This window comes from Ixodes scapularis, unplaced genomic scaffold (genome assembly GCF_016920785.2).
Source record: "Ixodes scapularis isolate PalLabHiFi unplaced genomic scaffold, ASM1692078v2 PGA_scaffold2__306_contigs__length_199485367, whole genome shotgun sequence".
NCBI lineage: Eukaryota > Metazoa > Arthropoda > Arachnida > Ixodida > Ixodidae > Ixodes > Ixodes scapularis.
Window position 1 is genome coordinate 53,935,809 of NW_024609857.1, and position 60,948 is coordinate 53,996,756.

At 48.0% G+C, this 60,948-nt stretch overlaps 2 protein-coding genes and 1 pseudogene across 2 annotated transcripts; 2 read left to right on the forward strand and 1 right to left on the reverse strand.

Annotated features, from left to right (window-relative positions):
* Positions 1 to 26,569: 26,569 nt before the first annotated feature.
* Positions 26,570 to 30,576, forward strand: LOC115318252. Its single transcript, XM_029977949.3, has 7 exons — positions 26,570 to 26,697; positions 28,022 to 28,394; positions 28,478 to 28,642; positions 29,447 to 29,633; positions 29,801 to 30,046; positions 30,124 to 30,295; positions 30,405 to 30,576. Exons 1-7 carry the CDS (start codon positions 26,570 to 26,572, stop codon positions 30,574 to 30,576), a joined length of 1,443 nt encoding a protein of 480 aa, XP_029833809.3.
* A 212-nt stretch (positions 30,577 to 30,788) lies between these two features.
* On the reverse strand, positions 30,789 to 41,545 carry LOC120844881. The gene is made up of 3 exons (XM_040216875.3): positions 41,302 to 41,545; positions 40,842 to 41,048; positions 30,789 to 30,939 (listed from the first exon to the last, which is right to left on the reverse strand). The coding sequence occupies exons 1-3, from the start codon at positions 41,448 to 41,450 to the stop codon at positions 30,789 to 30,791; spliced, it is 507 nt and encodes a 168-aa protein (XP_040072809.1). The 5' UTR covers positions 41,451 to 41,545.
* Positions 41,546 to 49,036: 7,491 nt separating this feature from the next.
* On the forward strand, positions 49,037 to 53,545 carry LOC120844883 (annotated as a pseudogene).
* The last annotated feature ends 7,403 nt before the right edge of the window (positions 53,546 to 60,948 follow it).

Sequence of the window (60,948 nt, forward strand, 5' to 3'; positions counted from 1 at the left end):
CGCCAGCACGTGATGTTTTCTAACTAGGTAAAACAATTTTCAATTTTGTTATTTTGTCTATTCAATGGAAAACTGACATGACGCTCGAAATATTACTCTGGTAGTATAAACTGTAGGATAGATGGCTCCCACGAATTGCCTTATGTGTTATGGGGTTCATCTTGCTTTGCGTATACTTTATATTTAAATTCGTATCACAAGGTAAATGTTCAGCGCGAGCATTCGGCAGTAATCTACAAGGTTGGGGGCAAGTTTTGTTCAAGGCACTCTAGCGAGTGCGCAGCACTAAAAAACGGTTCCTCTCTCGGCTTGCTTTTTCCAGCGTAACCGTTTCTAAAATATTATCAAAGCCCCCTGCTTTTGATAACACTACAAAACTTGTTAGGTGAACTGTAGATAGACTATATCCTAATACGAGTAGCGGACAAGCTTCTTGCTATCGCATGTGATTGTGAACTATAGCTGGGTCATAAAGCTTACTATGAGTCAAAGAGCCATAGTACGCTGAGATAATGGCACACCAAACCTTTTGTAGTAATGCTACGTGCTGTGAATCCCCGCTTCCAGGCATACGTAGAATGAGTCTAAATCCGTCAATAGCGGCGCGTTTGCTCCAGGACCGTGTTCACGTTTACGCTTATCTCGAATTCGTGTATTAATACTTTTCAAAATGCGATGTCCAAGTGATATTGAAGCCCGAACAAATATAGGAAGGTGCTGGTGAAAAAAAAACAACAAAGGGGATGGTAAATGTACCGAGGAATAAACCCCGAAAAGGACAAGTAAAAATTACCTTGCCGACACTTCTCCTTTTTTCCCTTGTTCACCATTGATTACAGTTGATGCGACTCTTCTGTTCGTGTATTAGGTACGGCTTCGTGCTTTTGATTTTGGAGTATCTTCGTCAAGTTACATTTAACTCACTCTTTGGTATGTGGATGTGCGCCAAGTATACATTACCCTAACTCCTTGAAAAAAAAATCGTGCGTGTAGTATTGAAGTAGGCGTAAATAGACACATATTCGTGACGGATATAAAAAGTCGCAAACCGATTAATAATAAAAGTTTGGAAATAAATAAAATGAAGGTCTCGATTCCATTTTGTTTCACAGAGCAATAAAAGTGTATTTTTGACATACAATACGACTACAAATATGTATTTTGCTATTGCTCAGGCAACATAATGCACAACCATACGAAAAACAAAAATAAAAATCCGAAACAAAGGCAGCTTTGTTCTGAAACGTCGTTATGTTTGTCCTCTTTTCGTTTTTCTCTCGCCTCAGGTTTTTCTTCTTTTTTTTTTCAGTATGACAAACTTGTTTGCATGCATGATTTCTGCACGTTCAATTTCTACCCATCTCCATGTTTCCATGTTCTACCCATTGTATCGCCGAAACCAATGCCTCGCAAACGGAAATTCCTTTCGCGCAATCGTTGTAGGTTATGAATCGCCACCTCTTAAGGGGTATTCACACGAGGGAGAAATCCCCGGGATTTCTCCCTCGTGTGAATACCTTTTTACCCAAGTGGCAAAAAGCCTACTGGCTTCCTATTGTTTCATGTATTGCAAACCACATCAAAGCACTATACTTTGAGCTAACACTCCCTAAATAGGACCTATACGTTTGACAAGGGCAAGTTGGTATTTCACTTTGTCTCTCCCAGCACACGACAAAAGCGAACCATAAATGCTCGCCAAAATTTGATCAAAATCTAGCTTTCTTTGAAGGCCTTGTTGTTGGACGTTGGTCTAACATTTTTATGCCGTTAGGCAGGAATATTCACCTGGTCGTGTTCGGGGATAAACCTTCCGAGACAGCGCAGTCAGAGCTAGATTCCTTAAAATAAAGCTGATGATGACCTTGAAAAAAATAGCAACAACAACAAAAAAGAGCTAGAGCTGAATTCTAGAGTATTTTTATCCCGTGACCCAAGTCTTGAATTTCGTACGATTAAAGCAGTTGAAGTTCGCGCGTTGTGTTGCCTCGTTCCATCTCTTCGTCCCTGTCGTGAAGCGCTATCATGTTTTCCAAGTTTCAGCACCAACTCGCCCAAGAATCTGCATTACTCAACTTTCAAAATTATTTCTTGCGGCCTCCGTGAGCCAACTCAAAAAATAATCCCGATATTCGTGATCCTGGAGACCAAATAAAGACGATTTAAGTGTTTTTACTCAAACACAGAACCGCTTGAGGTTCCCTTGTAGAAAACACTGACACCCCATTTTTTTTTTTTTTTGCCATGTGGGTTAGTATTGTGTTAGAAGACTGACTACCTAGTCAATATTTTTCTACAGCGTCGTGTATATGTTTAATAAAGTTAAAAAAAAAAAACGCAACTGCTCGAAAACAAAACTGAAACAGAACTGGGGAGAAAGAAGAAATATGGGGTTGGAGAGCGTTACTGGAATTCGCGTAATTACACCCGGCCGAGTTTTCATTTTTTTTCCCCTTACGATTATTTGGTTGAGCGAAGCAGACGAAAAACGCGCACGTCGTACGTCGCACTTAAAACGTAAAAGTGAAGCACTTCGTACTTGACGCTGCGCGTTATTCAAGATCTTACGTATAGACCGATCTCACCAGCCAGTTTAACTACACCACCACTGCCGCAAAGTGTGGAGGGAACTGTAGTCTTTCAGGTACCCTGCGACAACCTCTCTGGAGCTCTGTGTGTGTAGAGCGCTAGGCGGCCCGTGCTCTCTCGTACACTGCCGTCTGTCTCCAATGAACTAAAGTTATTGCGGCGTTACGCATGCGCCGAACGTTTTGTGAGATCGGTCTATTCGTATTCGTAAGCCGAGCAATCTCTTCAGTCACGAAAAGGGGCGACGACACTGCGACGTTTTCGTGCAGATAAGCTTGGTGGTCGGCCGTGTCGTACAGAATAAATGCTAAGTATTTTGATATGTAAACGATTGATCTTTCGAAGCTGGACGAATTCGTTGGTATTGTGAAAAACAATTCTGTAGTATAGAGGTCCCGCGCCCATCGTCCGACGCCATCGCGTTGTTCAGCCGTACAGCCTGCATCCCGCGATACGAGGTTACATAGAGAATTGCGCGGAGAATGCACAGAGTTATTCCGGTTCTTTGTGCGACTTTTTTTTTTTTTTAATCAACGCAGTTGCAGTTTTTTTAAAAGACACAAAAATTAGGTATCATATTTTTTTCCAATTTTTAATATCAAGTGTGTGCCTTCGATGACCCGCGAGCGACTTTGATTATATTTGGTGTGTGCGTCTAAACCCTAAAAAAAACGGCATGTGACCACGGGGAAGAGAGGGAACATAACTCAAACCGGCCAGTTCTCGGTAGTTATCAATCGGTGATTTTCGAGATAAAGAAAAGAATGTTCGAGCCGCAAATTGTGTTCTGAGTAGTTGGGTTCTCATACGTCATGTAAAAAGGAAAACCTTGGCGAGCATAAATATCCTGTCAGTGTCCCTTTAAACAGGCAATACGCTTCAGAGTGAAGGCCGGTTAACACACACAGCGCGGCGTCGAATCAGCGCTAGAAAACGGCGCTGACGCAGACTTGACTGGCAAGTGACTTATCGCCGATCTGATTCCGCAATGTTCCACAGTGGTGAGCGGCGACACAGCGCCGATAAATCACCGCCAAACCGACAACTCGACACAGCGTAGGCGCTGCGTCGGTGCCTTTTTCAACTCCGATTCGGCGCTGCGCTTTACGCGTGAACTGGCTTTTACGATAGTAAAAAAACTTTAGTAATCTTAGTGGTTTTAAATCATTGTAACCAATTTTCCAAAGCTTCATTCGAAAGCACGGAAAACAGCCTCCCTTTCTTCCGAGATGCTATAGCAGTCCGCGACACAGCAAAACGATATATCGACTCAGCTTCCCATGGCGCCGTAAACAAAGCTCCGGAAGTCGCATTTTCGAATCGTGCACAATCGCCAATGACGCCCACCCTGCACAAAGCACCAATATAACAACGCCCACAAAACAAAAACAAAAAAGAAGTGGGAGCGAAAAGCCGATACTTTACCCACATCTTATTTGCTGGCTTTAGTCAAGCCTATCTACTCCGTTTCACATGAACTCCGACCGCAGCTAACGCTACAATCTGAAACAGCCAATCAAGCTACGCCAAAAGTGCATCGTCATGGCGCTCGTCAAATTTGTAACTTTCTATCGCGGCCTATGCGGAGCGCAAGTTCGTCTGCTTCTTTACGGGGATTGTGGAGACGTCAGAACGCTGATCTCTGATTGGCTTTAAATTGAAGGATAGTGGGTAAACCTCAAGGCAAGCTGCCTCGAGGTACCAATCACGCGCCAAAAAATAAACGCTCAAAATCCTTCCACATTTACTGTGCGTGATTGGTTTCGTCGACGATAGGAAGCGCTCTAAAAAGATGAGCGCCATGCCGATACACTTTTGGCGCCGCTTGATTGGCCCCATCGGGTCGTCGTATGCACCAACTCATGTTTACAAACAAACCGAAGCGCCCCTGGTGGACGCTACGGGCGCCGCGCATGAGCGATGGGGTGTGGGCAAGAAGCTCGCCGTCGCCCATGAACAAACCATTGAAATGCCATGTTGCCGGCATCGGTATGAGTCCCCGTGCTCTTTTTTGCGTTGGAATCGCTGATTCTACGTCATCCTGGCATTGCCTGACTACTTGATCGGACTCAGCGAAATTACCGAGGCTCGTTACACCGCAAACTTTACGTAAATAATTTGATTAGCCGTGATACATTCCGCGTGGACGCCGCAGAATGGACGCAAAAGAATGATTTCCATAATGAGATTCCACTCAAAATTTTCAGTCGCGTGAACCGCAGCTGAGATGGTCGACGTCGATACTGAAAATCGCAAACAGAATCGGACCAAGTGAATCAAGAATAACAAGTCGATGATGGCCACTGGTAACAATGATCAACATCTCCTTGTATCTACCGTTTACATTGTGCCGGTTTATCCCAACGAACCTTCAAACTTAAAAGTGTTTTGAGGCCTGTACTTTCTTCTTATCGCGATTACCGGGCCAACGTTTGGTCTATGAGCCGGTGTCGTCTGAAATAGCAGACGACAACCAGAAATGTTTGAAAGAGCAAACGACAGTTCAAACGATCAGGTGGCCGTTTGAACTTGAAGACGCACTGAACGTAGTCCGCAGGTGGTACGTACAACTTGACAGTTTCCCGCGTTCATGTTGGAACTAAACAAATAGTTCTGATGACCACAAGCATCTGTGAATTCAACCCAAAGGGCTTCCCGCCCAAGCAATCGTGGTCCGACGGCGTCTGGCTTTCTCTTTTCACGGCACATATTCATGTTATCGAACGAACCTCGGAGCACATGAAAACTGACCTTCAAACCTTTTTCGACTCCTTTGTTACAACCCCAATCGCAGCGTTTTGGCGAGAAGGCAGGTTTTTGTCTGGTTTCTTTCAAGACAACGCAGGAATGCACGTCTTGCATGGTGGCTTCCGGCCACAGCCCCAGACCGGAAGTGCGCTCGACGCGCTACCACCGCGCCGTAACGTAACAGAGTAGAGCTTGTGTATAGACCTTTCCATCGCTTATCACTGGGGCGAAAAATGTTGATTCACTGAGCTGTGGGCGCATGCGCAGCGTCCGACATACCGGACAGCAAAGCAACAGCGCATGCACAGATGGCGGTCCACAGCGCAACAGTCAGAGATGGCAGCGCGCAGAAGTTTGCGAAGGTCCCAACCATTAGCTGCGGTCCGACTTATTCTGAAACGGAGCATATGGCAGCCCTTGCCTAGGACGCCGATCAAAGTTATACGCGGCCGCACTCGTTGTACTTCTGAAGTGCCCCTAAAAGTTGTGCCCGAGTGCAATACCGTGCCGACCTATACGGGCGCTAGCCAAACGAGGAACGAATTTGTTGTCTTCTAGAAACTCGGGGAGGGCCGACTTCGGGGGTATGCGCGGCACGTGCTATCCCCAAAACCCGCTCCTGAGCTTCTCGAGCGGTTGAAGAAAAAGAAAAACAAAGAAAGCGAAGAACCCGAGTTTACTGGCGCTGGCGTGGAATAGCAACCAGCTGTCGAGGTGGGAGCGCTCGATAGTTAATTAACCGGCTACGAGAGCAGGAGTATAGCACCGAAGGTAATTGACTTCCGACGTTCGGAAACGGTAACCAAAAAAACGCGACACGGTGCCGAGTTTTAAAAACTTGGGATGAAACGGTCGTCGGACTTAATTGAACTGGAGACTTTCGCTCGACCTCGTTTATTTAGTTTATCTGGGATGTCGTCGCACATTCTTTCCGACCCTATACCCAGCCTTGTTTGTTGTATGTTCAATCTAAAGGCAGAAAACATTGAATAGAACCGGCGTTCCATAGAGGCCAGACTTGTCGCCGAACTGCGTTTCAGCGAACTTGCATAAACGAAGCCGACCCTGAATGCGGGCTTTGTGTTTGCGCGGGAGCCTGTTCAGGAACTGGAGGACTTCTGTTTTAATCTCTTTTTTGAAGCTGAGAGTGCATACCTGTAACCGTTTACGAGAGAGGTGTCGAATATTTTAAAAAAGAAAGGATGTCTTAAAAGTGCGCATCTGGTAGCTAAAATAATAAGAACGTTATTCGCATAGTACGTTTAAATAAGAACCCAGCGCAGCATTTTCATATCTCTGAATTTTTTATGCATGACTCTACGTGCATGTCTGGCGACGCGTACAGCTTCTCGAGGCGCTTCTGGAGAAGCAAGCGGGCTTCGGGGTAGGTAGGCTTAGTTATAATCAAACAATCTATACCGTCAAGTATCCCTTCGTAACGGTAGCAGTAAATAGTATTGACTGCTCTCAGTTAAAAATAAAAACAGAAATCAAAAAAGAAAGAAATACAGGAAGTCTCTCTTCTTCTTTTTTCTTTTCGCCTTCTTTTTTAACATAACCAGCATACTCTGGTCAGTCGGCTTACGTAAGTGGGCACGAGCGTGCTAGGAAGATACTTTGTTTAGAATGCCTCATCTGCACGTGATCATGCTTACACTTCCCTGATGTCAGCCCCTATACAAGTTTAATTGCCTGCGGGCCACACTAAGAGGTCTCACTTTAGCGCAGAGCGTTTGAGAGGTTCGATAAGTTTTCGTTCGTGGGTAGTGTTAAACAATTTGGCACCAATCTTCTTTTTAGTTGTCTTTTTTAAAACAGATTTGTAACACTTGTGCTCTGCAGAGAAAGTGGCATAGTTTTACGAGTATAATCTCAATTAAACATTAATTAAAGCATAATCGCTAACTTCTCCACAGAAGGCTTGATTTTCACTTATTTCTATCTGATTCGCAAAGCGGAAAGCTCAAAAAAAGAAGAACATGTCCCTCTTCGTTGAGATAAGAGTAGTCGCTATGGACGCTAGCCACATTCCGACCCACCTACCACTGCATCGTAAAGGCATCTTGTGCACAATGAAAAAAAAATACGGTCTTGTATAAAAATACGCCTGAAACGCAATAAGAAACTAAAGCCTTTGCTTGAGTAATAGCCGCACTTATGAACAAAACCTGTGGGTCTGCTTTCTCGTGGAGGACGATGATAGCGAATTACCGCGATCGGCAGAAAAATGTCAGAGATTTACGGGACATATAGATAACGTCTTAACGCAAAATTTCTATTCGCTCTGAACTAATATTTACGGAAAATCGTGATCTCGATCATGTTATTAATTCCGTTTTTTTTTAATTATTTAACGCAGAACGCAATGATTGATTGTATGTGTGCTCTGCCGAAAAGTGGACGTAAACGCCTTGTTCATAACAAGGCTATTACTCGGGCAAATACCAAACAAAGGACTCATCTACACATCCGCGGCTGCGCTTTGTCTTCTTGCTCCTACTCTCAAAATAATTTATAGGTTCATTCCTGCCAGATTAAACCTACCAACTTCCCTTCCTCCTTAAAATTTTCTGACCGTTAGTATTGTTCATGCTTTGAGTACCCACGTCATTCTCCCTGATTTCGAAATAACCGCGACGTATAAACATACATCTTGAATGTCCGAAATAAGCCTAGTCAATTAACTGGCTTCGCATCCTGTACAGAAACTCGACGACTCTCCCCACTACCTATGCAAATGCTTTGTGTGCTTGCGAGGCGGTGGCGGTAGCCGTTGTATTGCAGCAGCTGCGCCTACACTGTTAGCAAGTCCCGTGTATTTGGCGAATATTTGGGGTGAAAAACACGCTATTTACACAAATTACCATAAATTTACACGATGAGTAACGGATAATTCGTTCAGAAATCATGCGAGGTTGTAAAAAACGTGTTTTGGTTCGCTCAAACACGCATAACCGTGTAGCCGACCTCGATAACACGCATCGCCCCCGGCGACGACCGCGGCATTGCCGGCTATCGAAGCACCGGAATGCTTGGGGACACACTTAGAAAGGACCGTCGAGACAAATGCCGAGGAAAGAAACATGTCTCGGAGACAGATATGCACCAAAAGCAATTGCGCCATGTCGCAGGACGTTGGCGAAACCCGCGCTTACCGTTTCTCGCCGCCATCTTCTGGTCGATGCCAATGCGGCTTCCCTCATGTCGCCCATGTTTGTATTTAGTTTAGGGGTCCTGATAACAGTTTCTTAGACACCACAAATAAAGTTATGGGTCTAATTATTCGTTCCAAACAGTTAAAATGGATATAAAAAGCGTGTCCTCGATGTGAACACGTGACATTGCAGTTGGTTTCGTTTTTGCTTCAACCTTCAACTGCAAGCGATCCGGCCACGGCGCAAGCGCAACGCCGATGTACACTGGAAGCAAGCGCCGGTTGGCTTTCGTTGTTTTTGTTTGACCGGAGAAAATCTGGCAAGTACGCATGGCGCCGCTACTGTTTTGGTTTGACGGGACTCGAGAAGCTTCGCATAGAGCTTCGGAGTTTGCGAGCACATAGTGAAGACGTGACCGGAGAAGTGCCCCTGTGATGTTCCTGGAAGACGGAAAGTAGCATTCGTAATCGTCGTGTGTGCTTTGAAAGCGAAGGGAGTCACAGGGTCCACGAGTTGGCAACCACAAGCCAAGGTTCACGACAGCGCGGCGTTGACTTCGGCGATCTCGTTCTGTTTGGTGCAACCCGGCGATGCGAAAAAGAGCTGAAACATTCGTCGTGTGTGGTGCGGTGCTTTGTATTCCGGGTCTGTTTGAACCACGCTTTTAACACGGAGCGCAAATTGTTTGTTGCGTGGTGGAGGTTCAACGGGTACAGTCCCGTCGTCGTCAGCTGATCCGGTCCAGCTGGTCCGGGAGGACGCAGCGAGCGTTTTTAAAAGTAAATCTTCCTTCGTTCCATTTCAAACTGTGGAAGTATCCCGACACATACCGTGAGTAAGAAGCAGCGGGCGTTTTCAACAAAATTATGTTGTTTTAATTGAATAATGGACTCCGGATTGTTGTCTTAAATCTGCCGTTTTTTATGCTTCGTGTTGGACTGCGTTTGCATAGCGACGCACACCGCTCGAGTAGATGATTCGGTCCTGCAACGAGTTTGTTGCGCCAATCATGCGGCGTGAATAAATTAGGGCAAGGTTTCCTACCTGCCCACAGATGCATGTACTGAGACCATTTTTTTATGTTGTGAACGTAGTGCTGTTTCTTTATTTTGGAAGACGCGTTGGTGCATTTATTATGGTTCAATCACTTGAGAGTTGAGAAATTGGAGAGCGAGCTAGCTTTCTCAACTTTGTCTCTTTCTCTCTGGCACTGCCCTGTTTCAGTTTCAGTAGGCATATCTACTAGCAGGTACAAACTGCTCTAAAGCAGGTAAAAAACGGGAAGCTTAGGACGGTGCGGACTCCGTATTTCGCGCTTTTCGCAAGGTGACAGGGTAAATGCTTTTGTGAGATATGCGGAATGTGCAAGCGATTTTGTTATGCCCGTCGTTTGCGTCTCTCCAGCAAAACGAATAAGATGATCTACTACAAAGGCGCAATCACAAGCCAAGATTTAAGATAGCAGTCGTTTGCTTCGGTGATCCGTGTAGCTGTATTTTACCCTGCTCTCTGCAACACCGTGTCATGACGAAGAGCTGGAATGGTCACGGTTTGTGCTGGCCTCCCGGTTGACAGAAACCCGCATCGCCCGCATCGACACCGAGTGCGCTTGGGTTGTTGATGCTCAAGCCTTTCATCCGCGGCTTGTCGCCAGCTTATCCTGCTGCTCAACGGCGAGGAAGCGGCGAAAGTAACCTCGGAAGTGAATGTAAATCCTCGTTCATTCAGTTATCCGGTGTCAAAGTGTGGAAGATGTCCAACGTGTACTGAGGGCGGGAACTACGAGCGTTTTGCCTTGCTTTTATAACCGAAACCAGACCAACGAGATAACTGCCTTGCGTACTCTAAAATGACGGAAGCAATAAGTTTCAACAGGTCGAGTACGTCACCGGGGATGTAGGCGAGACGGTGCACACTGTTTAAACGCTTGCAGTATCCACGAGTGGTACCAGGAAAGCGACGTCAACAGAGAAGGAGCTCGCGATTCAGCATAATGCACTGCTACGGGCCCGTGTATCTTCAAAGTTCGGGGTGGTGGCAGTATAAAAAAAAGACGCATCAGCGCCCCACACCAGTGTTCACGAATAACACCGGTCACAAACTCCCAAGCCCCACCGCTCTTCTCGACACCGACACGACATACAACAAACTGCATCAAAACGCCCCAAAAGTGAAGGCGTCTGCTCCCGTACTGCAACTGCTGCAACTAGCGGAAGTGAAGTGTTGGGCGGATGTCCGGATGTCCTTCACAAAAATATATAAAAAATGCTTTGCGCAAGGATCATTTTCATTTATTTTTGTATACGTAATGACAAAATCCCAATAATTTGTTTTCCTATCTGATTCAAGCTAGTCGGACTGCTCATAACACTGGTCAAGCAAGAAAATAACAAAAATTTGAACTTTTTCATGACCGGTTTAAGATTTATTGTTAACATATCGTTATTTATTGCAACGGACTAACATTATAGATTTTGCCTCCATACTTTTTAAATGCAAACAGTTCTAACACACGGCTGTCCATTGCGCCGTGTTTTGTGTATTCTTCTATAAATCTGTAATGGTCAGCGACCAAAGAGCCCACCCGCACATGTCAAGCTTATATGCGCCGCGGGGAGAAATGGATATCGAGTAGGAAGTGTCGGGCGTAGTGTCGGTTGTTGTGTTTGCGTACATGTCGGTGCTGTGTAGTTGTGTGCTGTGTTGCCTGCGTTGTATGTAGGGTTGCTGTGTAGTCGTGGTCGTTCGCAGTGTTAACAGACTCGTCTTTTTTTTTTTTTTAACAGGCTGCTAGAAATCTCGATAGGTGGCGCAAGTTACCGCCCGATTCTAAATAGTTTGCTCAAGTTATTTATCTATGTAAGTTCGGCATTCGCTTTTTTTTTTGTGTCTAGCGGCTTGTTAAAGCTACTGACGCCGCCGACCGCCGACAACGCACGTACGTACCTTTGCAAGTAGCTACGTCCGCCGCTTGTAGACTTTATTGTGTATAAAAGACATCGAACGAGAACTAACGCGCCCTGTGTGCTTTCAATTCGTCTGAAAGGCGCGCGGCTCCCTGGGCTCGTCTCTCGCCTGTTCTCGGCCGCTGGCCGCCATGTTTCATAAGGAACACGCTCGAAACGGTTTTGCGGAAGGCAGACACGGTGTAGTGTGTTAAGTTTACACAGCACCTCATGTGTAGACGGAAAACACAGATGGCCTCGTGTAAAACGAACACGTTTCGACGTGTCCGCTATGGGACAACGGTTTGCACGTCTGGGCGTGTTATTTTTGCTAACAGTATAGCACATCCAGAACCACTACATGATGAGTAGCGACAATCCGCCGAGCTCCGTTATTGCTGCTTTCCGACTCTTATTGTAAAGACCTGGGTAAGAAAACATCGGGCGGAAGACCTTCTTGAATGAGTGCATTCGTGGTGCCGTATAAAAAGGCACTTCTTTTCTTTTTTCATTTCCGTGCTCGGTCAAGCACGTCACAATCATTCTGTAAACCTGCGGAAGCCGGCGAAGAACAGAGTTCCTTCTGGTGGTGAGCTGGTTTCTTCTGCCCACCGACTCGTTCTCCCGGCGTTTCCGCAGCTGCCGGCGTTGTTTGCGATTGAGCGACGCCAGGGAAGAACCGATGCGATTTGTTGGAGCGCGGCCGCCCGGCGCGCTTGGAGTCGCGACGCAGCGAAGCGCGAAGACAGGACGCCTCCACGTTTGAGTGCGGCGTCTGGATCGGCTTTTGTTTTCTTCCGATAACGCGAAATTCGTTATATTGGGCCGGCTATGTATAGGAAATGGACAATATAAAAAAGAAGCGATATGGAAGTGACGTCATCAGAGTGACGTTGTCAGCGTTGACTATAGTTTATATTATGTCACTGTATAGACGTTTGCAAGTACAGCCCTGGGCGCCGCCATCTTGCTGACTGTGTGGGTAGATCGTCTGATAGTCAAGCATTGCTGAGGCGTACCCGCAGCCTCAGCAGCGTTTGACCAGCAGACAATCTGTTCACACCAGAAGCTAAAATGGCGGCGCCCAAAGGCCGTACTCGCAGACGCTTCACCCTTCTTGCTTTGCGTTTCGTCCTTCAACGCTCCTGTCGGCTGATACCGCAAGCCTATTGGCTCCGAAGCTATACGATGGCCAGGACACGCCACGCCTCTCACGTTTCTTAAACTCTCATGTGACTATAGTGACAGCGAAATTTGGAGGGGGATGCCTCGCCCGCCAAAAGTTAGGGAATTTCGTTGAGTTCGCACATGTCGAACTTTGATAGCCCTTACAATTAGTGTCACCTGCGCAACAGGACGTTCCTCGTGGGTGGTGCCTCAATCTCATTGGCTGGGGTGCGATTGATAGAGTGGTCATGACGTCGAAGGTCGCGGCGCGGGTCTCTGTATGGAAACTATTTCATCTAGATTTAGCGACCTAGAAGCGTATTCCAGGCGCCCTGCTTCCCTCCATCCTACGAGGGAGGCGAGGAGGTGACTTCGCACTGCAGCCACTGGTCAGCAGTATCACAGGTGCAGAGATGCGCTCTGATAAGAAACCGAAGTCTGGAAACGCGTCCAATTAAATTAAGCCTTTTTTTTAGAACGCCGTAAAATGCTGTTCCCGTCATACATTCTCGAAAAGGGTTGATTTAGTGTTTTTCTATGATGCTTAGCAACTTTCTAACTAAAATCATGGGTCTATTTTCACTAATTAAAAATATAAGGAACATATTATACTTAAAGGGAAGCTAGAGTGGTTTTGTATTTGAGGAAACAGATTTAAATCTTCATTTGACCTTTAGAATCTGAAATATCAAAATTATTTGGTAATTTGGTCAATCGAGGCTGCATAGAATCATTTTTAAAGTATCGCTGGAGGCACTCTTTCCCGGCGAGAGACGTCAGAAAAGGAGCATTCGTAATCTCTGCTTACGCATCTTCAGCGCCAATCAAAGCTATGCACGCACACACTATTTTTAAAAAGGGGAAAAAAGACGTCACGACTGGTGCCAGTGCGGGAGAATACACCTAAAGAGCTTGCGATGGGACGCGCGGCCGTCAAGCCACACATGCTTGGCAGCTGAAAAGAAAAATCCCCTTACGTCACTACTGGTCGGATGTTTTTTGTGTTTTCTCACGTTTAGTTATATGTTTGGAGAAAATGAACGTGATATTCAGATTCATGGAATAAAACTACACTAGAATCAACCTCCATCTAGTTTTCTGAGAGAAGTCTGGTGCTTCCCTTTAATAAGGCGACTCATCATTACAATTAGCCCTTTATACCATGCCCTCCGCCCATATAACTCACGTGCACAGACCGCGTAAGTGTATCTTTTACGGCGTTTTTTCAACAAATCTGTAAAGCATACAAAGAAGTTGAAAGAACACCCTATAGCATGTCCCCTAGTACGATACGACTGTATGGTTCCTTCCCCGCTTGCATCCTTCGGGAGAGACAGCAGACATCCAGCGTTCCATTGGAATGCTGGATGTCAGCGAGTCTCTACATCAGCGATTGGTTTGAAACAAGCATGATGTTTGCACACAAATAAGCTCTTGTCCGAGGTCCTCGAGGACCACTAGTAGCAGTGGCGAAATGTAGTGACGTGGTAAATTTGGTAGCAAGTATTTATTTCTAGAAGAATTGCACGCAGCAAAGCTAAACTTTGCTCAAAAGATGATAATTATAAATTCAATACTGAAGAAAGGTGTCTCTTGAGCCGTCAGGCCAAACTCCCGCTCTTGCCACTGAGGAGTTCCTGACTTCTGCGTAGAGGATCAGCACAATCCACATTTGTGCTGCGAGCGCACCTGCAATATAAAAATTGAATAAACATAAGATGAAAAATAAAAGACGTTTACAATTCTCTGTAATGCGAAATTAGAGCGAAGATGTTGAGGAGGAGGATGGGAGGGTATGCTACTCCTCACCCTCCCCTCCTCCTCTTCTGCTCCCTTCCATTTAGCGGGAAATTTCCCTAAATTTAGCAGGAAATGTTTCTCACTAAATTTAGCAGGGAAATTGATTTCGCGTGACCTCAACACCAATTCAGTTTTCCCACTAAATGTAGCGGGGAAAATGACGTCGCATGACTTTGTGTCACGTCAGCCAGAAACAAATACAGTTCCTCCACTGGATTTAGCTGAAAAATTGATGTCAAATGACCTCTACATGAATTCAATTTCCTGCCAAGTTTAGCGGGGAAGTTATGTGGATGGGGACGCCACGAAACGGGCATCTAAGAGCTGCGCCCTAAAAAACTAAATGCCTCACATGAAATAAAGTGATAATTAGAGATGAGACAAAGAAAAGAGAATCTAAGATACCGCTTTAATATCAATCTTTTTGTCCGTTCTCAAATGTTTTGATTTCAAGAAATGTTCATCTCTTTATTCATACCCAGAGAACCCCTCCCAGTTTCAGCATGAATGCAATAAATCAGTGCAGACTAGACCTTGTAAACCATAATGCATATGAAAATGAATGTTTGCCACATAGTCTTGCATGAGTCAGTTGCTCAGATCTCTAAATATATTTGTAGTGAGGAACGTTCTTGAATAAAACTTTTAGGCTTTGAATTTGACAGTTTAAATGTCCATAAGGAACACTGTATGTCACAGATTTTTTTGTGACATATCAGAAATGACGCAGCACTGTCATCCTTGCATACCTAAAAGAGTTTGTATTTTTTAGCATTGCATGGGGGGGGGGGGGGGGTGCTATTCTGATACCCACACACAGACTTGTACACGTTACTGAGAAATAGTAAGGAATTACATTTACAATTACTCAAGGCTAAATTGTAATTTAATACAATTACAATTACCCTCCCATAAAAGTAAGTGACCGTTACCCACAAAAGTAATCCGTTACTTTCGTGGCGTTACTTTCAACATTATTGTCCTCAAGGAAGAAACAAAGGGAAGAAGGTTATTCAAGTTCTTATCGTTGCCACCTGTTTCATTTATTGACCTTGAGTATTTTGAGCAACAGCGGACTATCGAAAGTCTCGTCAGACATTTTGCGTTATTTCTTGCTGAAGATGTCTACTGACACGCTAAACTCCCTCTGAACTTAGGCACTGGACGGCAGCTCCATAATTGTTCCTCACAAATGTTTTATGCTCTGTGTCGAGCTTCTTCAGCGAAGCAAGCGAAGTACTATTTACCTCGAAGATAAAGCAAAGCTTCGTCGTTGCAGCCGTTGCCTGATATTCGAGAGTTTGAGTAGAATTGGTAACAGTAAGGGTGATAATTAAATAATAATCAAGGTTTGGCTCGATATTCTTCTTCCTTTGATTCTGAACAGGTTGCGCCTCGGTTGAGACGGTGGTGAATAAGAAAAAGTTTCCAATAATTGAAAACAAGTAATCGAGAAAAAAAAAAAGCAAAACAGGGCACTCCTAACAACAATATATTAGAACCTCAGTTAAAACATGGAAATGTAAACGCACGTTTGGCATGTGTACCTTTCTTGATGCCATTCAAAAACGCACGAAGCACGAACCGACTGCAGTTTACTCCGGTGTTCTCCAGATAGACGTGCCCTTCGCTGCCACGGGCAGCGAAGGGCAGAGAACTATGTAAGCTACGCTATGTAACGATAGCGCGAGTTTCACTCTTTCCTCAAGCCCAGAATATCAAGTCTTCGTCAGACGTCAGCCACCATTATGTTTTATTTGTAAAAATATCTGCTTGGAGATAACATGCGTCCTGCTGGGGGAAAAACAGAAAGAAGAAGAAAGGAAGACTATTACCATTTTCGAAGTGCTCGCAGAACGCTGACTCACTAAAAGGGTAACTGAAATGCAGATAACCTGGCTGGAATTCACAAATAAGGTGGGAGTCAGAGTTTGGCCAGTTATTGTGGTGACGAAGGTGCCGGAGAGGAGAAAAGTAAAAGAGCGCCGAAGGAGCCAGAGAGAAAGAAGGGAGCAGAGAGGAGACTACCGCCATTTTTTTGGCAACGCTGTCGGAGACTGGTCGGAGAAGAGCAGTGCTGAGGCTACGCGTCGTCTGCTACGGGCCGACTTCTTTTTCGCCTCAATAAAAGTTTGTGGCCATGCGTCGAGAAAACTTCATTTAATAGCTTTTTAACCCACCGAGGAATAACAGAATGTCATTTTCTTGCCACAGCCAGCGATATAAAAGGAAATAATCGAGATTTAGACGCCGATCCCATGTAGTCCGCCGGGAGAATGAACGAAAATGGCGGCCCTCCCCGCTCACCTGGGAGCAGCCGGGAGTTACACGCATGCGCTCGTGCCTCTCGCTCTGCTCCGCGTGCTGATTGACTCACTCAGGAGGAGAGCGTTACGGCGGCGAGATCATTAGACTGACCAAACTCTCCCCATATACGGCTCTGGTGGGAGCGGGCCAACCCTAGAAGTTTGACTACAAAAAATGTAAGCAGCTTTTAAAACAGGGTCAAATAAGGTGGAAGAAGCAAATATATATATATATATATATATATATATATATATATATATACATCCGGTTTCTAAAAGATGATAAGTTTAAATCGACGAACGAGGATTTGGGGGGGGGGGGGGGGGGGCAGTGGCAATAACACCTTTACATATTATCACATCTCTTTTAGTGAATTTTAGGGTAGACGGAGCCTTATCTCGTGTTGTGACATTATGGAAACGGTCCTGTCACTATAACCGAGAAGGACATTGTTAGTTCATGTCTGAGCACTTAACCACCTTGAGCTTTTCGAAGAGGCACACAATCATTTCTTGTTTTCCTCTCCCCGCCTTCGATCGCAAAGAAAAAACAAAGGCACTAAAAAAAGCGGATATAACTTGCCCCCCACCCCCCCCCCCCCCCTTTTTTTTTTGTAGAAATGTTTGTTTGGATCTTTTGACATTGTTGTTAGGGTCTTTAAAAAAAAAAATAGATTCAAAGGCTTGGTGTTGCAAAAAAAAAGGCTTTGAGGGAACGGAAGAGTTCCAAGCCTCCCTTCACGCTGATCAATTCGCTTGACAGTGTCACTGCGCTCGACCTCACCAAAATGAAAACGACCTTTTCTTTAGAAGGGGGGGGAGGGGGGGGGGGCTGGTCCTGAAAAAATGTAACGGATTACAAGGAATCCGTTACGTCAAAAATGTAAGGGAATTACTTTAAAATTACTCTAGAAAATATGTAATTGTTCCGTTACTAAATTACCGATAAATGTAAGGGATTACAAGTAAACCATAGTTTTGTTTAACCCGAGACTGGGGTATTTCGGAAAAGGGACGAGAAGAAAAGAGGCCACAAGGAGGCGACGTCTTGTGGTCTCTTTTCTTCTCGTCCCTTTTCCCAAATACCCCAGTCTCGGGTTAAACAAAACTATGGTTAACTTCCACCAGCTCGCCTGCACCCTTACAATTTTTTCATTATTACAAGTAATTTCGTTACTTGTAACGGATTACGTACAAGTCTGCCCACACAGCCCTCTTTAACAAAATTTCGTCTATAGAGCTCTTTCTTGGTTCTTAACTCACGTGACAGATTCGGTAGCTTGAATTCTCACTCGGCAAGAACACTTCTATATATTGATGTAATGGTGAAAAACAAGATGTATGGGCTTGAGTACGGCTCGGCAAGCGCAGATGTGATGAAAAGTACTGAAGAAAAATCAAATGTCAAAATAAAAACTATTAGGTAGAATGCGGATACAATGCAATTATGGATATGGTCATGAATACAGTTAGCAACTTCTATATGTGTTAGTCTCCACGATCGTAAAAGGAAATACCTTTGAGTTTGGTATTAATCCAGTGTGTTGGGTCGCCCCGTGGTCCGGAACATCAGGCGATCGCATCCCGAAACGGCAGCAGCGAGCGAGCCGTCCAGGAGGACCGCGGCGCCGTAGAGTATCCAGGCGCACGACTCGGGCAATCCAGACAGGCCGCAACAGGCGCACAGCCAATGGCACAGCGCGATGTCCGGGAGAGGAAAGAGGGGAGGAAAACTGCATCGTGCGATGCAGTTTGAGAAAAACATCACGTGATGTGGAGTAGAGGCAGCGAAGGAACCGCGGCGCAATCGCTGCCTCCTGGCGGTGAGGGGAGACACCACTCGCCCCGCCGCATGGCCTCCGAGATCCCGAAGCGCTCGCTTCGGGACCTCGGAGGCCATGCCCGCCGAGGCGGTAGCTGCCTCCGCGCGCCCGGCAACCGAGCGGCGCGCGGTGCCGGAATAAGCGAGTCGATGCCTTGTTGTGACCATTCGTTTCATACGAGTTTAGCGGAGTGCGTGTCGCCATTTCGTCTGAAGTGCACTCCCGTGTGCGTATAGCTTTACTCTTAATTAAACACAAATGGAGGGTTTATATGATGAACCAGTAGCCCCCGTTTTGCATAAATGTAATCGACAGGGTGAAAATAATCGCTAGTATGAGTTGGCCAACAGAACGCTCGCGGTGTATAAAAGCTTCGTTCAATTTACATGCACCTCCTGCACCGGTGCAGAGAAGCGTAGGGCGGTGTACTTCATCTAAGCGATTTGGCGAGCGACAAGACAGCGACAACGACGAGCACTCGCTGTCGCTCAGTCAGCCGCGCGACGAGACACCTTACGAAAGCGATTGGTGCAAACGACCAAAGCGATGAGCGACGTTTTCTAGAAACCCAAAAACCGCGCGATGCAAGCAGCGACAGTGAGAAATCTTCGTCGCTCGTCGCCGGCACTCATAGCTTGTCGTCGCTGCTCGTCTCGTTGATCGCTCTATTGCTTACATGCCGTTCAGAAAGGCGCTCTAAGTGCTTATTATTGCATTGGAAGCAGCCTCGCATCCAACCGTAATCAGTCTTCTTTTTTTAAGCCGCCCAGGTAGAAGTTAACATCGTAGAGAGATCGTTTTCAAGCATGGCTCCTCGTTCATTGGCTCGATTTACATTTTCGGTAAATGACACACCGTGATGAAGCACAATTATTCTAGCTCAAAATTGTCACGAACAATTGGCACGCATGCTTACACTGAAGCGCACCTAACTTAATTTAAAAGTAGAATGAAAAGAGGACGATATTCGCTTACCGCTTCACGGGAAGAGAGACGCCTTCGGATCTTAGGCCTACCGGCCGAACTTCGCATTGAAGTCGTCGACGGTCCGGCGATCGGACGAGGCGAGCCGGCCGTGCTTCGCTGACCGAGGCTAACCACACCTGGGTGAACTATGAGAGGTGCAGTCGAGTTGAGAACCAGAGTCGCAGTAGAAACCGACCCCCTAACGTCTGTCCCGTACAACGAACGAGCCGACGTCCCGTCTACGTCTCCGCCATCTCCGTGACGATCGGGACAATCGGGGGCTGGGAAAGCGGGGAAGCCGAGCAGCGGAAGCGGAAATCACTGTGCGGCCGCTTTACGTTTCGCTTTTAGCCGACGCCGGTATCGGTTGAGGAATCGTGGAGGAATCGTGCGGTTGTAGCTGGTTGCGACGAGAGGAACCACGAAAAGACGCCGAGTTGGCCGTGTACGAATCACGGTACGAGCAACGGGCCGTTTGCTGCTGTCGACCGGTGACGCGGTATCCTCGGCTTGGTGTCACGATCGGTTTATTGCCGTGCACGTTGGCTTTCCTATGCAGAACGGCTGGTGCGGCTGTCGAATGCTTGTGGTGCTCATTATTCGAGACAGTCGCCCCAAGACGTCGCCGTGAAGAGTTGACCGAGGTATTCGTGTGAGCTCAACGTCGGTCTATGTTCCGTTTCGACATGTATGGCATATGTAACGATACCGGTGGTAGATGACGGACGTTTCTGTTGGAAGACGGCGGTCGCCTTTCTGGATGTATGATTTGGTGATACCGGTGGTCCTGAGGTATAAGCGTTGCAGTGGAAAGACGATGGTCGCCTACGTCATCGGACGTCAAACCATACCAGCCACACCAAATAATATCGCCAAGCAAACTGGCTGCCAGTATAGACATACGTGGAGCCATAGCGGTGCCGGTATCTCCAGTTATGCAGAACGTCAAACCAAACTAGCTGCATGTATAATAACAAGAAATTATTGTGGTGTCATACCAGAACTGTCGAAGCAACAGGTATGTTTCTTGTACGTTTTTCCAATAGGGAACTCACTCAAAAATGTATTGACATTATACATAGTAAGTGCCTTGCATCCCGGATGACACGGCGCCGTGAGCGACTGCAGGAACACGCTCGCAAATAGACGAGAAGCTGCAACTGTAAGGGCGGTTAAAGGGGTACTCCGCCGATTTCTTCATGGTCCCCGATTTGCTTGAAATTTTGGTAAACTCGCCAAACAACATCGCCAAAATAGTATCCCAAATATTAGGTCAAATAATTTTTTTTTCACGAAGTTATTGAATTTACAATTTTGGTCCTCACCGTGTTTTTCAAACTGAAAGTCTCTACTGGCAACAATGAAAAAGTGACGTCATTGAAAGTGCAGGGGTTCACTCTTTGGACTGTAGAATCTGTTTCCAACTGATTCGAAGCAGTTTCATGGTGTCAAATGAATGCTTTGGAAGCTCGCTCCAGTCCCCGCGCTCCAGCACGGAACAAACGATGGACATATTCTATTTTTTAGACTGCTCGCCCGACTGGCAAGCTAACCTTCCACTGACGTCACGGCCCTGAAAAGGGCGGTTATATTTGAATGTTTGTTTTTGCATCATTTTCATTTGCCGATTTCGCAATAACTATTATGAATTTCACGATACTAAATAGCATACCAGAAAGGGCAAAGGTTGGGGAGTCAGAAAATATAGTTAGTTGAGGCAGCTCAACAATCGGCGGAGTACCCCTTTAAGGGCACAGGGTAAGTCCTATACTCCCCATGCATTTGAGGCCATGTTGAGGAACATTTTTCTCGGTGACTATTAGGAGTATTCCTGTCATGTAAATATCATTTTGTTCGAAATATTGTGTTTTATCCACTGAACTAGAATTATTTGAACCAATCTAAAATAAGTTTTTTTTAATATTTTTTTTATTCTAGTACTGAAATTTTAGTTGTTTTCATCTATTAAAAACTTCATAACTCAAAACCTGCTAGGTGCACATTTTTAATTTTAGTTCAGTATTTTTGAACACCCATGTATGTGGTAGGAATAAAAAATCAACCCTCTATAATGTCAGGTTAAGGAAAAAATGGTACCCATGTACTAAAAAACACTGTTTTGAGATAATTGAGTTTAAAGTAAAAAAACTGGTGAATAACGAATTTCTATTGGCACCAACAGCCTCAGAGTCATTTTTTCAATAGCCGCCAGCTTGAAAGGCATTGCTAAAGTCATGTCTTCGCCTTTAGGCTTATCGCCTTGCTTGCCGGGCCTCTTTTGTGACCTGCCATGTCGCTTGGTCCGTAAAGTATATTAGAGTGACGTCAACTTCCCTCAGCCACTTGATGGCTTTCCAAACAGGGTTCCATCCACAAAACTTCAAAACATTGGCTTGTGCAATGCTGCCACCATTGAATAAAGGAACAGCATTCAATGGCGCCATTTTGTCGTTACGAAAACACAAACGCTTGAATGTACACACGGTACACACTTGGGAAAAACGTGCACAGCAACTCGTGATTGTCTTGGTTGAAAAAAAGCTATGCAATAGTTGCGAAATAATTTTTTGAGATTATCTGTTACTGGACAAGCTTTTAGGTCTTGTGTTGATTTTGTTTTGTTGGAGAATTCATCGATAAACAGGGAGTGTATCCCAAAAGGAGGCGTGGTCACCTGCTACTTGCTTTCGGAAGAAGTGAATTTCAGCCCGAAATATAGCTTTCTAAAAACACTGGGACAATGGAAAATGTGCAGAAAGAACTAAACTTTTCAAATTGCGAAAAAAACTAACATCAAATTTTTTTTCAATTTTACCTTACCCTGTGCCCTTAAGGCGCTCTTTTTTTACTTTGTTGGTAAAGCGGTATTCAAACAGCGGAGAAATCCACGCAGGGAACCCTCAGCTTCGTTGTTCACTTGAACGAGGTGCCGGGGGAGGGTCGCCAGCGTATGCAGTCCAGTTTAGCGGTTTGCACGCTTGACATTACCGTAGACGAGTTTGGCGAGCACTACACTTAACACCAAATAGTTCAACGCCAAAATATTATTGAAAACAAGCTGATAATCAAGATTGCTTGGAAAGTCAAATGGTCTACTAGGAGAATGCAGGATGCTCCCCAAGAATACATAGAAAAAGTCAACAACGAAAATTTCCGGAATCACGCGTGACGGCGGCGGCGATACCGTCTTCGCATCTGCTACTCCGTCAACTGCACCCCATTCCGAAACGTCGCCTGATCACGTGCTCTGGCGGCGAGAGGAGGGAGGTGATGGAGAGAGGCGTCACCAAATAAACCACTCAACCAGGGGAGGATTCAATGCGTCGGTCGTTCTGTCTAACGCAAATGAGTAGGGTGTCAGCTGTTCCCATAGTAAAGTAATTGGTGCAGTGCCATCCGAGCATTCCTCTCTCCCTCCGACCCGTACACGCAGACGTCGTAGCGCCGCATCGCAAAAGTCTGACGTCTTTGTCGCGTCATGCGCGCGCCGGGGAGAAATCTCCGAGATTTCTCACTGGTTGTAAGCACAGCTTAATTAAAGGGGCCATGAAACGCCCTTTCAACTACTTCCCCTTTAGCGTTAATTACAGTTGTCACTGTACTTTAATCCTCAACTCAAAAGCCAAACGAGAAATCGCGTGGTCGTGGCGTGCTTGTGGTGCATAAGCTTCCACCGTGCTTTTCAAGCACACCATGAAACTTGTCATTCGGAAGTGATCATAAGTGCCGTCACGGCACTCATTGGCCACAAATTCGTCGACGTATTGATTGTTGACGCGCGCATACGTCCGAGTGACGCAGTGCTCGTGTCCAATGCGAGAGCTGAGGCTGGCTTACGTGCTTTGGGTACCGCGGATGCATCACCTTGACAAAGCGGAGAGCTTTCTAAGGAAACTATTTACGAAAAAGTGCGCTATATTTTCAAATTTTTGTAGTGATAAGCAGGCTTTTGACTTTCTGCTATCTGTCTTTTGGCCCTCTAAGCGATATGCGATTAGTAAAATTCCAATCTAGAAAATTTATCCCAGCCCAAAATTTATTAAAGGGAAACTCCACTTCATTTTCTGCTGTGAGAAAACAATGCAACTCTCTTTATTATCATCTAGAGAGACCGCATGTCAAGTATTAGAAAGTAATACAATCTAAAAGACCGTTAAACCGGCCAACAAAGACTATGATGCCCGAAGACACCAAAATCCGCTAATTTAGCGGGCGACGTGCTGCGCAGCAAACAATGCATTTCCGTTTCCGTTGCTGACGTCTGTTACATACGTTTTGTTTTCTTGGTATTTTCTTTTCTAAGGAGCGCCGCCGCCGCTACCGGCGCTACCGGCGCGCTGCGCTGCCTCGGCTCTGGCTTCGGCCCACTGGCTCGCTCTGGCTCCTCTGGCTCGGCGCAGGCAGGCGGGCAGGCAGAGAACAGAGAGCCGCGTGCCTTTTTACAGTTTGCGCCGTGGTGTGTGCGGTTTTGACTGTCTCCGATGCCTGGCGCCTAGGTGTGATGGCCGGTAAAGGGCGGAAAGGCAGGGGCACGCGATGTTGTGTCGCCGCCTGTTCTCGCTGCCAGCTGAGCAGCCCGGGAGTTATTTTCCATTCGCTTCCTGCCGACACTGAACGTCGGAAACTGTGGACGGACGCCGTGCACCGATCGGGTTGTGAGAAGCCCCTGTCGCCGACGGCCCGGTTATTAATCTGCTCCGACCATTTCTTGCCGGAGTGCTATGAGCGAGATTTGCGTTTATTAGCGGTCACTGGCTTCTCGACAAAGTACGCGAAGTTGAAGACAGACGCCGTGCCGTCCATCTTCCCTGGCAGAGCACCTTCCGAAGACAGCTCATGCGTGAAACGTCGTCGGACCCGAGTACGTACATTCGTCGGTTACTTAGTGCGTACTCAGTGCTCTCGAAAGCGCCAACACGTTGCATCGTTTCAGCAGAGTGCGAGAGATGACTGCGCGCATTGCCGCACTGCGCGCATTGCCGGCAAGATTGGAAGCGCAGCTCGCTTTTCATGTCTGGCTTCGCTCGCACTTCCGCTGAAACCGCACCGTCTGGCATGCGTTTTTACCTGTTCTATAAAAACCATGCGCGCTATAATCAGGAAACACAGTGAATATCCTCTTGTGAAACAGCTGTGGAGTTTCAAAATGAGCTATATGGAGAAACTAAAACGGCCAAGTTTTGCTAAAACTGATTGTTTTTAAATGTAAGGAAACTAAAGTGGGTAGGTTATACCAGCAATACCACTGTAGTACATGAGGCAACAGGCCCAAGGCTAATCTGTTGAGCAAACAATCGCTTTTGCCTCGTTTTCTCTTGAGGTACATTTGAGTCATGAAAACAACAAAAATAACTCCGCACTTGAAACCAAACAAAATATGGTTTTCATGATCCAGTTTTACGAAATTTCTTTTATCAAATAAGGGATCTACAGGAATTCTCAATAGTTTTATGGCTAAAAAGTTCACACAGAAAATGCATTGAATTAGTACTGCCTATGTTGAAGTTTATTTGAACTGCTTCTGCACTTCCTATAAAGCAGGCTTTTATAGGATTTTGAGTTTCATGGCCAAATGAAGAGTACTAAATATTGTTTGATTGCGTTCACAGAGTGGAGACCAAGATACAGCTGGGCAACTCAGCAGCACAACCTTGGCACATGATGGTTTGCTGGCAGGCACTACACTGGACGACGCCTCTGACAGAGGCCCAGAAGCGCTGTCGTCGCAAAGTGAACCTGCTAGCCTCCACCTGGATCCACTTGGTGTAGAATGCCCAATCCCAGTATGTATTTTGGCCTACATTGTTAGTGGTGTTTGATGTGCCTGCAGATGCTATCACTTGGTGCACCACTCTTACAGGAAAGAGACCGAGCATGCAAGAGCAGCACATTGGCCACGGCAAGGGAAACTCTGCATTTGGATGTGTCGCCCAATGATGCCTCCGAAAAAGACCGAGACCATGAGGCATCACATACTGGACCTTCTGTCATCCAAGTGGATCCAGCTAGTGCAGAATGCCCAATCTCAGTATGTATTTTGACCTACATTGTAACGTGCTGTTTGGTGTGCCTGCTATCACTTGGTTCACCACTCTTACAGGAAAGGGACCGCACATGGAAGAACAGCACGTTATCCACAGCAAGGGAAACTTTGCATTTGGATGCGTCGCCCAGTGATGCCTCCGAAAAAGACGGAGCCCACGAGGCGTTGCATAGTGGACCTTCTGTCGTCCGAGTGGATCCAGCTAGAGCAGAATGCCCACTCCCAGTATGTATTTCTGCCTACATTGTTACGTGCTGTGTTTGGTGTGCCTGCAGATGCTATCACTTGGTGCACCACTCTTACAGGAAAGGGACCGAGCCACTTCAGTGGCGTCGCAGGTTGCAAGCTCGAGTGAACTTACGTGCGTGTATGTCATCCGGCCACCCACATGCAGTACATGGAGCCAGACATGTTCAAAAAGGCTAATAAAAGGTGCCTGCACAGTAAGAATTTTGAAGAATGTATCCTAAATATCACGATTTTCATGTTCCAGGTACACAGACGCCAAAGTCTTGGTATGTCAGCAAAGGCATACAAACAGAAAAACCTTCGCAAACATCGGTTGAAATTCAGGCGTCGACCACATCCTCCGGTATGTGATGCAGTGTCTTTACATAGGCTTACATTTGAGAGAAGAGATCATAACTGAATTTCATTTGCAATGCACTTTTGTTGCAGATGCATTGCACAGCTGTGTTCGTCCCGAGGACGAGTCCGTTTCGGAGGTGACAGGCCCAAGTCCCCTGGGAGATGAGACCGGTGCCCCAGGACATCTACAAGCAGCAGAAGGAACTCAGGGTGAGCACTTACACGAAATTGGAACAAAACAATGAATAACTGTCTCTATGCTTATTCCTACTGTGTAGCAGAAGCAACCTTCGCACAACACGAGCAGCCACTTCAGCGGTGCTCTACGCCTATTAGTGGCACAGTCCCCAGCTCTTTGGACTTGGACGGCACTCCTCAGACTTCGCAGCCCGACACCGATCCTGTGGACATGAGCGATGAGGAGAGCGACTCTGAGGACATGTACAGCGGTGCCTTGGACACCAGCTATCGGCCAAATGATTCGATCGACTCAGATGAGGAACTGGATTCTCCAGACACCAGTCCCTGGAACGACTCCGTGACCTCGGATGATGAAGGACCTGATGCGTATGTGCTCACTGTACCTTCTCGAAACCATAATTTTATGCTACAAATAGGATATAGCTTTGATGTTCTGGATTTCGAGTGTTAAGTCCTAAATGATCACCTAACACAGGGGCTTCTGAAGTATATCTGATGCGTGGGGGCAACATCCGGGGGCTCATGTTGCATCGTGTAGTTCACCTCTCTCTCTCTCTTTATATATATACCGGGTGATTCAAGGAGACGGCAGCTCTTTAAATCGACCGGAAAATTCGGTTTCCTAACCTATCGCGCTACGACTTTGTGCAGCGTTGCCCACAGATGGTGCATTTTTTTTGTAAAATTTGCGAAGAGCGAACTTACCTGAGGAAAAAGTAAAGAAAGAAAAAGGCTTAGCTCCTATGGAAACGCAGCGACGCCACTGGTCTTCAAACAACACGGTGCCGTTTCGCACAGGATACAAGAGATGACGCAACGAACGAGCGTACGGCGCCGAGAGCCGGCCTCTTTAGCAGACAATCTTTTCGACTCAAAAGCGGCGCGCGTTCCGCGGGCGGCGACAGTCGCAAAAACAAAAACAGGTGCGGTGACAACAGGGAACTGCACTGCAGTTCCTTGTCTGCTAAATATGCCGGCTCTCGGCGTCGTCTGCTCGTTCGTTGGCGGCAGTTGGCGTCGCGACCGTTTGCGCCATCTCTTGTGTCCCGTGCGAAACGGCGCCGTGTTGTTTGAAGACCGGTGGCGTCGCTGCGTTTCCAGCCTTTTTCTTTCTTTACTTTTTCCTCAGGTAAGTTCGCTCTTTGCAAATTTCACAAATACAATGCACCATCTGTGGGCAACGCTCCACAAAGTCGTAGCACGATAGGTTAGGAAACCGAATTTTCCGGTCGATTTAAAGAACCTGCCGTCTCCTTGAATCACCCGGTATATCAACAGCAACTGACGAAGCACAGTGCAGAAAAATGAAGGCTGCAGTCTGATAGAATCTTTGGAGATTGATTAGTGAGAACGCACATATTGGACAAACAATGAATGACAACTTCAAACGAACGGATTAACAAGGCTTCCAAAGAAAGAATACATGTCACCAACTACTGATTAGCTTGTGGCACCTCGTCATCTATGGAGTGCAGCCTGCTTCAACAGCCTTACGGGTGGTGAGAGGGGGGGGGGGGGGTCGGAACAGCTTTTAGGGTGGGGGCATGCCCCCTGTGGTGTAGAACCTGTGGGGCAACTGCCCCCCTGGTTCCGGAGCCCCTGACCTAACAGCGAGCGAAAGCGTAGAGGAAATGGAAAAAACACAGCTTCTGAAGCAAGTTTTAAATGCACTGCTTGTTTTGTTTTGCAGAGAGTGCAGCACCTCTGCCACGACCACCAACCCCGTGAAAGAAAGGAAGTTCGTCGTCTGCGCTTCAATGCTCCTACAGTTGTTTTCGGTCTGTAGGGAATGCTTGGCTCCTACACATACAAGTTTGAAGGAACGGGGGACCTTGCTGCATGCCGTGACTGTGTGTGTAAGGGGCCACAAGACTGTCTGGGAAAGCCAACCCAGGATTAATGGGAAGGCATTGATGAATCTTCTCCTACCCGCCGCCATTACATTCTCTGGGGCCAGTCCTACACGAGTTATTCGTCTCCTGAGCTCTGTAGGTGTTGCCGTTCTTCAAAAGAGTCAACTCTTCCTGATTCAAGGCTGTCTGGTGTTCCCTGCCGCTGCAAAGGTGAGTACACCTGCCTAGAGAATTGTTGGTTAAACATGTATCTCTTTGTGTTGAGATTGATGTTATATTTCTGTATTTCAAAGGTATGGAAAGAAGAGCAGACCACCCTCCTTACAGCGATGCGTGGCGGCAAGCTTCACCTGGCAGGCGACGGCCGTGCCGATTCTCCCGGCTACTCGGCGAAGTATGGCACGTACACGCTGCTGGAAACAAACATCAACAAAATCCTACATTTCGAGGTTATCCAGGTAAGAACTGGCTAAGTAGAAAATTGCCTACTTCAATTGAGTTATTTATCTTGTTACCTTTCGTTTATAACTAAGTAGAATATTTGTTTGGGTATTGTTTATGTAGAGTTGTGCGAATATTTGAATAGTAGTTTCGAAAGATACGATATTCGCTTCGACATGAACTGGACTATTCGCGTTTTTCGAAGTCTTGATTGCGGCGGGTTAGCTCCGTTGAGTGCACTTCTTACCGAGCATCAGTGCACTAGCAATGCCCGCGGAAGCGAGCTCCGCAAGTAACGCTTCTCTGCATTGCATCTGTGCTCGGTAAGAAGCGCACTCAACGGGGTAACCTGCCGCAATAAAGACTTGGAAAAGTATAAATATCGCAATTGCGTGCTTGGAAGAAAAGTATACATCAAAGCGGGATGGTGCACGCGTGCCGGCTGTATTTGAAAATAAATGGAAAATTTGTGAATGTGTATATCTACATTGTAGAAAAATTTCAAAATTAAACAGACTGTTATGCAAGATTATAATATGTTAGGCAAAGATGCCCTTACAATCTGCATTCCGCATGCGCGATTCAGTATTTTTAACCCGAGATTAACGAAAGAACATTTTATATAGCAAGATTTGTAAATTCACTCAATTGGGTATAGTTGGCCATCTCTATAGGATTCATTTTATGTCAAATCCGTCGTTTACTTGTCATCCCAAGACATCAGACCTTCCGAGGTCACAGTTCATAAATATAGATAAATTAAACTCAGCTTTTAAATGAACAAGTGTTCTATATTTTGTTACCTTTTCTTTTTACATCAGTCAACAGAAGTCAAGTCCAGCAACAACATGGAAACCGAGGGCCTCAAACGTTCCTTCGACCATCTCCAGGGCTGGGGGTTCTGCCCACATGTGCTCGTCACGGACCGCCACTTTGGGGTGAACGCCCTGATGAAGAGCAACTACCCCAACACCAAGCACCGTTTCGATGCATGGCATGTTGCCAAAGGTAACATTATCTTACCAAACGGATTACGTAGTACAAGTGATGCTGAACTTAGTTTTTAGTAAGCTTGGTGCTGCCATTTGTTTTAGTCCGTTGAACATATATGTATATTGTCATTCAAAATGCATTGTTACTCTGCTTGCCATGCACACACCTTTTCTAATTTTAAGGCATCGGGAGCAAGCTGACCCTCGCAGGGAAAACAAAGCGCAACAGCCTGCTAAACAAGTGGGTCAAGACTGTCCGGGCACACGTTTACTGGTGTGCCCAAACCAGTGATGACAATGGTGCACTGGTGCTGGCCAAGTGGATGTCCCTGATGCGCCATGTGGACAATGTGCACCAGCATCCCGACCCGCTCTACCCTGCTTGCACGCATGCCCCAATCGTTGAAGAACGCTGGTGGCTTCATAAGGGTATTGTTGACATATACCAGGGAATTTACAGTGTGCATCATCCTTACCATTTAACCTGGTGCTGTTTCTAACAGCAGGAACTGAGCCGTACGACGCCCTCGAAAAGGTGGTAATGTCACGACAGCTGCTGAAGGACATCCCTAAGCTGTCTGGAGATGGCCAGACGTACCGGCTCGAGTCCTTTCACAGCCTGCTGCTACGATTTACCCCGAAGTCGAGCCACTTCAGTCTGGAGGGCATGGAGGCACGGTAGGTTGGGATTTTGAAGTATTCTAGGGCAACGAGGTTCCCTTTTATGTTTGTAGAATGGTGAAATATGCTAAGGACATATTCTGCCTATTTTGCGTGGCCTTCACAGGACTGCCATTGCTGTCCTTCATTACAACGCCAACTCGGACCGAAAGCAGGCCACAACCAAGGATGGCAAGGACTGCTTTGTCCTGAAATTCCCTAAGGCGAGGAAAGGCGAGTGGGTCGTCAACCGAAAAATGGAGCCTGCGTCCTACGGCAAATGCAAACTTTTTTATTGACACAATGTATGTGACTTAATTCTTATCATTCTTGACCTAGACTACACCCAGAAGCTGTTCGGCTGCTTCCTGGAACTGGCAGAGGGAGTCCGGACCTACCAGGAGGCCCAGGCCACCTACGTTCCCCGCTCACGAGGGAAGTCTCTGTGCAGCGTTTCCCAGAGGCCAAACAAGGAAGCCGCCGTCCTGGCCCACAGGTCCAGGTTCTCGACTTAGCAGTATTGGAACCCTGTGTATGTGGCCGACGGAAACTGTTCCCTGATCCTTCCGACCACACAGCATGGGAGCCTGACACGTCGGCGACGGCCCAGCCTGCCCCAAATGCACCATACAAACTCCTTGTAGGCCGTGAACCTATATTTTCTGAAAAAGGTACATGCCATGTAGCATTTCGGTAAAACTTGCTTTACCTGAACTATCAAGTTGAGACACTCGCGAACCAGCACCCTTTCATTTCAATAACAACGAGCAAGACTAGTTTATTTTCCCCACAACTTGTATCTTTGGGGTCTGTCAGTTGCTGCACTTCGGCAACTCAGTTTGCCACAAAGGGCTTCCGTCGGTTTGCTGCCCCCTTGACCCAGTACGTTGGCACTGTGGAGTCCGTCCAGAGCCGCGTGGAAGCACTTTTCAGGTGTAGAGCTCTCGTGATTTGTGGGATAGGTGCGCACCAATTACGGCTTCCATCATCTTGAGTCGGAGCAGCAAAAGGTATTTAAGAGGGGCAACCCCGGATTTGGACATGAACAAGCTTGTGTTCACTTTCCCCGACTGAGTCTTTGTTGCCATGTATGGCACGGCGCTTTAGGCTTTTGGACTTCGTCTTGTCGCTTTTAAAATCTCGGGTGATCACTCCGGGGACAAACACGTCTCCAATGCAGAGAAGCTCCGTGCACCAGTGCTCCCACACAGCCTGCAGAGACTCCGGCTGGGGGTCATCTCAATTGACTCCGAGCTCCCGCAATCCCTGAAACATTATCTTGACGATTGCTGTTGTAGGAGCCACACAAATCCAAACGGATCAAAGATTCTCGCCAACACTAAAAGCATGGACCTCTAGCTGTCCAGTCTTGATGACAAGAAATCGATGAGAGAGCTTATCATGTACTCAAACTGGTATGTCTGAGGATTCCAGGCCACTCCCAGGACCTTTCCGAGTCCCGAATGTCCAAGGTCGGCATCGGTGTGTTGGGTCTCTCCATCTTCTAACAAATCTACCAGTTCGAGGCCATTCGACATTCACTTGCAGGTCGCATATTCCGGCTTGATTCAAGATTTTCGCTGCCTCTTCATAGAGCCCCTCGCCTCCTGTCCACTATCAACACCAGTGACGGGGTCATCAATGTACAGTTGGCTCCGTATGGCGTCTGCCGTCTTTGTTAACTGCTCTAGCACGTTTTTGAGATGATGCTGTAATGTTGCAGCTAGGAGAAAGGGGCTCGACGTCATGCTGAAGGACACGCGCATCGCCTGATATGACACAATTGGTTGAAGCTTGTAGGGTTCTCGTCCGATTCCCCGGGCCCCTGTCTCCGGATGAACGTGACACAGCAACGCATAGCTCTCGGCAGAAGGGGTTTATTCCACTCACATTCTGCTGGGGGGTTTCGGGATCGGGACAGGTGATCGAGGAAGCCTGGAGGGGAAGCGCCGCCACTGTATGCTGCATGCCGATCGTCCGTGCGGTGCTAGTCTGCACCGCATCCTGTGGACGTCGCCGTCGAGGGTCAAATCCGGGGTCTAAGTCCGGACCATGTCACCGGGCCGTCGCCCGAGCCGGCGGCGCGGTCGCCACCCCCGCGCACGTCCGTCGTGGCCCGTTTCCCGCGCAAGAGTCCTCTTCCTATTTCCCGTCGTCCGAGCCCTCCCCGCCGTTCCCGCCGTCACCGCGTACCAGACCGGCCGGAGCCTCTTCTTTCCCATCTTGGGCGGTCTCTCGCTGGAGCTCCCCGTCTGGCTCTGCCGTAGCACGTGCAGGGCCTCGGGCGCCGACGCTGTCCGGGAGCGGGGGGGTCCTGGATGTCCACCGCCAACGCCGCCAACGTCTTCCAGATGGGTCCCGAGGCAGGAAGTTCTCGGGCACCAAGCTTCAAAGGCGCCGCCTTCGCCACGGCGGCATCCGAAAACGAGTCCCCAGGCGCCGGCGTCCGGTTGTCGACGAGAGGGGGGCTGACAAGACCCCACACCATCCCCCCCTCAAACCAAGGCCCGGGGGTCATGAAGGTCAGAAGTGGAGGTTGCGGAGATGACCCAAATACCGCACGGGAGCTCAGCTGAGTGTCGCCGATAATGGTGGTCACCCTTGATGATCGCGGCTGGGTGTCAAACGAGGCAAGCCCGCGGGGACAGCTCATTCGCCGGGAAGCTCGACCAGGCAGTGCACAGTCCAGAAGCGGGCCCAGAGCACCACCGCTCACAGCGCGCACGGGCACTAAGTCGCACACAATACACCAAAATTGAAAGTTCCTTCCGCCCAGTGTTCGAGACAGAAAAACAAACGCTAACAAATCGCGGCACTGAATATCGTACAGCGTGACAAAACCAAATCTTCAGCTCAGTGTGCATGCCCCAAAATACAAACGAAGCTCATTGTTCTAAAACTATTAAGCATACACTCATCAAGCTCGTCACGCTACATGTTCAAATGATGTACCCAAAAATGAAACGTATCATCAACTCAGGAAGCATGCAACAACACCAAACTATTGTCGAAATGTATAGTCATTAAACAACCATTGTTCTTATACAAGACAACCCAATCGCTCTCTACTAAAATGTTACATAATCTACGGGAGCGCTAGAGAATCGTTTCTCTGACAACAAAATTCACTTTCCTCACAGCTAAATCACTTGTGATGAAAACACAAAACGTGAACACAAAAGATTACCGGCTGCACGTCACAAGCAGCTACAAATCCTACACCGTTTGCGAGGTGCGATGCACAATAACCATACGAACAAAACCTGCCGCTAACAGTATCAATTAACATTACGCACATTCACGCAGACATCCTACGCGACTCCTGCGCCACAAGCAAGCCACGACTAAGCTACGCGGCATGCCGGATGGATAACCACCACCCCGAGAGGCCCGTGTCCCGCGGTACCGGCCATTGAAACCAGCACAAGGGGACAACGTTTTGATATGCCGGATGATGCGCCCAGCAAGTCTGTTGGACGTCCTTTTTTTTACAAGGCTCTGTCCGCAACGTCTGGCCGTGTACCAGAGGTTGCGGCGTCACTGTTCGGGGATAATCTCCAAACAAGAGCGACGAGCGTGCAACGGGGGTACACACAAAAGTGTAGTCGAGCAACCACTGTGAGTCCTGGCCGTGCACAAGCTCGAAAGTTGAGATCAACGCATTGACGCACATTCAAGTTCTTCCCCGGCCAAGCCACAACACCGCATGACTGAAAAGTCTTCTTGCGACTGTCAAGGTCGGCCAGGATCGAGCAATGGAGGTACCTCATCTACGCGTCTCGCAACTCTTCTATTCTCAATCCAAGCAACGAGTCCTTGGATGAACGCAGCAGGGTAGGCACAAAGCCCGCCCCAGACCAAGTCAAAGCACCGCATAACTCAAAAGTCTTCTTGCAACTGAAAAGACTGGCCAGGTTCGAACAATGTGAGCACCCCGCACGCGCCTTTTCTCTTCCGCGCTACTAGCGCGACAGCAAAGTCTCATATAATCTAAACGGCCGATCTTGGAAATGGACGAGTTAATAAACTATGTTTGCTTCGCATAAACCGTTTTTGCTGAGTCGAAGTGTTTACCGCATTTACCGCTGGCTTCCAACACCCGCTGGTCATTCATGCAAAAGCTGCAGTTTGTACAGCGACGGGCTGACCTAACGCACAACAGTTATAGGCCGCCGACGTCCATGCCGCTGCCATAATTTCTAGGCTTCCCGGGCACCCGCCGACGTGAACCGTACGTTTTTCCGGGCCTCCCGCGCAGCTGTACAGGATAAACTATCAACAACTCGTCTCATTATCGCAAGACCGTCACCTCCTTCGTGAGGCTCTTCACTACACGAGAACGGCTCTTTCCCCACCTAACCGTCTTTCCCTCTTTTACTCTAACACGTTATCCCTCCGCACGCCCTCGCGTCCCTACGCGTTCCAAACACGGCGGAGAACCTGTACCATGCCCAGCGGCAACGCAGGGCACGCACTCTTCCGCCCACTCTCCGGGCATGGGGACAACAACTCGAGAGCAATCTCCGCCCGAAGCGCAAACTCCGATATGGCGGTGTGAGGGTCCGGCCAAAACTGCCCGCAATTAAGCGGGATCACCCCCATGACTCTTCAGCCAGGGACGAACAGAACTTAACAATCGCGTCAACCTGGACCCCACGGAGCATTACACACAGCCACTGATAAGGTGGGCACGGAAACTCGGTGGCTTTCGGAATTCCGATGCATTCACACCAGGCATCGCGTATCCGGCAACACTTGGGGGGATTAGTCCCAAGGTATCACCTCTGGCCGCAAGGTACTGCATCAGTGCGGTCGAAGCCACAAGAGCACATATTGTACCCAAACGCTGTGGACGCACGGTACTCAAAACCGCGCCGACAGCTCAAACAAGGCCAGCTGGGAGCGAGCGTGCAGTAAAACTAGAACGCTAGGCTCCCCTCGGACAAAATGCAGTTCGGGAATTATTTCTCGATGCAGTCCGTGCAACCGCCGTCCGCAATGCAAGTAGTATTGAGATACTCCCACAGCGAACCCTCTCTGACGCGAGCAGTCGAAAACAGTCAATCCAAGGCACTGCAACGACACGCGAACAAAGGCGGCTGCGCGCGTCCCATCGCCTAATAAATGAGCTGACATCTCACCCATCGGACGTGGATGACCGGAGGGGCAGTTGGGGCGACGGAACACCCGACACTGCAGGCCTCAAAAAGGGCGGGAATATCCACGCACAATGAACACCTGCGCGGCATCAAGAGGCTGAAGAATAGACCTGCCAGCATCCGACGGCACAGCCAAACAGTAGATTAAGGCGCTCCTCGCCACAGGGGATAAACTCCTGGTTGATTGGGACAAAGGATTGTCAGCAAAGACAACGTCTATGTCCGCGCTTCCTCATCAAGCAAACGATCATGTCGGATCTCGTGCGGCGTTGCTACAACGAGGATCGCCCCCAAAAGGAGTGCGGAAGCAATGCCCCCATCCAACCGGAAACAGGCCAGGAATCGGAACTCTAGCCTGAATGTAAATCAGGCCCCACGTTGGGCGCCAATTATGTAGGGTTCTCGTCCGATTCCCCGGGCCCCTGTCTCCGGATGAACGTGACACAGCAACGCATAGCTCTCGGCAGAAGGGGTTTATTCCACTCACATTCTGCTGGGGGGTTTCGGGATCGGGACAGGTGATCGAGGAAGCCTGGAGGGGAAGCGCCGCCACTGTATGCTGCATGCCGATCGTCCGTGCGGTGCTAGTCTGCACCGCATCCTGTGGACGTCGCCGTCGAGGGTCAAATCCGGGGTCTAAGTCCGGACCATGTCACCGGGCCGTCGCCCGAGCCGGCGGCGCGGTCGCCACCCCCGCGCACGTCCGTCGTGGCCCGTTTCCCGCGCAAGAGTCTTCTTCCTATTTCCCGTCGTCCGAGCCCTCCCCGCCGTTCCCGCCGTCACCGCGTACCAGACCGGCCGGAGCCTCTTCTTTCCCATCTTGGGCGGTCTCTCGCTGGAGCTCCCCGTCTGGCTCTGCCGTCGCACGTGCAGGGCCTCGGGCGCCGACGCTGTCCGGGAGGGGGGGGGGGGGTCCTGGATGTCCACCGCCAACGCCGCCAACGTCTTCCAGATGGGTCCCGAGGCAGGAAGTTCTCGGGCACCAAGCTTCAAAGGCGCCGCCTTCGCCACGGCGGCATCCGAAAACGAGTCCCCAGGCGCCGGCGTCCGGTTGTCGACGAGAGGGGGGCTGACAAGACCCCACAAGCTCTTCCCCGCATATCGGCATTCTCTCACACCGTAGGAACTGCACCACACTTCGATCATTGTTCGAGAGAAACACTTGCAGGAAGGCTTTCTGAATGTCCGTGATGATCCCGATGTTCTGAGTGCGGAACTTGATGAGCAGGTCGATCAGCTCCAAATTCAAATTCTGCCCGCTTTCCAGAACTGTGTTCAGTGAGAAACGACCTCCAGCGCTCGACAATGCGTCAAATACAACCCTCAATCAGGTCGTTCTGCTTTCATGACGTACGACCACATGGGTGCGGCATGTAGTAGGCTCGACTGCTTGCAGAGCCGTTTCCTTTTTTACCTAGTTCGGCATAGCTCTTTTTTACATAGTCTCCGATGCAGGCATAATGATCCTTGACTATCTGCTCACTCTAGCAGGCAAGTGGTTCGCTATCTAAGATGCCTTACCGCATATCTAGGTTGTAAGTTCCTCGGCCGTTTGAAGCGACACTTCGTACCGACAGTCTTCGTAATTGATGATTTTGTTTCTGATGCTGAAGTATGGCTTCATAGTGAGAGGTTGTCGTTTGCTGTTCTTAGATTCCAAGGTGCCCCAGTGCCCAAACGAATCTGAGCTGAGCGGATATTTTTTTGTCGGTCTCCTCCCTCACGATGACCCCCATCACGCTCGTGGCCGACGAAGATTGTCGTAGACTTGGTTGTTCCGACCTGGCCCTGCGGGGTCCATTTGAATACCGTATCCACTGCCATCAGTTTGTGGCTCGGCACATCACGCTTCTGGTGACGACATCCCGGTAGTGATCGGCCCTGACCAGAAGTCCAATGTCATCCTCGACGGCTTTGCCAGGTAAGATGTCAATGATGTTCTTGCCCTCCATCTTCATCTGCGTCGTCACAACATCTGAGGGGGCCATCACAAGGTCAGCGCAGATGCAGGGCATTTCAGGAGCCTCCACCCGGACTTCTCTCCTGTCAAGCCGACTTCTAGCCAAAGCTCCACTTGGCGGCACATCACTTGATTGGCTGTTGCGTTTCCGTCGAAGGTGAAAATCCTGAGGTCCTCTTCACCCAGCACGGAGAGTTGCAGCCTCCCAGCTATGTCAAATCCGACAAACGTGCGCCGATTGAAACCATTCAAAAAAATGTCTGAGGAGCGTGCGCCCCTGACGACCTTCGGCCCACACATATGCCGTTTGCAGGAACACCTGGTTCTTGCTTGCTCCGATTGTGTTGTCTTGGATTCTGAGTGATGACGGACTGCAAAACTGGTCCTTCTGCCACCTCCTTCACCACCATGATGGTTGCGCTCCTTTCTGCTTGTGTACTGCGTAGTGTCACATTGGGATTGCACATAACAGTGACGTGTCATCCACCACACCGTACACAGCTCAGTCATCTAGTGCCTCTGCATTCTCGTGATAAGTGCCTTCTTTTCGTGAAATGGAAACTGTGTTGTCAGGGCCTCAGGAACTCAGGACTCAACCAGCGTCCGTTTAGAATCAGCTATTTAATCATCTGTCTCGAGCGCCCCTTCCTTTTCTTCATCGTCGTCTTTTCCGGCCCACGCCTCGCGATGACTATAGCTCCTAGCAGGCTAGCACATCTCCCCCTTTTAGCTAAGGGCTAAAGCGTACTATGGGTTTGACTACTCGGCCACTTCGGGTCACAACGTGATCGGAATGTGGGGTCCCATAGGTCGGCTCTGGTGTTCCTTCCGCAATCGCATCTCGCGGTGGAAGGTCAGGTGAATTGGGCACTGTCGGAATCGGGACGAGATGAAATCGGTTCCGACTGAGGTTCCCATCCTGTGTGTTGACGGAGTAGGACCTTGGAGTGTCCACCGACGACTGCACTATTCCAGTTTCGCGTCGATCGGTTATCCACACTCTATCCTCGGGCATCAAAGGTTGAAGCCGGCGGACACCGTGTTGTCGGTCATAGTTACGCTTCTGATTCATGATCCTACGTTCTTCCCAAAGATTGAGGGCTTCTTTATCTACCTGACTTGGCTGAAGAAGGGAGTCAGCCGCTGGTAGAGAAGTACGCAATCTCCGTCCCATCAACAACTCTGCTGGACTGTAGCCGTTACCCAACGGTGTCGAGCGGTAGGCTTGTAACGCGACGTAGCTGTCCCCAGTTTTCTTCAAACTACGTTTGATAATGCCAACAGCAACTTCCACGAAGCCATTACTTTGGGGGTAACGTGGGCTGGATGTTCTGTGTTCAAAACCCCAACTTTCGGCGAACTTCTGGAACTCCGACCCTTGTATTTTTCGGAATTGTGGTCCGTTATCACTAAAGACTACTTCAGGTGTTCCATGTCTTGCAAAGAAAGACTTCAAGTGAGTTATGATTGTAGTCGCCGTCAGACTGTTGAGAAGTGCAATCTCTGGAAACCTTGAAAAGTAGTCGGTGACGAGGAGGTAGTCTTTTCCTTCCAAGTAAAACAGATCCATTGCGACTTTTTGCCATGGTCGATCTGGAAACTTTGATGGAAGCAGTGGTTCGTGTCGGTTGTGTGTTTCTTGAATGCACTGTGTGCATGTGCGTATCACATCTTCCACTTGACGGGAAAGTCCAGGCCACCATACAGACTGTCGGGCACGCGCCCTACACTTGGTAATGCCTTGGTGTCCTTCGTGAAGTCTATGTAGGATGTCACTGCGCATTGACTGAGGAATAATAATGCGGGATCCTCTCATGAGGAGACCGTCTTGCAAAGCTATTTCTGACCTATGAGGCCAGTAATCCCTGCAGTCGGTTTGAACCCCATTCCGTGTCGGCCAGCCTTCTTCACTGTACTCAACCAGCGTCCGTTTAGAATCAGCCATTTAATCATCTGTCTCGAGCGCCCCTTCCTTTTCTTCATCGTCGTCTTTTCCGGCTCACGCCTCGCGATGACTATAGCTCCTAGCAGGCTAGCACAGAAACGGCGGTTTTCTCGGTGCAGGACGTCTCTTCAGACTCCCAGCGACATCCCAGAAGCGCAGGCGTCCGGGCCGTGATTGTCCATGCGACGAAACACGTATGTATTGTCTGCATCGGTTGTTGTGGTAAGCGCCGCCGCCGTTGCAACTCGAGGTTTCTGCACTGTCGATGTCGCTCCGCCAGCGGATACATGCCCTCAGTTACCGGTGGCATCCTTTCACGGCATTCCACCTCATTTCTCAAAAACCTCGCAGCTCATCCTCCAGGTATGTTGAATGCGCGTTTACCCTATGGCTGTACTCCAGGCCCACATCGGCTAGTATTGTTTTACGCAACAGCGTTAGGAGCAGCACTCCATACATTCTCTCTTCGGCCTCGAGGCTGTGAACTTTTTTGAGGCTGTGAACGCCCAGAAACGTTGAGCCTCTCAATGTTTCTGGAGTCGTGAACCGCTCGGACAGCCATCGACTGCAACATGATCCTTGACAATTAGGTCCGTTTGGCCGAATCTTTGGGTAAGAAGGTCGAGGGCAACCTTGTAGTTTTTGGTTGTCAGTTGGAGTTTCTCGATCGCTACGGCAGCCCTACCAATGAGGTAGCTTTTTATGTGCTTATATTTCGCAATGCCGGAAAGAGACTCGTTCTGATGGATCGTTGTGTTGAATTCGCCCCAGAAGCCAGGCCATAACCGAATGTCTCCTCCGAATTTCGCGATCTCCAATTTCAGAAGCCTGTCGTCAAGGTATGGTTAAATGAGGGCTGTCCTGAGTTGCTGCCAGGTGTCGAAGAACCAGATGTTGTATTGCTCCTTGTTTTGTGCTCCCTGAACTTCCGCTTCACCCGCCCTTCGGCTACGCTCATGAGTTCCACATACCCTTCCATGCCACTCACTTCCTCTTCTAAAGCTTCATCTTTGATTGACGGCTCAATTTCTCTGTCAATCTCCCTTAGGTAAGCCTCTTTTAGAAGAATATCAAGCTTTTCTTCCAGCTCGCATATTTTAGTTTGATCTGAGGTCAGCAGGGTGCCGATCTTGTTGATCACTTTTGTTGTGGCAGTGTGCAGTGTTGTTCTTTGTCTTTTGAGACACTAGACACTCTCCTGGCTCGTGGGCAGCATGTCCTGGTTGTAGTTATTAAACCAAACCCACATAATCACGCGAATTTCATGCTCACACGAACACACAAATAGAGCACCCGAGACATGCCACTTTCTTTGTGGAAATATTTGCATACTGCGCTTTCTGTCAGAATCAGATGCACAGTGGCGTACTCCACATGACCCCAAGCTGGTGTGCGTTAGCCTAACTAAACACTGATTGTGTCCTACTACCTACACATTACAGGCTATATCAAATTGAATTTGTGGTGCCTCAAACATCTGTTTTAAACAGCTGGTCTTACTTGTTCCGATCCCTAGCCGCTGGCTCCAAGTATGCCGGCTCATAGATTTTCAGCTTCTCGTAGGCTATATCGAGTAGCCTCTCGTCCAAGCAGACGAGCCCAAACAGCTCGTCTCCAGTGATGCAGCGACCTAAGCAGTTCCGTGCGACACGTGGAACATCGCGGCAGCATTGCCCTTCTTGTAGGGGACAGTTTTCACAGGTGCATCTGGAAGAGTGTACAGCAACGAAACATTATATTTTTAGCATCCTTTGTGTTTCAGCCCTGTATTTACTAAACTATTTCAGTTCTTTGCTTTGGTATGTCTATCGATCATGAATATTGGTGTATGTAATATGTATGGACAATTAAAACAGTATTTGTAGCATATGCCTCTGCCTGTTCTCCCCGATTTTTAGACATATCACTTGCAATGAAATATTGACATAAACAAGCGTCCAGATTCAATAATGAACTTCACTGGACTTGTGACTCCTCGCTCTCGTTCCTTTCTCGTTGTTCCCTTGCTGGCAAGGGAGGGTCGTAGGCATAAGGATCTGGGACGTATATGGCCCCTTGCCTCATAACTCCAAAATCCACTTCAGGCGGCAGGCTGTCGTCGTCGGACATGGATGCTGGAAGTAAAGCATCTTAATTGGACATGAAGGCTGATTGAAGAGGTACAGATTTAATTTATCATGCATGCCTGGCAAGTTATTATTAAATGTACCACATGTCTGGTGGCAGCCTCAATGGGGTACTAGACGTTTTCTAAAATGGTGCTAACATGATGCCAGGTAAGCAGGAAAAATACTTGGTGGGCTCGACATTTCGCAAAATTACGACATAAAAATATTTGGTGGGCGCAATATTTTACTAATTTGGTGGATTCATCTGTATTCAATAGCATGGGTAGTTTAGTCGCGTGATAAATTTTCCAAATTGAGAAATTCGCAAAAACAGTCGTTTCTAGTATGTGCCATAATTCTGCATGCTGCTGGGAGTGCTGGTAACAATTTTTATGCGAGAATGTGACCAGTAAAATACATATTCGAGGCAAGGTTCTAATTGACACGTCGAGTCCCTGATTTTTGCGAGCCATTTTATTTTTTTGTTTGGGGGGGGGGGCATTTTTACAATTGCTTACAAGCTAATCCGTTACTTGTGCGGCGACGGTATCTGAACAATCTGCTAACAAAATTAAAGCACATATACCAATTTGTTACCTTACCTATTGCACCCCGCAGTACGTACGCAGACTGTTGTACATCATAAACGCGCGCTCTATCGGGCATTGCAAAAGCATAGCGAAGGCTCCTTTGAAAGTCTAAACCGTCTGTCAGACATTCCGCTCTCTCAGTTCTTGGCCGCTTCGCGAGAACGAGAAAATCGAGTGGCTGCCGGATGACATCGCAGTTTGACATGGGAGCGACTTATAGTGCAACACTTTTTCAAGCTAAACGCGATAGCTTGCGACCGCGATCTTTCGCGACATCTTTCGTCATTGTCAGCTTACACGATGAAGAGGCCAGATTTTTTTCACGAAACGCTCCAACGAAGTAATTAGCTTTGATGAATGCAGCGAACTATTTATCGTTTCTTTTAGCAGGGAACGAACGAACTTACGAACGAACTCACCACGTCTTTGCTCAAGCAAAAAATGAGCACAACAAATCAGTTTCCATAAACATTGCTACACTCTTTCCTTTCTCAGACTCATCACAACATATTCTCGTCTTCAGCTTCTACAAATTCCTACAAAGTATACCTGCGCAAAAACTTGCCTTTTGTAGTAGGAGCCGGGGAAAAGGAACGACGGGTGATGCTTCGACGACGCTACGGACGTTTGTGCAGCACATGTCGGCGTGTCAGCATGGTAGATCACGTGATTCCTTGTATCCCACGTGGGTGCGTATGCACCTGACGTCGAGGCTACAATGTTGCCCGGCTGCGCCGAGGTTTCGGTTTCGGTTTGCGATTATGGTAAATGACAAGATCGCACGAAAAATATTTGGTTTTCACGAGACAAACGCTCTAGGGTTGTTTTGGACCATTTTTCACGTTTATATCACCCACTATCTCAAAATTTCCGAAATCGAGCGGAGTTGCCCTTTAATGCGAAAGCATGAACTGGGGGTCCCATGGAGCGAAGCCGGCGGCGTCTGTAGCCGTTTTCTGTAGCCGCAAAAAACGGCACCTAAGTGCCCCCTGGCTGACCAAAACGGCACTCAAAGTCCCATTGGCTGCGACACGACGTATCGTATGCTTCGTCATGGAAGCTGGCAGGGCCGCTCGAGGTCAAAGCGGACGCGCCTCAACAATAAAACACAAAGAGAAGTGCAGCAACGCAGATCCATCGTTACGGAAGCTGTGGAGCCGACTGGAGCGCCGCGCCTGCGCAGGGGGGGAGCGTGCATGATGTCACAGCGGGAGCGCCATCTGATAAAGGAAGACGTGGTGCGCTACTTGTAGGAATGCGCTGCGTGTAGGAAAGCTTTCAAATTCCTACACGTAAGCAGTCTTAAGTGTCTCGGCCAAATTTGTCATGGCCCCTTTAAAGCCCCTCGATCAAATTCACGCTTCGCGTTTCTTATACAAGTGCCGACAACCATTGTTGCGCGGACGCTTGATACACGTGCCTCGAGCGAATGTGGCGCCGCCATTTGCTTCTAATGTAGTGTACTGGCATAGCCTCCTCAACACTGTAGGCTCCTCTATACACCTTTTCTACAAGGGTGCAGCCATTTTGAATGTCGTCAGTCCTGGTATTCGGTAAAACATCGTTTTGATCTCACCCCGCCGCTGGGAGTTGTTTATTCTTCTTTGTGTACTTCTTCAAAAAAATAAGTACACATTCTTCTTTTGTCTCACAGGTTAAAGTGTGTTTTTTTATTTTTTTTTTGTCCCGCATACCAGATACGGAACCCATGTGACTGAGAACGGCAGGTATCAGAAAACGTCTATACTGACAAAGCCTGGCAGGCCAAAAGTGAAGAGGCAGACCGGCACAACAACAGATAGGAGAGTATGAACCCACTCTCTCCTGGGAAAAGTGGCGCCATTCATTGTTGTGGAAATGCTCGAGACACGTGACGCGCGCCACTTCTGGGAAGAACATGGCGTCTGAAATGTAGCTTAGTGCTGCGCTGTGCCGCCATAATCTTTCCAGGGTCTGCACGTTGTGCATGCCTCGCGGATCGACGCACCTCGCGCTACTTTTGAAACATTAAGAGGCTTAGGAGAGTCTAGGGTGCCTCGATGTGCGTCTGTCATAGGGTGAAGACAACATTGTTGTATTGAAAACTGCCTGCGCATGCCAAATGGGCCTTAAAATGGCACCGAAGCACCGGGCGGAGCTAAGCGCTCGCTCCGAACGAGATCGAAGCGCGTGCATTCTGGGCACAGAAATTGCCGATATGCCTCCACCCGAAGACAGACGTGGCGAAGTGTATGAAGGCTCCCTAGGAGAGTCATGTAACGGGCACCCCGCTGCGGCTAGACGCCTAAACATACCTGTCCCGAGCGATGGAATGTCGGCTCGTGCTCCTTGCGTTCCTCGCGCTACCGCTTCTTTTCTCGTCGGGTTTGAAAACCATAATTCGGGTACTCGCCACTGCAAAAGCTGTGCGCTGAATACCAGATTCCCCGAGAAATGCTCTCTGCTACCAGATCCTCGCGCTCCAAACCTGCGATCGGGCGCTCTCCGTCGTCGAACTGCCAGGCTTTGTGAGTATGGAGACGGTTATGGTGCTGTGCGTGCACTCACCTGATGTTATGTCTTCGTTCCTCTCGCCGTCCATACGGACAGGAATTGAGAGGGACAAGGAGATGAGAGAGCGCGTAGACGTCAGAGCGACGAGATATGATTGGTAAGATTAGAGGGTAGACGCCAGGCCCAGCTACCTTTGTCTGTCTCCCTCCAATCAGAGCGAACGAGACCGTCGCCTGCTTCTCGCGCAGAATCTGGCGTTTGGACGCCGAACACCAAACACCGGCGTCCAGCGCCCGAACGTTAGTGTCCGCGCGAGGAGGAGACGTTGCTCTTGCTCCTCCTGATTCGAGAGAGACAGTAGTTAGAGATAAACGCTGCTAGCCTTTGCATCTACCCACTACCCTTCCAATCAGAACTCGGCATTCTGACGTCTCCGCGCGATCATATCCCCTCCTCTACCTCGGTTTCTCTCCGCATTGACCCTTCATTCCTAAATGGATTAGAAAACTAGGACAAACTTCCCAAGATAACATTGTTGTCCGCTTTCTTTGTTGTTGATATCGTCCCTCATACTTCGCATTCAAGAGCGAATTCGGTCTCATCATGCAGAAGCAACCACTTCCCGGTTAAGTATCGCCGCCTATAGAGCCTTTTCTGTTTACAAATACATATCGTCTCTTGGTTCCCAATATAGTAGACCAATCTCATCAGCAATTTTGGCTGCGCCACCGCTGCCGCAATGCACCGAGGGAACTTTAGTCATTCTGCACGTGCGACAACATCGTTGGGGCTCTGCGCATGCAGAGCACGGGAAGGCACGAGCCGTCTTGGGCACTGCCGCCTGGCTCCTGTGATCTAAAGTCACGGCGAATTCACCCATGGGCCCAACGCTTTGTGAGTATTCCGGTCGCTCCGTTTGGGCAGTCTTTCCGAGCCTATTGATTTGAGAATTCCTGTCACTCTAAAGAAAAGCCCGTGCGTCTACTTCCCGCACAACACTCGCAGAATCAATCACCGCAACTTACGGAGGCAGCTCAGCGAAGGACAATGCCAAAGTTCAGACCAATAAACGCAGTTTGAGTTGTGACATTTAGCAATGCATGCATGACGTTTTGCACTGCTTAATGTCACAACCTAGACTGCGTTTTTTGGTCTAAACATATGTTTCGGCATCGTCATTCGCTGAGCTGCCTCCGAAAGTTGCGGTGATTGGCTCTCCGAGTGTCGCGCGGGGAAGTAGACGCACGGGCTTTTTTTAGAGTGATGGGACGGTGAACTTCTACGGAAATCATGAAATTGGGCTATATAGCGAGATACTTATGTGTGTATATTAAACATATAAGAGAGGATCGGTCGTTCTATATGCGACTCCAGCAAAACGGACGCCACCAAGCGGGAAAACCGGGAACCAGCCGGACCAGGTCGCTCCGCGCCCCTCCGCGTCTCTGGTGCCTTTCGCGGACGCGTGTTGTAGGCGCGGTGGCGAATAATCTAATTTGTCGAAGGTCCGAAAATTTCTTAAGTTTTCCTGAGTGTTCATTAGTGTGGTGAAGCGTCAGTAGATTGTAGATCTCCTTCCATCGCATGTTTGAAAGCCCGTTTACTCCGCAACGCACGGACGCGTCCTTTCGATTTCTTGAATGGGGAGGAATCACGGAAAAACGTTTTGACTTCTGGTCTGTCTCAAATCACATTCAAAGTGACGACTGCTTGGTAACTGATAAGTGGTTTCTTTATAAGGATGTAAAACAGTCGAAGGAGGACGACAGACGAGGCGTTTCATTGAAGGGAACACCAATGTTGCAGTCAAATGAATGGGAAAGTTCGATAGCGGCTTTTCTTGAGTTTGGTTGTGTTCGGTTAGCTCCAAGTTTGAGTTACCCACGCCGGTCGGTGCGTTGGCTATTCATCTTGGCTGCTTTTCGCCGAAAAAGCCTCTGGACCACACTGAAAGAGTGGGGTTGATTTCGCAATTACTTGATTCAGGAAAACCTGCTCGCTGCAAATGACGAATGTGAGAATTTATCTGATCTTAAAAGGTGGAGGTACACGTCTCGGAACGTTAGAAGCGGTAACGGCATTTTGATCTATCGCGCCTCCAATGTTTATATTATACTTCCGTCGAAGCCAGCAGCAATATACGTCTACATTGCTCAGGTTTGACCGGCCATAAAAAATACTAATTTTCTCCGTCCAGGATTCCAAGCAAACTTTAATGTAGAAAGGTTCTGTGTGAATCTCCGATGAAGACTGTCTTCAGTCTTTCTCCGTGCTGCCGGCTAGAACCATTTGGCTAAGTTTAAGTAGTATTTTTCTGTCTGTCAAATATACTTTTATTCAGCAGTTCACCTAACAGCTAGTAAGCTAAGCTCATATTTCAACCCGAACAATATACTAATATCGCTTTGGTGGGACATATAGTACGTAATATAATACATAACCCGCTCGTCAAAATATCTTCTCGATTGCTACTAAAACCTGAATCGAAATACGAGTATCAGCTGCTGAGTGGGGCGCCGGCGGGTTAACATGCTCCTTGACTCAAGAAACGCTTGCGTAATTTTCGTAATTTTTCTGCAGCCTGCGTTGTTGACCGAGCAGACGACTGGAGCTGTTTCTTAAACGCGGATACGCACAAAAGCTTGATTTCACGGACAGATAAGTCGGATGGTCGAGGCATGCGAGTTAAGGCCCGTTCACACTCTTGCAACCGAGTACGACCGAGAGAGACCAGACCGGTTTTTAAGCCTCTTGCGACCTCTTAGAACCGGATGCGCAGCAGCGGAGCTGGTCTTAAGAAGTCGCAAGAGGCTTGAAAACCGGTCTGGTCTCTCTCAGTCGTACTCAGTTGCAACAGTGTGAACGGACCTTTAGCTGAAAATTACCCTCGGTGGAACAATTCTGTAGTCATCGCCGATTTCCTTAGATGATCAAAACTGATTAGAGTCTACTACCGTCTCTCCGGAACCCATAATTTCGGTTTAGAACGAAGTCTCCGAAACGAAAGTTTGACATGAAAAGAACAAAAAGCATCGGGAAAACAAAACTATGCTCTGCAAGTTTATGTACACCGGCTACACTCAACCGTCTCAGTTCGAATACTTACAAAATTGGGCATTAAACAAAAGAAAATCGGTTAAATTGAATGCGCCACCTTCTCATGCGGCCCGGCCGAGCCGACGCGACCTGGACTCAGCCGCCATGTTTGTTTGGTGGTGGCGCCCCCTATAGGTCGCTGGAGTCGCGAATAGGAGTAATAAAACTATCTCCAACAAATTTCTCGCTAACGGTCCTTCATCTAAACCCCTGAAGAACTGACCATAAAATATTCTATGAACATTTCAAGAAGTGGTGCTATGGCAGAGGTTGTTTTCCCTCTGAAAGTACGCAAATTGCCTAAAGCGCGTATCTCCAGCGCATAAAAAAAAAAAAAAAAAGTTAATAAAATTTTGTAATTGACAAGCGCGAATTTTCCCTCGAAGTTAAATGGCGCGTTTTTTTTTTATTGCTCGTGATACTTGTGACGGTGAGAGACTATTGTAGAGGCATGAATGCTTTTCCAAACAACTTTTATCTGTTTTTTTTTTTAACATGTACGTTAAACAGATATGCTTTTTAATCAGCTAGACACACGAGAGCGTTAGCTTTTAGAGCTTTAATTATGTGGTTAGAAACAGTGAATCAATAATGAACCGAAGGGTTTGTTCACTTTTAGTTTGCGAATAATTTGCCCTCGTCTGGATGTGATGGAAAAAACCCTTTTGTTATGTTTAGTTGTACGATCTAGGAGGATCGGTGGCCGAGTGGGCTAGCGCACACCAGCTCGGAGCACGTGGAGCGCAAGCTCGCGCTGCAGAACCCAGGGATCCTGGGTTCAATCCCCACCCCTGCCCGTTTCGATCTGGATGAGCATCGTACCGGCGTGCGGTCGTGTATCACTACTGCGTGGTGCACGTTAAAGACCCCAGGCTAGCGGTTGTACTGCACTGGCTAAATTGCTCATCTACAGCTGGGAGACTCGTCGCCCCTGTGAGGCAGACCAAGTTCTAGGCTGTATAAACTTACACACAACCCAATTTTTTTTGTACGATCTAAATTCTTACCTCTTTTGTTTGTTCCTTCTTTGCTGGCATCTGTGGCAGCGGCCCCCTTACACCTGCACCGCTGCCGAACGGCACGCGCCAAGAGCGCGCGCTGTGCTGCGCGCGCTCTGTCTGTCTGTTGGTTTGTTCGTTTCTTTTCTTCTCTTTTCTCTCTCTCTCTTTCTGCTCGAGAATTAAAACAGTTTTGCAATGTGACTCCGACTTGGCTGGTCGCTTTCTAGGCTGCCTCCACAGTTTTGGCGACGAGGGTGCTGAACCTGGGCACTCTCACTCCTAGAGGAAACGTGCGTCGTTCGGCATAAGCTCACGTCGGCGGGGGTGCCTGGCGTCGCGACGACTCCTGCTTCCGACGAATTCCGGGCTCACCAGAGAACCTCGGTTGCTGGTTGTCAATGGCCGTGCGTTCCATTTCGAACGTCCTCCTCGATTCCTGAGCCGACATCTTAGCCGCAAGCATGGCTGACTGTGACCGGCCACCACCAAACTTCCTGGACAAGGCCGGTACGCCACCGATACCGTGGAAATCGTGGCTACGAATGTTCGAGCCATACATATTGGCTACTGGCGCTCAGGAATATTCCGCCGAACGACGCCAAGCAAAGCTGCTCAACTGCCTGGGAGTCGAAGGCCAGCGCATCTATGACTCTCTACCAGCTCCCGTTGGACCGGCGCCAGCAACGTCACCGGCGGGAGACGGTCAGCAAGCCCGGCAAGCGTCTCGCGACGTGTATAGAGAGACCCTTACGGTCCTCGAGGCTGAATTTTCGCAGCCGGTCAACGAGACCCTGCAACAACTCCGGTTTCACATGAGAAAACAGCAAGAAGGAGAATCTCTGCGCTACTTTCTCTCAGCACTCCGAGCATTGGCCGTGCCGGCGAACTTCGGTGCCGACACCGAGGCCGTCATCCGCCGACAGTTCATGGTGGGTGCCGCTTCCGCAGAGATTCAAGAACGCCTGGTACTTGACGCCGCTCTGCCGTTCAGCGTGGCCTTACAGACTGTCCTTAATTTGGAACGCTCACGCCGCGAAGTTCGAGAATGGGCATCGGCAACTGCGCCAGCTGCGCCGTCGACGGCGTCGGAGGAGCACGTGACCTGCCATGTCACAGGGCGCGCAACGAGTCAACCTCAGCCGATGATGTCATCTTTGCACGAGCCGTGGCGCTCGCGCCGTGAGTCACCTGTGCGATCTCCGACGGGGCGTTCTTCAGCTGCTTCAGCCCGGTCAGTGAACGCACGCGCTTCGCGCTCGCCTAGCCAGCAGAGCTGCGTAACCTGCGGCCGTAGCGGCGATGGTGGTTTCGACCGTGGCAGTCGTCAATAGAGCCCTGGACGATCGGCGTTTCGGCGTTCGGTGCGTTTCGAATCACCGCGGCGGCAACCATCTCCAAGGCGTAACTACGGCTACGGAAGAACATGTCCGAACTGCGGTTACGGTTAGGAACACTGCAGGGGCTATGACGTCTGCCCAGCGAGAGGTCAGCACTGCGACAACTGCGGTCGTCGGGGACATTTTTCACGCGCTTGTAGAAGTGTTCGCCGATCCCTGCTGCGTCGCCCGCGTGATCAAGTTGAGCAGATCGTCGACGACCACTACGATGACGACGACGAGCAGTGGGAGGTGTCCCACATTTCCGGACCTTCTCAAACCAAGCTGTACTTAAACATCCAGGTATTTGACTCGACGCTGCAGTTTCTTCTTGACACGGGGTCAGCCGTCTCCATCGTGGATAGTGCCAAGTTCGTCCGGTATTTCGTGAGCAAGGCGACAGTTGTACCACCACCTGTGAAGCCCCTGAACTTTTCTCAGCAACCCATCACCATTCTGGGAGCATTCGAGGCACCGGTAATGTTCAGGGAGCGTGCGGCAACAGTACTTTTTTACATTGCTGACCGTGGTACTTCTTTACTCGGCATAGAAGCTGTTGTAGCCCTCGATATCCAGGTGAGTGGCGCCACTCGGTCGTGCTTCTATACTGATACAGAGGGTTCTGGCGACCCGCCGAGAGAGGAGGACGAGAGGTTGACACCGGCCCCACAGGACGAAGCGTCAAGTGCATTGAGAAATGAGTGGTCGGCAAGGGTGCAAAATCAGCTGGCCTCAGCATCGTCTCCACCACAGGCTGCAGCTTCAGTGGTGCCTGAACCAGCAAAGCCAAACCTGCCGCCTTCCATGAGCAACTTCGAGCACCTCTTCAGTCCGGGTCTTGGCCGTGTCAAGGACGTTGTCCACAAGGTAAACACTCGACCTTCTGTCATTCCCGTCCGTCATCGAATGAGACGCATTCCTCTAGCAGCGCGTCAGTCAGTATCAGAAGAAATCAGACGCTTGGAAGCGGCTGGGGTCATCGAGCGGATTAATTCCTCCGAATGAGTATCACCAATTGTGGTGGTGCAGAAGAAAGACGGCTCAATTCGAATGTGCGTGGACCTGCGGGAAGCCAACAAAGCTGTCGTTATTGATAGTTTTCCTCTTCCGCACATAGAAGAACTTCTGCATGCTTTACATGGTGCCAAACATTTTTCCAAGCTTGACTTAGCGGCTGCTTACCACCAAGTGCCGCTACATAAAGATAGCCGGGACCTAACCGCATTTATTACACACGAAGGTCTCTTCCGGTTCAAGAGAGTGTGTTTCGGACTGGCATCGGCGCCAGCAGCTTTCCAGCAGATGATGTCGGAAATGCTTCACGACTGCGAAGGTGTGTTGGTCTACCTTGACGACGTTGTTGTTTTTGGCAGGATCAAGGAGGAGCACACACACCGTCTGCGTGAGGTGCTGCGGCGTATCTCGGATGCTGGACTGAAACTCAACAACAAATGCCTATTCGATGTGCCAGAAATTTCGTTTTTGGGTCATAAAGTCAGCGCTCAAGGGATTGCTCCGCTACAAACGAAGGTGGATGCACTCAGTGCTGCCCCTATCCCCACGGACATCACCCAACTCCGTTCTTTTCTGGGGATGGTGGAGTATTACTCTCGCTTCATGCCTCGGTTAGCGTCTGAGGTCGAACCTCTTCGAAGGTTCCTGCGAAAAGACACTCCGTTCGTCTGGGACAACGAGGCGGACAGAAGCTTCAACCAAGTCAAGAGGCTGCTGTCATCTGCCAGGACACTAAGAATGTTCGACCCCACGTTGCCCACCATCGTGGCCACAGACGCGTCGGCATGCGGAATTGGGGCTGTGCTGCAGCAGCGTCATGGTGACGGCGTCTTCCCTGTCGCATTCTCCTCAAGGACGCTCACTTCGACAGAGCAGCGATACTCGGTCGGGGAAAAAGAAGCGCTTGCGTGTTTGTGGGCGTGCGAAAAATGGCACATATACTTATGGGGCCGCCACTTTACCCTTCGCACGGACCATCAAGCACTCGTGTCTTTGCTGTCCACCGGAGGAGCAGGACGTCGCCCGCTACGGATCACCCGTTGGTCACATCGCCTACTGAAGTACAACTTCACGGTGGAGTTCCAGCGAGGTGCCGAAAACCAGGTAGCAGATGCTCTGTCCCGCTTGCCGATGTCACAGGAAGAAGAGGGGATGGAGTTCGACGACGAGATCATCTCCTTTGTCGCTTTAGACAAAGAGTGCATCACGAAGCAACAGCTGCAAGAGGAGACAGCGAATGACGCTCTGCTCACCACTGTCATAGGATATGTGACCTCTAAGTGGCCTCCAGTGAGCGCTCTCTCCGCTGATGCGGCCGTCTTCTACGACCTGAAGGATGCGCTCTCTGTCAACGACGATCTCCTGCTGCGCGGAGAGCAATTCGTCATCCCCACGACTATGCGATGCGCTCTTGTCGCCAGAGCACACGAGGGCCACGACGGCATTGTCAAGACGCAAGCACGCCTTCGTGAGCTCTATTGGTGGCCCCGCATGAACGCAGAAGTGCGTAGTGCAGTCTGCGCCTGTAACACCTCAGACAAGAGTGCCAAGACGTCACCGACCCCTCTCCAGCCAGTGCACTTGCCAAAGCGACCTTGGTCAAAGGTGGGCATCGATGTCGTGGGCCCTTTTGAGCGAGCGGAGCCTGCGTGTCGCTACGCCATCACGCTGGTGGACTTTTCCAAGTGGCCCGAGGTACAGTTCTGCCCAAACGTCACCACGGGGAAGATCACGGACTTTCTGCGCGCCATCTTTGCCAGAGAGTGGTACCCTGACAGCGTTGTGAGCGACAATTGGCCAAAGTTCGTTTCAGGCGAATTTGAGACGTTCCTTAAAGCGCAAGGTATAAAGCACCAGCTGGTTTCTGTCTACTACCCCCAGTCCAACGGGCAGGTTGAACGTTTCAACCGTACCCTGAAGGGTTTTCTCCAGTCCGCCACCCTTGAGCGGAGCAGCATCCGGTCATCCCTTGTAGACTACCTGATGATATATCGCTGCACGCCCCATGCTACGACTGGACTTTCTCCTGCTCTCCTGCTGCATGGACGGAAGCCTCGCACCCGCCTTAACATCCTCGGACTGTCGTCGGCGCAGTTCTTGCAAAATCCCATCGAGGAGCTGCAACGGCTGCGACATCGAGTGCAGCAGAGGCAGCAGTACACGAAGGAGTACACCGACCGGCGTCGAGCGGCGAAGAGCCCCAGATTCAGGGTAGGCGACTGGGTTAGAGTGAAGAAACCAGGAAAGGTAGCCAAGGGGGAGTCGGCCTTCGGGCCGCCACTACGCATCATGAAGCGGGTCGGTCGGTGGACATTCCGGCTGGGAGATGGTAGAGTGTGGAATGCCTCTAAACTCGCAGCTGCTTCCGATCCCAGTCTAGGAAGTGATCAGCAGGGGACACCGGCTGCCGTTCAAGGTGGCCAGCCAGCGAGCCACACTGCTACTCCAGGTGACGCGTACCACAGGCATCATACTTGGCAACCTCAAGAGTCAAGTTCGGCCATGCAGCAGCTGCCTATATCGCGGACGCCTGAGTGCAGACCTGCCCCGGACACGCCTCCAGGAATGGGAACTTCAACTGCTCAGTGTCCTAGGCAGGTGCTTCTAAGGCGCTCGGGGCGGAACCGTCGACCACCAGTGCGGTATGGAGACCTTGGTACTCGATGAAATGAGTGAACTATTTCCTTTTGTGTTTTCGACGTAGAGTGAACTATTTGTGTGCTTCTATTAAACTGTGCTTATCATGCTCTTGATTTTTGCTGTTGTAAATGCGTGCATAATGTTTTGTCATCGTCTTGTTCCTACACTCTTAAAAAAAAAAAAGGAGGGGAAAATGTTATGTTTAGTTGTACGATCTAAATTCTTACCTCTTTTATTTGTTCCTTCTTTGCTGGCATCTGTGGCAGCGGCCCCCTTACACCTGCACCGCTGCCGAACGGCACGCGCCAAGAGCGCGCGCTGTGCTGCGCGCGCTCTGTCTGTCTGTTGGTTTGTTCGTTTCGTTTCTTCTCTTTTCTCTCTCTCTCTTTCTGCTCGAGAATTAAAACAGTTTTGCAATGTGACTTCGACTTGGCTGGTCGCTTTCTAGGCTGCCTCCACACCTTTTCTTGGGGAGTTTAGGAACAATAACAAGCTCGTCTTTTTGGTTTTAGAGCTAGGTGGCACACATGCACACCTACGATGGGCAGCCATGCACTATACACTGCAAAATAGAAGAATCAATAAAAGTAATCAGGTGATGGGAAACACGAAAAAGGATTTTGAACAACGAGGTCGTGATCCATCGGTTGTATTTCACTGGGGTTTATTTAACACTGAACCGTATAATCTGTAGGCTTGCTATATACACACAAGTTTTTATACATCAAATTTGTTTCTCATCTTTGAAGTGTACGATCCCTTGAATGACTGAACGTGGCTTTGGAGCCGTAATTCAAGGCAGCATGCGGGTCAAGCTGTAGGGTTTATCCTCGAGTCCCACGACTATTTTATTGGATCGTTGGGCGCTTCTGGTTGGCTGAAGACTGAGTCACGTATTGGCGGTTTGTGCGGGTGGTGTTATTATGCGGTTTAAGAAAAGGAGCGTCCCAGTGCGTAGTAATCAATCGCGACAGCGCAAAGAAATTAAATATTTTTATATTTTTTTTTGTTTTATTGTTAAGCGAAGCGCATTTTTATCTTGTTTTGTGTATTCTTTTATTTGTTTTAAAAGTCTGGTGTCACACCAGACTTTTAAAAAATAAAAGAAGACACAAAACAAGTTAAAAATGTCTTTATAAAAGAGTCCATCTTTGTAAAACATCCATAGGGTATCTCATTCAGTAGGAACAGGGCCAGGAAATGTAAAGATTAATATATTTGCTATATGCCTTTTTTGTTTTTCTGCCATACACATCATGACAGACTTGCTGCGACAGCTTCTATATCTGATCGAATTGGAATAAGATGTCACACAATGTGAGTGGTAATTATGCATAGAGCTACCGTATATTCCACTTGATTGTTTACTGGTGCAGAATAATCAGGAGAAATGGCCGATTTTTATGTAGCGTTTACTCACGCATTGGTCGGCGAACCGTTCCCAGAAGGGAAATGGGTGGTAAGAAACGAGCGAGAATAACGAAAACAACGATAGTCGATATTTATCGCCCACTCCCTTTGTTAAAACAAATGTTGAGATGCTGATATGGATTGTGAGTAATAATCACGATCACTCAGATGTCCAGGACCGGTCTGTGCCGTCGGGACTTACTTAGCAAATCATTTGTCGATCTGAGAACCGTTACGCATACTGCTCACATTTGAGTCCGGTATTGCTCTGGGTCAATAATTCTGATAATTCACTAACAAATTAAAAATAACAAAAACCACAACACTATGGCCCTTCGAACTAAGAGACGCGGGACCTATTTAAATGTACAAAACGTTTACAATGGTATTGGTTCGAAGTGCCTGAATGTAACCTTAGTTTGAACAAGTGAATTGAGGGCTACATAAGCAATTAATTCCCATCACTTTGAAGAGTTTTAATTTCGACGACAGCTGACGTTCTCAGAAGACGCAAATACTGTGTGCTTCTTGAGTTGTTGTAATGTCTATATCAATGCTTTCGCGAAAGTATTGGTAGCTATGATATTTGAGCTATTGTTAGATATTTTCGACTACACGCAATTTTAATTTAATGAGCAAGATAGGTTTTTGGCTTGTTTTTAGTATGTGCATGTGATAATCGAAAAAAAAAAATTAGAGGTACATTGCAGGAAGCTCCCGTTCAATCACTGTTTCGTGATAAAAGCGAAGCTCACGGGAAATCTACACTAGCGCAAACGTAACTGGCGTGTGTCTGTTCCATCATCGTGTGCCTAAATGTCACGAACAAAACACACGGAGTTTACATATTGGATAGAAACAAATTGCTTATTTTGTTTTTCCTGGTTCGGCACAAAAAACGAAGTGATGCAGCCGAGACAACTTAATTTTACGTCACGACGACAGGCACAACCAGTGCAGCTTTAACAATTGCCACTAGGAGTTGAGTTATTTCATCGGAGGAAAGAGATATCGCACCTTGAGTCGATACAGCAAAGCGTATACACACATTTTTATTATTCGTTTTTTTTTTTTTTTTAAAGATTTGTTAAGCATTTGTAAATGGTTTCGGATGAGATGCGCATATGGAGTTTTTGCTGATTGGTTTAACAACATCTCCCGTGACGTGACTGACAGGGAGGATTTTACGAATATGGGCAATACCACTCAGAAAACAAGGCTTGCGCCCCACCCCCTCCCCCAAACGTTATCGCTAGTGGATCCACGCGGCGTCACACAGCTCGCGTCAGTGTCGCTGTCAAAGTCTCTTGCAGCGTCTCACAGGCGTCTGACGCCTTGCGGCATACGCTAGTTGAGCTTCGGCGTGTTGGCCGCTTTGGGGCGGGTCGGGGATTCACTAACAATGAGGTCATGCGCCGGGCTTGTCTTCTACGTGGTATTGTTATAGGACACTGAACACGGATCACACGGAACACATCTACTGTAGATACTGCGCGAAAGACCAGACACCTACAAGTGCGTGAGTCGATGCGAAACCAAACTGCGGCCGATAGGCTCAAAAATATATTTTTTCCTTTTTTTTTCTCCTTCGGAATTCTCATTCTCAGCCTAGAAGCCGAAAACAGTCACTAAAAAATAAAAATAAAAAAAGATAGTGTAGGGTAGAAAGAGCAACAACAAAAAAAATTACATGCTTCCCTTCGGTCGGCTCGAAAAATAAAGTGTTTTCTGGTCCACTCGTGTACTTTTTCTTCTTTTATTTAAGACTTTGCTTTGACGGTGGGCGAGCTTGCGTCCCCATAAGGGACATCTGGGGCAGCGAACGGGGGAGTTGGGAAGGAGGGAAGCGTTGAAGATACAACTAGTGCGGAAAGAGAACAACACCACCTTTAAATTTCATAGCATTTCGCACCTTTGGGAGACAATGTATTCCGCCGTTTTCTCGACACATACTCACCACTAAGGTAATTCGGTGCAAGCAGCCAGCGCAATACTTTTTCTCGCTAATCAAATCAAATAAAAAGAAAACTACCTATCGCCGTGGTAGGCTGACGTTGACGAATTTTTTTTCTTTTGAGTCAGTATTTGTGTGCCGGACCACATATATATTGAGTACTTTGTTTCTTGTTCTTTATGCAATCAATTGTTCACGGTAATTCGATCAAGGCTTCAGCATCCAAAATTCCGCGAAAGAACGTCGGGAAAATGTGGCTTCCGACTTAGCCAGCAAAGGGAAGCAAATCATTGACGTTCCTCTACTCGCGAACAACCATCTTTGGCTATGCTGTCAAAAATACGGTGCCGCGTGCTCGAACGCCGTTTAAAACTGCGCACGCACACTCCTCCTCTTGTTGAAATTTCTACAGAATATTTTTTACGAATATAACAACATTAAACCTGTACAGCCTTCGGGGAACATCTACCCCCTAAAACTGGGTTGAAAAACCGAGCTCAATTATATGAGATCGAGACACAAAAAAAAACAACAAAAAACGTTTTTTTTTTTTTGCTGTGTTAGTCGGCTTATATTTCCGGATTTTTGACCGACTTGGCATCTTCAACGAATTTGGCTATCTTCAATCATCCGGCTAACCGAAAGGAAATAACAAGTAACGCTTCTCGACTGCTTGCCTCGATAATAACTGTGTCAGTTTTAAGCGTCCCCCGCTTATGACACCACCGGAAGGGAAACAGTTCTAGCGGGGTAGAGTATACGTCTGCCAACGTACTTGGCGTGTTGATCCGACACCACCTGGAATAATCGAGTCCTGCGAACATTCTCTTCTTTCTCCACGGAGCGCCATCAGAGTCGGATGGGCGATAACTCAGCGATTGGACCCGAGCCCAATGCCGGGCCGTTCGACGCGGTGATTGGCCACGAGGCCTAGCCGACCGCTGACGCAACACTCGTGACCAATCTATGTTATCGCTCAATCTCACTCCGATGACGAGAAAAAAACAAAACAAAAAGAAACAGAACTCTGGTGCACAGGCTTTGATTATTTCTAGGCGGTGTTGGCTGGTCTCTCTCAAACTTTACAATAGTACGCCCTTTAACACCTGGAACGTTTGATGTGGTTTCGCGGTACATTAATCCATTTAAAAAAATTGCAATTAGTTTTGAATTTGTTTCTTTTCGGACTGCTCCATTTTTCAGTCGGGATCCTCAATGGAAATGATAACTAAATCTAATGAAAATTTCCGGGCATCTCAGACGCATAAGGATACTAGAGAACTTCATTTAACAAATTTTGGATTTTCTAAAAAATAAAAAAAAAAAAAAAAAAAAAAAAACAGAATTTTGGTGCACAGGCTTTGATTATTTCTAGGCGGTGTTGGCTGGTCTCTCTCAAACTTAACAATAGTACGCCCTTTAACACCTGGAACGTTTGACGTGGTTTCGCGGTACATTAATCCAATTAAAAAAATTGCAATTAGTTTTGAATTTGTTTCTTTTTGGACTGCTCCATTTTTCAGTCGGGATCCTCAATGGAAATGATAACTAAATCTAATGAAGATTTCCGGGCATCTCAGACGCATAAGGATGCTAGAGAACTTCATTTAACAAATTTTGGATTTGATAAAAAAAAAGAAAAAAAAATTGGACATAGACTTGTTTTTTTTGTGTTTTTTTTTGTGTTAGGGGCGACAAGAATGATGGGAACCGTGCTGAATGTTATTACGACGGGGTATTTGTTATTTTGCGCTTGCCTTCCACTAAAGAGACTGGGCGTGCTTGTGAGCTTTGTCGGTTAAATGTTTGGAAGCCCGAGAGTTTGGTATGTGCGTATGTGTGCGCATGTGTCTGTACGTGAATGTTCTTTGTTTGCGTTTGAATGTACGTCACGTGGGACCTGGCAGCTGAAAGTGAGTACGTTCAGATATATATTTATATCTTCTGATCGTAATGGCGAATACGACATTACGATCTGCCATCGGCTGACTCTCCTTGCTTCCATCTTGACATAATAGGATGAGAAACGGTTAATGGTAATAGGGTAAGATATTGCCACATTTTTATATAAAATTCGTGACACTACGGGTTTTTGTGTTGTCCTCGGGTGATTTGAGGTAGCACAAAACCGTGACGCCTGAGTCGTTATACGCGTACGGTATGCACCAAGGCCTCGTTGCATACCTTCCGATCTTAATTCCCCAGGCCGCTGAAGGAACGGCGGTGAAACAATACCATAACGAGGGTCAAGAGGTTTGGTCTCACCTGTTTAATGTCGTTACTTCTTACATTATCATGAAAAAAAAAAGTATAAAGGGGTTTCAACCGCTGAAAATGTCGGCATCGTCTTAAAGAGCTGCCTCAAACTTATCACTCAGCGGTTACTGAGAAAGCTGTAACATAGCTGAACCTCAAGGTCAAGGTTTTTGTTTGTCGAGCTTCTCGGAGAAGACAGGCTAACGCATTTTGGTTATCGACCAACTTTTGAAGTCTTTTCGGCTCTTTCACCGGGTCAACGGATCTGTCGTCTTCTAGGTGAAAGTTCTAACGAGCTCAAAAACATCGTTAAGCGGAACTTTGACCTTTCTTACGGTAAGCAGGTGGGAACGGCGGCGGCTGACATGTGTCCGAGTTCCTCGGGGTACTAATATCTTACCGGCACTTACAGGAGGCAAACCCTCCTCTGCGTGCCGTGGGCTTTCGGGGTTCGTGAAGGACTGTTTCAGGGCTCCTTTTCTCGCTCGGTAAGACGTTCGTGGTGTTCGGAGCGTTCGATTCTACAAAACAAGATGAAAAGAAAAACAGTGAGAGAGCTTTAACTATGGTTTGTCTGGGCTGCGTAATTGCCATGCAATGCGAGCTTACAAAAAAAAAAATAGAAAACGCGTTCATTGTTCATGGAGAAGCACGGTAAAATAAAGTTGACATGCGAAATAAAAATCAATGCCTACTATACACAATAATGTCACGAAAAACTCATTAGTAATTGAAGGCGTATTTATCATGATGCGAAGCTGTATATGTCGTAAAACTTATAAAGAGCGCGCTACGGTATGGCGCAGAGATGAAGGCTCGATACGCGAAGCAACGAGCATGGCAACGAGCATGGCCCGTATCAAGTGCCAGCGTCGGGGCGACCAACTTGAAGGCACCTAATAATCATCAGCTACTACTCGCTAACTTAACGTCACTTCTGCGAAAACGAAACTACGCGTGTCGTCGGCTCATGCTAATTTATATTTCGAGAGACCGTTCCGCAAACACACACACACACACACACACACACACGAACGTTGCTCAGTTTCAAGTAACAAAATAAATACAACAATAACTAATTTTTGTATGCCCAAAATTTCTGTTTTGTTTTTCATTCGGTATCGGGCTATTCGGTTTCTCTAGAATTCGCCAAGGAGGAAAACCATGAAATTCCCCACAAGTGAAGAATATATATATATATTACATAAATGTGCCTGATAATTATATGAAGACATATAAGATCCTATAAGAACTTATATAGACCTGACAAGTGCCTGGTATAATTTATATAGTTTCTGATGTGTTTATTTGGGAAACCATATATAAATGTTTTCTTTCCTTTCCTTATAGGGCTGGACCACCCCCTTCGTACTCGTCTATATAGAATATGATTTTGTGTAGGTCAGGATAAACCTAGACAAAATATTTAAAAAAAATTAAAGCAGGTGTTGATTTGTTAAGGGTAGATAAAAAAAACGCAACGTACCCCAATTTTGTTTACCCTACTACAAAAAAAACAAAAAAAAACTGCGAATATAGGTCCCGCGCGTGCGAGCGCGCGCGTGTGTCTGTATGCGTATGACAATTCTCTACGTCAAAACGCCGGTGATTTTTCACCTTTCTCGCAAACAGCGTCGCAAGGAAGGCATAAAGCTTTCCTGCATAAGCA

Bases quoted from the DNA above. Each gene is read 5' to 3' on its own strand.
- LOC115318252 (XM_029977949.3), top strand. From the start codon at position 26,570: ATGTACAGCGGTGCCTTGGACACCAGCTATCGGCCAAATGATTCGATC. The intron at 26,698-28,021 runs GTATGTGCTCAC...TTTGTTTTGCAG, and splicing joins GATGATGAAGGACCTGATGC to AGAGTGCAGCACCTCTGCCA. The intron at 30,296-30,404 runs GTAGGTTGGGAT...TGGCCTTCACAG, and splicing joins CTGGAGGGCATGGAGGCACG to GACTGCCATTGCTGTCCTTC.
- LOC120844881 (XM_040216875.3), bottom strand. From the start codon at position 41,450: ATGTCCGACGACGACAGCCTGCCGCCTGAAGTGGATTTTGGAGTTATG. The intron at 41,049-41,301 runs GTGAAGTTCATT...ACACTCTTCCAG, and splicing joins AGCGAGGAGTCACAAGTCCA to ATGCACCTGTGAAAACTGTC. The intron at 30,940-40,841 runs GTAAGACCAGCT...TACCTTTTTCAG, and splicing joins GCGGCTAGGGATCGGAACAA to AAAATATAGGTTCACGGCCT.